Raw genomic sequence first — 72,089 nt, 5'->3', positions numbered from 1 at the left:
AATTTTTTTTTGGAAATTAGAGAAAGAAGTTTTTGATGAAAATATATCATATTCTATTGTGAAAAAAATTTTAGTCGCGATTTATAAACGAAATATTGTTTATTCTGTAATATATGATTAATTATTTGAAAATTAAAGTAAATTATTATGAACACAATTTAATGCAGAAAATCAAATTAATAATAAAAAATAAGAATCCGAATGGCAATTATTTAATAAAATGATGGGAAGGTAAGGTGTATTATTTACAAATATGTCCATTGAGTCAATTTTTACCTCTAAAAATATTGGTCGCTATTGAATAAATGGTTTTTTCAAAATTTTGTATCAGCTCAATTATACCACACATCTTCACGGCACTTGAACTCATCTCACTTGAGAGAAGAAGAGCAGTTGATGAAGATAGATCAGGGGAAGGTGTAAAAAGGTGTGTCAAGATGTTGTGCAATGTTCCCAATAAGCTGAACATGTCTCAAAAGATGGAATTGATAAAAATAAACTTTACAAATAAATAAAACATAACAAAATGTAAATAACCCTTGAACTAATTTGTCCGAATATTATTTGTTATTTATGGTTTAATTTTGGTATTGTAATTTTAGATTTTTTCTTCAAGCTTAACTGAATTTATTTCCCAAATTTGTCTTGAAAATTGCAATAATAATATAAGAGAATTTGAGAGAAGTGGGACAGCCAAAAGTATAAAGTATTTGGCCACACGATAAAATAATCAAGCTAAGCTTGAAGAAAAAAAAGTAAAGTAGCACAGAAAAATTACACATAAATAAATTATGGTTAACATAAAGTATAAATCATTTAATAATAATTTAATTTTCATCTATATTTTATATTCATGCAGTCATAGCTTGTACTATTCTTATTAGAAAATATCCTTTAATCAAATTTTATATCTTGTAGGCAAATTTCATCATTTTTATAAAAAGACTAAAGCTAATTTTTCTGTAATTTTTTTTTCTAAACTTTTTTACTTTTCATGCTCCATTTCTTGAAAATTTTGATAATATTTGTATAATGTATGTATATTTCATGTATTAAAATTATATTGAGCTGGTTTATTAGGCTTATAAAAAAAAATTGTGAATACTTTTTTACTATGTATCCTACAAGATTTGTACTATTTGTTTTCGAATTTGGTTTTTTTGAATGAATCATTCTTTGATTATAAAACAACGAATGTAATCAAAATTAGAACACTCTCTTTGATATATATTTGAATTATCTAATGTAATTTTTAAAGAAAATAAAAACCATCTTTTTTTGCTCCAAATATATGTATGGTTGTTTTTATTGCTTTCAAAACCAGAACATGCCATCTTAAATTTTTTTTAATTTTAAATTTGACTTTATCTAATTTCTATCAAAAGAAATGTCAAATTTTTTTATGGCACAAACATAAGTTATTTTTGACATTTATTATCCCAAAATGAACAATATTTTCTAACCTCAACAATTATTTGATTACTTCACTTTTATAATGTAATATAGAGAAAGTTTTTTTACGAATAGAATGATATAGTTGAGTAAAATTATATTTTGAATAATTCACAAAATTTTATAACACAATGCTTTTTAATTAAATTCGTAATTTAATTAATCCTCTGTTGGTTCCAATTGATATTTATTTATTTTTTATATTGTGGTTAAATTTAGTTGATTTGTATTTTAATTATAACAAAATATTTAATATTCGTAAAATTTAGATATTTTTTTTAAACATCTTTAAAGGGGAAGTTTTTGTAGATATAAAATTTAATTTCATACAATTTAGTTGATCTATATTTTAATTACATCAGATTATTTAATATTCTTAGATTTTAAATATTTTTTTGTAAAACATCTTTAAAGGGGAAGTTTTTGTAGATATAAAATTTAATTTCATACAATTTAGTTGATCTATATTTTAATTACATCAGATTATTTAATATTGGTTCAATCTAGATATTTTTTGGAAAACATCTAAAGGGGAAGCTTTTGTAAATATTCAATTTAGACAATTTAGTTGATCTATATTTTTTTTTGAGTAACATCCAAAAAGGGGAAGTTTTTGTTAATATAAAATTTAATTCAAACAATTAAGTTGATCAATATTTTAATTACATCAAGTTATCTTCGATTGGTTCAATTTAAATATTTCACAATTATCCTTAAAGGGAAACTTTTGTAACGTTTTAAATTTATTTTGTTAATACCATAAAAATCAAATTTTAAACCCATATATAGATGAATTTTTTTTTCGAGTATATTTCAACAAGAAGTGGTAAATGTATACTCTTAGCATTCAAAGACAAAAAATATCTTTTCAATTGTTTCGAAGGATTTCAGAGATATTCTTTTGAAAGTATGGTTAAAATGAGACAGATTACTACAGTTTTTTTACCTACAAAGAAATCTGTGATTCCATTTATTGGAACTTATTTAACAATGGGAGATGTTGGAAGAAGCAATGTGACGGTGATGTCTGAACACCAATACCTATTTCTATATATGAAGAAGTTCGCACACAGACCAAATTTAAAGTTAACGTACCAATGTGATTTATATGAAGATGACAACATCATTATAAAAAGTGTAAAGACAGAAGAGTGTATGAATATGGTTCTGACAATCAAACGCATTAGAGGAAAATTTGATCACATCAAAGCCAAAAATAATGATATACCAAGGAATCTATGGTCGCGTCTCTGTGAAAATGAGATACTCGTTCATGAAGGAAATGAAGTTCATGGGTCTGATTATTTGGGGCCGTGCATTATTCCAAGCAAAATAGGCATTGTATTTAATGAAGAGAATTTTACTGGTCTTGAAGAGAAGTTCAAAGATAAAGAAATCGAATCATTTATTTGTTTTGATGAAAAAGCGGCAGTGCATCTAAAATTACATTTTTCAAATGCCAATTTTTATATTTTAAAGGATTCAGAAGGAATAGATTTCACTTCTCTGCACAAAGTTCAATGTAAGATGAATGAAATCGACGATTCATATAATTTTACAAGAAAGAACGATGTACGGGAATATCTTTTAGAACCATCCGAAAAAATTTCATTTCTTAAAACATGTGAGTCAATGATTTATAAAAACATGACCAACACATATGAAATAAAAAGAAGAGAAGTCGAAACATTCGAAGAACCTAAAACAAATAAAGAACAAGGCAATGGTATTTTGTTCCTTGGGACTGGTTCTGCAATACCAAGCAAATATAGGAACGTAACTGCTATTTTAATAGAAGAAGACGATTTATGTATAATGTTTGACTGCGGTGAAGACGCTTTACATAACATACATCGTGTTTATGGAAATTATGATATTTTACAGAAAGTCGATTTGATATTTATTTCACATTCGCATGCTGATCACCATTTAGGTCTAGTAAGCGTAGTAAAAAAAATACTCGAATTTAAAAAAAGAATTAAACTTATTTTGCCGGATGCTGTGAAAAGGTTTTGTGAGCAATTTTTCAGAAGTGGGGTTGATTATTTCACAACCGAAGTTTTCAAGAGACCCATTCGCTTACAGGACCTATATCCCCACACTATCGCCGAAAATACCAAGACATTTGATTTCGGTTATAAAATCACAATATGTCCTGTATCGCATTGCGAAGATAGTTGTGGTGTTGTTTTAAAACTAAAAAATAAGAGCATTTCTTTTTCGGGTGACTGTAGACCTTCAGATCTATTTGCTCATATTTCCGAGAATGCTGATGTTATGATACATGAAGCTACCTTTGGCGATTCTTTGTTGGAAAACGCCAAAAAAACTAAGCACTCTACAATAAATGATGCAATCAATGTATTCAAAAAATCAAAGTCTAAGACTCTTATACTTACACATTTCAGTCAAAGATATGCTAAGAGTGTTCCAAATGAAAACACAATATCCGCATATGATTTTTTTAAATATGATTATACCGATAAAAGTACTAATTCCATTTTTAGTATCAACAAATATCTCGAATCTATTGAAAAATAAATAGAATTCAAACTTATATTTAAAAGTTAATCCTTTTCTGGCTTTCTTTAGATGGTTATACCCAAATTTATATTACATTCCACAGCCTATAGATAAACACATAATTGTTTTTAAATAACTATCAGGCTTCCTTGTTTTAAAAGATTCGTCGGTTCTAAATTAGTCGATACTATTTTATATGATGGTGGCTTCTGCTTATATAAAAATCACCAATATATCACACAGTGCATTTTATAAATATTTTTCCATTCAATATTACACGTTACCGTTTTTTTATGCAATTTGAATTTACTATGAATCTATTTTCTGCCAAAAGTATTTTCGGTTTTTAGGTTTCGTTGTTTGCTGGATTTCTGATAGCAGTATTTACACTTGATATATATAATCAAATATTTAGCATCAACGAATACATATATATAAATAAAAATTCGGATGAGGTTGTTATAAGTATTATATGTCGAATTTTAAAGAATTAGGAATGCCAACTTAAGCGAAGCGTAAGAAAAAACAATAGTATTAAGGAAGATACTGAAGTAATAAGTCTTGAGAGAAGAAGAGGCATCGAAGAAGATTGTAAAGATGATGAGGTGGAAAGAAGTATCTACCAAATCTGTTCTATAGAGCAATCTAAAATTTAGCTTGAACAACTATAAAAAGCAAAAAAATCAATACTTAAATAAAAATCAATAGAAATTCGAAGAATATTGGCCGTTTTAACCTATTCACTTATATTTTTCAGTATATACTAAATATATATTTAATTGGAAGAATCTAGGCCGGTTATAACAACCATACACATCTACAAATTGGTTTTAAAAAATAAAAATTCGATTTCCAAAGAATAAGGTCATTTGAACATATTCTCTTCCAAATATGCTGGTTTTATGCATATATATATATTTCGAAATAACTTACGTTGGTTAAACCTTTTTAATTTCGGATTTTAGTTCTGAAGGATAAGTATTCAATTTTGAATGACTTTAGGTCGCTTTTACACCTCTACTTCTGCAGTTAGCTTTAAGTTTTAGATAATTATTTGTTTTTTTTTCAATTAAGGCATCTGTAGTACATAAAGTTTATGCTGATACAATGCATCAAAGATTATATTTACTAAAAAATAATTATAATACTTTCCCATATCAGCTTTAAAAAAATGAATTAAATAGATACATTACATTTAATCTGAGAGCACACAAATAAATGATGATCACAACCAAAATACCAAATTTATTCAATAAAATGTGACGTAGATTACAAAAAAAAACTAAATTTATTTGATAAAAATTAAATATAAGCAATAAAGCTCGTTGTTTTTTCAAAACTTGAATCGTAATACAAATAATAATTAAAATGCTTGGTTTAAAATACGCTAGCTCACGATATTCTTCAGCATTCCCATATAAACAACAACCAAATAAATACAATTATTCGTTCTTCGCATACAACAAGAAGAATACTAAAAAAACATATTATTGTACTTTATCCAGAGTGCTTCTAAACAAATATAGATCATATATGTCTATTTGGTCATTTAATTTATAATTGAACATTTGTAACTTTATTTTTTTATAAGATAACATATAGTTCCCTTGCTTCATTCAATTTATAGATACAAAATGTACTATATCACAGTTTTTAATCACAAATTGATCTATTCAGGCAAAATCAAATTTTAGATGTTTAGATAAATTTAATTAAAAATTTAAGCGAAAATATTTAATATATTCCCTTCACAATATTTTTTGGTGATAAATATATTGAAATACACAGTTTATGCTATGTTTAATCTTTAAATTTTATAAATAAATAGAAATTGAATACTAAATATATTTTTCTTGTCTATGCATTTCTTCCAATTGTTCTTTTCTATGTATGTAAATATAGTATTCTTTATATTTATTTATAGTTTATATAAAATTTGTTTTTCGTTACTTTTTTCATTTTAAATTAAGTATATTTTTAAACGTAAAACGGTTTGGAATTATTTTAGCCAATTGTAGCATTTATTTTTCTTTTCATTGATTTCAGTAAATTTAGATTTTCTAGTTTTTTAGGGATTTATTGTTAATATGTATTTTTAATGCTTTCGGGAATTTTTAGAATTAAAGTGTTTTTTTATGAAAATTCAAACTTATATAATGAAACAAACCTTTATTTGTATTTAAGATAGTTTTTTATTCCACAAGTTTTCGTAGTTGTGATACACCATCACGTCTTACTTCTAGAGATTTAGAGGAAATTATTTACATAATAAAATTTTGAATTCTGTGGTATTTTTATGAAATTTACCCTTTATCATTTAAAGCAAATATTAGTATAAAATTTTCCTTTTATATATTATATATATAGTCTGAGAATATAACTTAAACTTGCTCTATTTATTTAAAAGCCCGATTGACATATATATTTCAACTTTATTTATGCAATAGTCTTTGATTTTTTTAAGGTTTGCCCTCATTATTTAAGGAAATGATTAGAATTTTTTCAATTTATTTATACATATGGATATCGAAACTTTTACGCAGACATGCTTTTTATCCTTTAAAAGTATCTTTTTAATTATAATTATACGATCAGACGTGCCTAAGCTAAGATCTATCGGTTATAATTTAACCTATTATTTAAAGCTAGAATTAAATTAACAATTCATCTACATATTTAATAATATTATGGCTAATTATATACCACTTAATATTAAACGACAACAATAAATATACATTCTCAATGTGAAAAACTTATTTAAAAGCTAAAAAAATCTAGCTTGCATTGTTAAAGGTCGATTTAAAAATATAGAGACCACTTACCATTGGAAAATAATACATACATAAATTGATTTTGTTTAATACGTAAAGAAAAAAACGGCGAATATCCTTTAATTATTAAAATTCTAACGAACGAATTTATAAATAATCTAAACATAATATTTATCTACTATAATTTCATATGCCTAAAAAAATAAAAGAATAAAGCTTTAGAAAAATAGCAAGTACACACAATTTTTTATTAACATCTTCGTCTAGCTTGGCTTCTTGGGACATCTGGATTTTTAAAAATAAAATCTCTGGCTTGTTGACAGGTTGGGTTGGTATTATAATTTCCTTGATAGGGGAAGCATTGACCATTCGGCTTCAAATCAATAGATGGATCATCATAAAACTTTTTGTATGCCGACTTTTTATATTCATCGACTTTACACACTATTCCGTCTAAAAGAACAGCCGTCGAGTTATCCAATAATCCCTTTATTTTAAATAAAAGCATATCAGTTTCTTCGTTACATCTATTTAAAGCCATATTCCTTCTTATATTAAAACTTTTATCGTTTCCTATTTTAATATCTTTAAACTTAGTAAAGTTTTCTTTTACATCACAAATAATCCTTTCTATTTCTTTGCACTTCTTATTCCTTGAATTAATAAGATTAGACTTTATCGAATTGTTGGAATCATATTTTTCATTCGGTTTTCTAATGTGGGCATTTGAGTATATTCCCTTAAGTGTTTCACCCATTCCTTCTAGCATATCATTGTTCACTCCTTCAATTTCATCTATCACCGATTGAAACTCATCATCTTTCATTTTTAGTATATTTGTTATTTTTTTGTTAGCTGTTTCAATGACATATTCAACAAATTTTCTAAAATAATTGAATTGAAATCTCTTGTCTTCATCTCTTCTAGCCATACCTCCACATATAATATTTGTTATATGTGACATTATCTGTCCACTATATTCTTCAAATATCAGCTGAATATTTTGGTTTATAACCTGATCACATTGAAATACAACACCTTTCATTCCTTTATCTAGATTCTTCATACCTGTCTTCAATGTATCTGCTATACCACGTAACTTCATATGAATTAATTCTTCAATACCGTCGTACATCGTTGAAAATTTGTTTACAAAAACATCTACATTTGGCCCAATCTGCGGACTATTAAACATTTCAATTACACTATCAAACACCTGTCGATTATTTGATGTTCCTCTACCTCGATCATTTATTGTATTATATTCACCCATGCCCTTGGTTGCCTGTTCTAAGAAATATTCAGAATCCATATCAAATGAAGGCTCACAAATATCCATAGACGGCTCCTCATATATAGAATTCGAAAGCGGCACTTTTCTAGCACATTTTAATTTTTTGCAAAAATTCTGTCGTTTTTTCTCGTTTTTAATTTGTGGATAAAACTTCATTGGATTCATATTATTATGGTCATACATTCTTTGACAATTATTTCTCCCAAATCCAGCAAAATTAAGTGTTTTGTTGTTGGCTTCTGGTGACTGCAGATCTTCTAAATTAAATTTGGCATCAAAAACTGTTGGTATGCTCTCCCTTATTTCGCTAAAAGTATGTTCCATATAGCCTTTCGGCGATTCGCTACTCCTTAAATATAGATCATCCAATGATGTGGACATTTCAGGCGTTGAATGTTTAACCTTTGTATCATTAATATTGTCTATTGGTCCAAGCCTTTCATATTCATTCACTTTATCTGTTGATAAATCACACTTTCCCTCGGTATCAGAATCTAATGGGCAATCTAGTGCTCTTTTGAATTTTTCGGAAAAGCTCGATTCCTCATTTTCGTTATGCGGTTCGTGAATACCCTTAGAATTTTCAAAAGCACTTGAATTAGGCTCGTTATCCTGGGAGTCTAATACACCTATGGATTTCTTGAACTTTTGGGAAAAATTAGATTCTGTTTCTTCGTCTTTTATTGATCTGGATGATATGTTTTTATCATTACAGGCGATGAAATTAATATTACTTTTTTCAATACTCTCAGCCCAGTGATTATTTGATAATTTTTTAGAGGATCTTTGAGCTGATTCTATATTAAAATCACATTTTGCCTGACTTTTCTCATCCACTTCTGAGTAAATATTCGATTGTCTATCGTATAAATCGTTAAAACTATCATTTTTACCCTTTAAAAAATCAGCTGTTTTAAATCGTTCATCTTTTAAAATATATGATGAATTCTTGCTATACTCTTCTTTTAAATCCAAATCATTTTTTTTAAGATTGATGGATGAATGTTCTGAGAAATTATTTTCAGAAATCTCGTTGCTATAATCTTCTAAAATACGCTTTAGTGGTACTTTATCCTGTATTAACCCACCTCTAGGAAATTCGCTGATCGTATCATATAAATCCACATCTTCAGATTCGCCTAATTCAATCGATTCCTCTTCCCCTAATGAAGTATGTTTTCTTGAATCATCATCTTGTGCATATTGATCGATTGGCATTCCTTTATTTCTAAAACCAGGATCATTTGATCTATAATTGAAAGCTCTTACGGCCTCCCCATTTAAATTCCGATTTTCATATGGACCACCGTAAATATCGCTGTTTTCTAATTGATTTGATTTATTTTTATAGTATAAAGATTCGTCATTATAGTAGTATTCACTGTCATCAATAAATTCATCGGAATAGTCATAAAGATCATTTTGTCGATTTCTATCCCCTCTATCTCTTTGCTTCACCATAATATCATCATTAGAGACATATTCTTCGGTGTATAAATTGTTTCTTCTATCTTCATAAAACTTACTAGACTCTATACTATTTTCATTGTCTCCATCCTCGTATTCATAGGAAGTTTCTGATTCATCGCCTAGAAATTGAGGAAGTATTTGTTTAAATATTGTTTTTTGTAGGAGCTTGGCATTATACTTTGTGTCATCACCCTTCAATATGTTCTTGATGATATTGCTTTCCGATTCAAATTGCTCAAAATCAAATTCTTTTTTAGGTTGTTTTTTTTGTTTTGGTTTTTGATGGTTTGTCTGTAACCTTTGTATTAGATTCCTATGGTTTTGACCACCCTTATACTCATTTCTGGACTCAATAAGCCGAAAGAAAATAAATATCATAACAAATATTTTTTTCCATAATCCTACAGAATAAGATCTCATTAAATTATTACAGTTGTTTTGTTTTATAATAAAAATGTTCTCTAATTTATCTATCGTCATTTTAATAAAATTTTGAATGTTTCCAGATGTTTTTATATTAAAATACATCGTAAATTCCATTTTTGGAAATAATATTCTCCAAATCCACTTTTAACTTTTAATATATTCTCGATATACTAGAACAATATAATTGAAAAACATACATTAATGTTATAAATACTCATATATGATTTTAAAAACTTTATTTTATGTTCTATTTACAGAGCCACTGATTTATTGTGCATATTATTTGTAAAATAAAAACATATATTCAACTATTAATAACTTTATTTCATAAATAGCTCCAATAGAAAAGATTATATTTTAAGAATAGACAAATTCTGGGTACTATATATTAATTTTTTCTATAATTATCTACAATTAGTAGAATTAGGAATGATATTATAAATTCACCTCTAAGGCTATCCCATTGCCAATGTTCGATTCAAGAAGAATTTTATGAAATCCCTTTACAATTCAGAATATTTAGTAGTGTTTGAACAATTTAAAATACAACCTCTCGAACTGATGAAATTATGTTATTTTTGATCAGCTTAATATTGAATAATAGATCAACATGTTATCATATATAGAATTTCGCATGGTTTATAAATTCATACGCCTTAAAAAATTTCAATTTTATGGAATACAGATTCCACACACGATAATTACTATAGTCTATTTTATATTGAGAAATTACTACCAATCTTTAATTATTTAATATATGCGACTATATTTTTTTAATTTGTTTATCAACCAGTAAAAAAGAATGCTACTTTTATCCGAAGTCCTTATATAGGATTATAATATAATATTTTCCGGTGTCTTAGACTATCACAGGATTTCTACACCGTTTAATATATTAAAAGTGATATCACATCAATTAAGTATGAATCGGGTTGCTTGAGCGAACCCGCTAACCATAAACAGATGAGCTTACTTATTTCGTCATTTGGGTAAATTTTTGATGAAATTTTGAACGTGCCGGAAAGTTTTATATAATTTAATATCAACCCCATCTCCAGTGTAGCTTACATTTATCAGTTAGTATAATAATCAGAAATTTCAATTATTCCTCAACAATAAAAATCTAACCTGATATTCTTATCGATGTAACATCTTTATTAAAAAAATAAAATGGTATTTTGTTCATAATTTTCTTTATAACTTAAAACACAAACGACAAATCTTCAACGTTCCGCAATTTTCGGTTTGTTATATTTTACAAAAAAAAAATCTTTAAACACGCTCAATTACTCTAATATTTTTCTTTTTCGCTTTATTAATTTTTAAATTTCTCTTTGTTTTTTAATATATGTTTATATATTAGATGAAATTTTCCAAACTTGTAATTTTATCTTTGATTCATGTTTTTAAATATATTAATTTCTTTGATGCATAACTTCATGTTTAAAAATTGAAAGGGTGCTAGAAAAGCACATATTAGCATTTTTTTAGTATAATAAAATTTTGCGCCTTTTTATACTAAAATAAAAATATTAAAAAGTGTATTTTTTTCATTTTAATTTGATTTGAATGCCAAAAAAATCAAAACTCTTTGCGCCTTTTTATACTCAAATAAAAATATTATCAATGTGAAATTTATTGAACAAATTAAATAATGTTTTAAAAGTCAAAAAAAAGAAAGCACCAGTCTTCTGGTAATTACTATGATCAAAATAATTATAAAAAAAATATAATCATATGAAAAATTAAATATACAAAAAAGTTTCATCAATAGGGAACATTTGTATATTTTTTTTGAAAATATTCATATAGAGAGTAAAATAATCCTAAAACACTAGTAAATTCTCTTATTAATGCTAATCTTGTTTTTTAGACGCAACCTAGTTATTTAAGTAGTATAATCTTTCTAGGTGACACTTGGTTTAAGAACTAAATAGAAAAGGGGATTTTTAGTTTTGAATTTATACTAAAGTTAGATATAATGATAGCTCAGCCTTTATTTATATAAAAAAAGGATCAAATTGTTCCGAAATATTGATAGTATGTCAGATATCACCATAAATATTTTCATATTAATATGATTGTGTCTTTTTTTAACTGAAAAATGTATGACTTGTATGAATTTTCTCCCCAGAAAAGCATCTTAAAAATTTATTGACCAAAATGATCTCAAGTATTATTGTGTGATTCGTTTTATTCTTAGAATTATAGGAAGATGTGCATCAAATAATAAAATATGTGTATCATTAAACATTTATTATCCAATATTTACATTTGATATTGGCTATGTCATCATATGTATTGACCATTATTGATACTAATTCTATTTGCAGCAAGCCTAAGAATGAAACTTCCATTATCATCTATTTTGCGAATTTAACATTTCTTTGAATCTTTCAATATTTTTTTTGTTTTATTTGTAGGATAATTAATTCTAAATGATATGTTTCGAAAGGTACGCGCCATAAATAAAATATCTTAATTATTGTTCGGCTGAAAACAAAGAACTATTTGCACTTTTTGTCACACAGACTTAAATCCGTTTATTTTGGATAAAAATATTTTTCCTACATGCAAGGCACCAAATATTTACGTTTTACACTAGTTATTAATAAACTTTTAAAAATTTAAAAATAGGTGAAAATAATTAAAATTTACCTTCTTTATTCTTTAAAAGTTTTAATTTTTATTCTTTTTAAAATATTAATAAAAACTAGTCGATATAGTCATTCCCACAGAAATATTTCGGCATTGAATTTGAATTGGATATTCTAGAAATTATATTTTTCAAAATTTTTAAGAATATTCATAAAAAAACCTTTTCTAAAACAAAAATTGTTTTATAATTCAACCTGTTGATCTTAATATATAAATAAACCTTTATGATACAAAAAAGTATATCGAATCTATGTGAATTTTTTATTTTGTAAGAAAAAAGAATTTAAGCATATCGCGAAGGCTAAAATATTTAGTTTATAAAATATTCAATTTATTAAGTTTAGTTTTCAGAAATCTTTTGAATTAAACACTTGAAAACACCGAATAAACAGTTTAAACATCATATCTAAATTTAATGCGAGAATTTCAATCTATTTTTACTTTTATGAAAGTATTTAACATATAAAATAAGTTATCAAGATTATGTTCCATATCTTTTGAATTTTTTTTATTGCAAAACAATGCTAAGGTGTTTATTATGCATTAATGATGACAAAATATATTATATCCGCTTGGTTTTTTATATAATAAAACATCAATAATAATAAAAATTCAAAAAAATATAACCAAATTTCATTCTCATGTGTTTTTTGTAAAATTTGTAAAAAAAAACGATATAAAATTAAAAAAAAATATAAACCATTGCGATAGATTATAAATTTTATTTTTCAGATTGTATTTAACACTTTAGATATATGTAAAATGTGAAAATATCTTATTTTCAAGGAATTTCAGATTCTAATGATAAATACTCTCGAATTTACAGTGAAAAAGGTTATATAGAACCTAAAAATATGTACGAAATTCATCTTTACAATTTAATCAATATCAATCGAAATTTTAAATGACTCAATATTCTTTTTTTTGAACATAATTGAATACTGTATTTTTAACTTAAAGAGTACAGTTTGTTTGAAACAAATATTAAAACTACAATTTCGAGAATAAATGAAGTTTATGATTCGAAATATGTTTAAATATTTGAATATAATAGTCGAATATGGGCTATATATCTAAAGTTAAAACCGAGGGGATGCCCGTTATTAGAACAAATTTTTTAAATTTAAATCATGCGATAAATTTTGAGCAGTGAATATCTATCAATAAAGAAAGAGAATAGAGACAATAGTTAAATGTGGAGTAAATTAGCGCGGTTTTCACTTGGAAAATAACAAACTTATAATTTATAAGAAAATGTTTAATGTTGTTATTTGGTTATTTATATGATGATGTAGTAAAAATATTACATATAAAGCACAGAATTTAAAACAAATAAGAATTATTTTGGATTGATCAGCCTCTTTTAGTTTCTATGGATCTTATATTTACATTATTTAAAAAAATGGTTGGCTAACTTATGATAATTTTCATGTGTATTCAGACTCTTGAACATCATAAAATGTATCAAAAATATCATATTGTATTATGTACAGGTTAATGAGGGGTATCTTCGTCTTATAAAATATATTAGTACAAAAAAATGTATATGCTGTAAAAATATGTTCACGATGATATTATTCATAAATAACGTATTCTTTTGGATTGTATATCATATAATAGCCTTAAATAAATAAATATTACATGTCATAACTATTTTTTTATTTTTTTTATGTTCATTAAAATCAAACTTTTGCAAATTATCATATTAAATTTTTTATTTTTTTTTATTTAGAGATTGAACCGTATTACATATCGTTCTATTACTGTAAATTTAACGCAGAAGAAAAAAATGCGAGATCAAAGACAAATCCCCCTGCCGATCAAATAAATTGAAATTATTGAAATATAGTATGAAAATAAATTGAAACCGTTGAAATATAACTTGAAAATAAATTGAAATCGTTGAAATATAGTATGAAAATAAATTATAATTTTCTTTTTATCGATTTTTTCTATTTAGACGTAGTCAGCGTGTTGGGATTATTGCACGACACCTTGATGCATCTTTTGACACCTTCCCCTGATATATCTTCATCAACTGCTCTTCTTCTCTCAAATGAGATAAGTACAAGTGTCTAAGATTTTAAGTATAAAATATTAGTTTAAATAAGAAAAGGTAGAGATTATTTATATCAAAATTATGTAACATTAATTTTCAAATATGATACGACCCATATTATAGCCGCTGTTTATTTAGTTTCTATTATTAAATTCTGGCCTCTATTTTTTTTACGATTTAAATTGGTTGAATAGAATTATATATTGATTTATTTTTATTTGCTGATATTTTTTTATCTCCAATAATTACTTAATTTAGAGCAATTCTATGCTAAAATATACATTATCATTATTAATTTCAAAATATTATATTAATTGCAAAAAAATTGAAAAAATATATTACATCGAGATTTGAATATATATGCTGTTTTTCAAGTGTGTATATGTCTATTATATAAATCAATTGTAAGTTATTTCACTTGATCTTTGATTACTTATGGTTTTTATAAATTTATAACGTGTGGAGATTGCTATTTTATATATAAATTTAAGTGTTATTTCACTTGATTTTCGATTACTTATGGTTTTTATAAATTTATAACGTGTGGAGATTACTACTTTATATATGAATTTAAGTGTTATTTGAATAATTCTTGTTTACTTATATATATAATAAATCTTTAGCTCATTTTGTTATATTGATTTGGTATATAGCATCATTATTAAAAATGATCCCAAGTTTATTCTATAATGATATCTATAACCTAGTGATAATCTCCATGCAGTCGATTTAAAAATATTTTCATAGACATTGTTGTGATGAAATTATCCATACCATTATTCCAAAAGAATAATTTACAAGTAAAAGGGTAGGCTAGATGGTTAATTAGAAATACATTTGCTTATAATTTTTTTTGATATTTTACTTGTTATAATTATAAATCGTCTATAATTAAAATATTTTAAATTCAATAGTATAGAAATTTAATTAGCCCCGGTACAAAAGATTCGATGAATATTAGAGCAAGAAAGTTAATAAAGAAACAGAAGATAAGGGATTATCGTGACAAGCTTGCTTTAATAGAGCTTGAAAAGAGATCCATAAATATAGAAAATATCGATATTTTAGATAAAACCCATGAAAAGCTGAAAAATCAAAATGAAAAAAGAGGAATGGGTGTTTCATCTAGTTGTAAAATTAAGAGGAAGAAAAAAAATAAAACAACAATATGTTTTTCAAAGGTTATGGAAAAAGTAAAAAAACAATATGATATTTGAATTTATAAGCCAAACTTTTTTGTTACATTTTTTAAACAATAGTAAAAGATGCTATATTTAAGATCAATAAACTGAATTTCTTTTTAATATATTTTTTTTATTGTATTTTCAAGGATTATGAAAAAGTACCAAAACAATGAGGTTATTAAAATACTATAAATCTAGTTGTTTTACATAAATTCAGAGCTTTTCTCATCATTTTCTTCCAGTATTTCTGTTTCTTCAGTTATTCGCTTTATCTCGTTTTCCTTTTTCTCTTCGAGAAGTTTACCTCGCAAAATTTGTTTTTCTAATGCTTTTTGAGCTTTTTTAATATACTTTTGCTTTAAAGAATCAGTATACTGAAAAAGACTCTCCGGTTTTTTATATCGCTTAGAAATTTGAACATGTAACAGAATTCTTTTTTCAAACCCTTTTATAGTACAGTTCAAAAAAATGCAAAACAGATTTACTATATTTTTCTTAAATGTTTTACGCATAATGTAGGGCGGATTCCAATCACTATCATTATTTTTAAATATTCCATTCTCTTCACCGTCTTTATCCACATCAATATCAGTTCTACAAAGATCAAAGAAATCCTTATAAGGATCTCTATACACACAAACCTCTTTAATTGTTTTTTTCAAATCTATCATTCTTTTATTTTTGCCTCTTCTCAAATAAATGAACAAAAAACAGCAAATAAAGACTTCGGGCATAAAAACAAATTGCTCAAAATCAAATAATGTAATATACTTCTTAAGATAAACAAATATTTCTGGTGTTTTTACAATAGAAAGCTTATCGAGCATAGGGTTAAAATACTTCAAAAGCATTTCATGGTCTCTACGCACGACAGATCGAAAAATTCGTCTTTTATCAAATAATTCCTCGTCTTTTCTAAATCTATTAATCAGAAGAAAATTCTTTTGGTCTAGAAAATAAGGCTCGCCAAGAAATCGAATTATTTCTTCACAATCCATAAGGGTATAATTTAAAACATTGAATAAAACCAATCCAACAATTTTCGGAAGATTTTCTGCTCGTATTTCTTGTAATTGATATTTCATATACTCAGCATATGTCGTGGTTTTGAAAATTTCAACAAAATGGTCAAAAAATAATGGCTTGCCTTCGGATTCGTATTTATTTCGTAAGCTATAATAAAATATTGTGTAAAAATATTTGAACCGAAACATTTTTGTGCTTTCGGTTTTGTCATCAATAAATGAAAGATAAACTTTGAAAGGGATATCTGTTTCAAAACCTAATTCTTCTTTTATTTTTAAATAAACTTTTCCAATCACTGTTTTTATTTCTTTAAAAAGTGATCTCTCTGTTTGTGTTTCAACTTGTGTTTTTCGTCCTCTGCCGGAAATACACCCATAGTCCATCACATTTGTGGATTCATATGAAAATGGTGCAATATGTCCTTCTTCACACATATAAACTTCATCTGTAAGTGTATATGGCGTTTCACAAATGTTACATTTTATATTCATTTTAACGGTAAGCAAAATAATTTTTTACGTATGGCTATCTAAAATCTTCATCGTAAAAAAATAAATCAAATTATCATAAAGATATATGATTGATCTAATTAATAAAGAAATATTTGTTTTATAAGATCTAAAAACATGGATATAACTAAACTGATAAGAAAATTATTTTCAATATATAAATTCTTGGAATATATATTGTATTGAACTTGCCTTCAATTGATACTTTACGATATTTTAAAATAAGCTGCCATATAATTACATAAAAATAAACGAAAAATAATAATTTTTATTGATAGAATTCGATATTTTTACAGTATTGAGAATAAAAACTATATGATAACATAAAAATATACTAAAAGAAATGTTTTATATGATAAAATACGGTGTCTAAAAATAATGAATAGCTCAATCATACGATAAATAGCAAAATAAACGATATTTTTAGTGTATTGAAAATAAAAACCTCATTAAAACATTAAAATAAACCATAAGTGATGTTTTATATGATAAAATACGATGTTTGAAAATAGTGAATAGCTCAATCATACAAAAAATCGCAAAACAAACGTCATTTTTCGGTATTTAGAATAAATAATAATTTAATCACATAAAAATAATTTTAAATAAATGATATAATGCAATATTGAGAATAATAAATCATATAAAGATAATAAAAAAATATATTTTTTTGATAAAATACGGGTTTCGAACATAAAAATTATTTATTTATCTGTTTATATTCTATTAAATAAAAAAAATATAAATAAATAAGGTTTTCTCGCATATTACTATATTGAACCTAAAAATAAAAATCATTTTTTTTTATTTTTTGATTATAAAAACAATAAATACTTGGTAGCTTAGAAAAATTGTAGTATATCTCAAGTACACCCTAAAAACCAGATTTTAAACATATTTTGCCTTAAAATAATTTTTTAAATTCAATTTAATATGAAATTTTAATTGTGTATAAATACTTTAAAAATACCTTTATAACTTTTAAAAGGCGCTTGTCTAATATGTATGCTAAATAACCATCGTTATATCTATAATTACAATATATTTTTATAAAATTAGAATGCTTCAAGTATTAGTTCACACTTTTCAGCAATACTTTTGTATGTTATTTTATAATAGGTGTGTTCTATTTTATAATCCTCTTTATCTTAAAAAATCATCCTGTATTTTTTTGCCGCTATCATTTTTCTCACCTAATGCTTTCTGTGTATATTTGTTTATTTATAATAGTTTTCTATCAATGACAAATATATCTCTCTAAATTTTATAGTAACAACAATTGTTAAATTTTTAAATTTTTTTTCTTAGTTGCTGTCTTTTCTGTAATCTACTAATATTTTCTTAAGAAAGCAATTTTAATTATATAAAAAAAACTGCCCACTTACCTTAGTTTTTTATTTAATCACCATTATTCGGTCAAAAAACAATTTATCAATGTTTAATCTTCAAGATAACAACAATTTTTCTCTGTACTTACTGTTAATTATATTCTACAGGTATATTCGATGCTACTATCATGTATATTAAATAATATCATATTATGTTGCACATGAGAAAATGAATTGGTCAAATAAAAAATATCAGAAAATTTATCACTCAAAATTTATTGTAAAAATATTTTTAATTCGTGCATATCAAAACTAATAGGATTTTAAATCTTTTACATTTGATATTTTACTGGGTTTTCATCTACTAGATCATCAAAAAAAAATTAAATAATACACAGTATAAATTTATTATTTTTTTGTCATGTAAAAGCCGACTTTAATAAAAACTCTATCCATACGAATCCGTTAATAAAGATGCAATTAAGCAACCTTTTTTATAAATAAAATTTTCAAGATTAAGTATTCATTTTCTAAACACCCAAATAAATTTTTTATTATTTCTTAATCAAATAGAATAACTCGAAATAAAAAGAACATAATGAATTTATATATATCAAATATGTATTATTTATATATTCTAATAAATAAAATTATCGATTTATATGCATTATAAAAATATATTCTAATAAATAAAATTATCGATTTATATGGATTATAAAAATATATTCTAAGGATTGATATCTTTGTAAATATGATATATTTTTAAAAATATTTATTTTCATTTTTAAGTCGCTTTAGATCTTAAAATTATCCTATAAATGTAAAATATTTTTTTTGTTTTAGATTATATTTCATAATTATTTATCAGATTAAAGTATGTGAATTTGCTGTATCATGGCAGGATTTCATTTTTATCAACTAAATCAAAAAAAAAGAAGAGATTTTGTCGAAAACCGCATCAATAAAATGGCAATAAAAAAATATTGTTTATAATAATGCCTTTTTCCAGCTGATGAATTCAAATTCACATCTTTATTAAAAAATTGTATGCAAGTCTGAAATATGCTAAAAATTATTTAAAAATAAAAATTTTAATTAGTAATGATAATATAATTCTTGTATAAAATTGGGAATGTTTGTATTTGATTCTACATAGCATTTTCCTATAATAAATTATGGTGAAATTTATGTGAATTTAAATTCATTAAATACCTTTAACTGCTTAATATCGTTTACTATTTATATTTCAATGTAAAAAATTTTCTTTATCTGAAATACTTCATGAACGATATTATTTTGAAAAATCTGAAAAAACCCAAATAAGATGGTGTGATGCTAAGCGCTCTAAAAAAAATCGGATTTTTTGTATAAAATATTTTTAATCCATAAAAAGTAATCAAATAAACATATTTTTTTTGTAATTAGGAATTAATTTATTTACCCTTGTACTAATTATAAATATATGAAATAAATTTTCATCAATGATTTTATTTCGATAAATTTTAAAAATATAAATAATATAATAATTCATAGTTTTTTATGCGTGTTCATTAGTTTACTTAAAAATTAAAATTAATTATGACAAAGCTGTTAAAAATATAGTTATCAGGAATTATATAAATAATAACTAATATAATTGATGCCTCAATATAACTTTTATATCTTTCATTATTTATCACCTCATAAAATTCACTATTTATGCTTGGTTTGAATTAAAAAACAAATATTTATCAAATAAATACATCGAAAATACATACCTCATTTTTAATAGATCATATTAATACGACGCAAAAATAATTATAAGTTACTTTTCATTTAAATTAAGAGTATATGAAAGAATTGATTAGTAGGATAGATCATATGATTAATTTTTAATAATTTTACGATAAAATTACATTAAGTCTAAAAATGTGTTATATATATTCTAGTTTAATAAAACCTATAAATCTAAATACCGAAGCTTCTTTCCATAGACCTGTAAATTAATATACGTAAATTATTGGCAATCACGATTTTTAATAAATTTATTTTCTTTATCGTCAAAATATTTTATTTTTCTAACTTGTCACGATTTTTCTTTGCAGAAATATCATTCAAAATTTTACAGCTACATTTGAAGAATACACAAGATATTTTCACATGCCTAATTCTCTATAAGAAACATCAGCATTTTAAAAATAATAAGGATGCAGCACATCGATTTATATATAATTTCCAATATTATTGCAGTTTTTGATTTATTAAACTATTATAAGATGTTTAATTGATATATACAACAATAGAATATATGTATAGAATCACAAAATAATTTTGTAGATGAACTAATCGTAAAATTTTTTATTATTAAGTTGTTAAAAAAAATAAAAATACAATTTAAAAAAAACTAATGAGGATAAAAACATAAAAATTTCATAATAATTAAATTAAAGATGATATTGGCTTTTTTATACTTAAAACTTCCTTTCTTTAGATAGAAACCATAAATTAGCTTGTATATTTTATTATTTTGATTAAAAAATGTTATGAATATGCTATAGATAGCCGTAATCTTGCAAAATCTAATATAAATACGTGTTATTAGGTGATTTTATTTGATTCCGAAAATATTATTTTTGCATAGTTTTATAATTTTAAGCTTATATTGACCGTAATAACATGAAAAAATGATTGAAAGCCACTAAAGATTCTCCTTTTCTGATAATTTGAATTTTAACTTCTGATTTATTCGGTTCATTTTATATATTTATATATAAAAAGAGGAATGGAAGCAGAAAAATCGAATACATCATGCCTATTAACAAACGTAACGTAATTATCTAGATATCTAATGTTACGAGGTAAATTTTCAATGTTTTTTTAATGAGATTTTGAAAGTTTATATCTAATAATTAGATCACAAAAATTAATTTAGCATTTTTGATTTTAGAATTTATTGTTCTATTGGCTCTTATAAAATAAAATATGACCAAGGACAAATAAAAATATTACCAAAATATAATAATTAGTGGAGCTGAAATCTACATAAGATAAAGAGTCGTATCGTTTTTTATTTAGAAAAAAATTAATAGATAATTTAACAAATATAAAGGAATAGCGGTCGTCAATTCGACATACAAAAAAAATATATTTAATTTAAAATAAAAATTTATTTGAATGTTTTATTCATGTACGAATTTACTAATATATTGACACTAATTTTTATCGGAATTCTTTAATCCTTGATAATATTTGGCTGCATTTCATTACATATAAGCATTTAAGATAGCAGTAATTAGTTTAATTTTTTATCAATCATAAAATACATATTTCTAAAGGTATATGCAATATGAGAAAAAGTAAATTATGCGGAATTTCGAATTATATACTATTATTTGCATATCTTATGTAAATTTTAATAATAAAAATCCAGAAATTCAGATATTTTTTACTGGAATCGTGATTTGATTTTTGTTTAAAAAAGTCATAAAGGTTTTTAATAATTGATGCTGTATGAAATTAATTGGGCTCTATAAAAGATTTTCTTTTGATAAGATGCTTCAGTTTTAAAAATATAGTATCATATTGCACTGAATAAACCAAGTAGGTAATTTTTATAAGGCTTTTAAATCCCTTTTGTATTTTTTTTATTCAAAATTATTCTATAATATGATTACTTTCTATAAATTATGTATAATTTTAGATACCACGAGTTTAAATTTAATAAAATTCACTAGAAAACATAAAAACAATGAATATTTCAGTCAAGTTTTATATCGGACAAAAAAATGATCAATAAAAAATTTTAGATTTAGTTTACTAATATTTAATAACTAATATGATTTCTATCTGGTTTTTCTTCTTTAAAAAAGTTTATTTATTTATTAAAAGATTCTAGCACACGGAAAAAGCATCATTTAGAAATTCTTTTGATAATGATTGAATTTATAAATGGAATATTTTGAGAGTTTAACATTAATGCCCTTAAGGTCTATTCGTATTTTAAAGTTCAAAATAATCCCAAAACGTAAAAATAAGTAAAATGAATCGAGACCTCTTAAAATTTAGCTCTATTAAAATATAAAAAAAATGAAATTACAAAATTTTATTTTCATATATTTCAAAAAGGAAATACTTAAAACAAATTACGCTAATTAAAGAATAATTATAAATATTAGATGTTAGACATATTTATGTCAATAATCTAGAATAAAATAAAGTATATTTGTCAATTTAATCCTAAATATTATGCGAAAATTAAGGCTCATTTATTATTACTTGATTTTTTGTGTATGTTCTGATGCTACTGAAGATGGTAATGCCAATTTATCAACAGAAATTTTGAATGAAAGTCCTAAAGTTGTATCACCTATAGAAAATAATGCGCCTCGTGTTTTGCAGGAAAGTATATCCAACGAGAGAAAATCATCACCTGAGGAAATTAAAAAGGCTCTTAAGTCATTTATTGAAAATATCGGGCCTCTAGTCATAAAAGAAAAAGAAGATAGGCTTTTAATATTCATTAGTGATGAAAAAAATGAAATGATACGGAGTCAAATTGAACTAGAATTGAGTAGCATAGAAGGCGATAGCTATAAAACAGAAGGGCACCAAAGAGATCAAATGACTTCGAATGCTGAAAACAGCACTGCAGAGAGTAGCGCCGGTAGTGAAAAAGATCAAACAACCCAACAGACAACTACTCAAGATACTTACTTAGAAAACAATTCTACGAAAAGTTTATCAACAAGCAGCACAATTATAATCAATCCTTATGATTTTTTTAAAGACACAGATGATCCAGAAAACGTAATTCATCCTCTTGATTTCTTTAAAGATACAGATGACCCAAAAAATATAAACAATACACTATTTTCAGCCAAAAATACATATATGAATAAATTCGATACAGGGGTCTCGATTAATAAAGAATTTGATTTGACTGAAAATGAATCGAGCCAGATAAAAATATCGGAAAATGTAGATTTATATAAATTTGGTAGTATTGATTCAGAAATTAACCATCTTCAGAATAATTCTGGGATTCAGAAGAATTCAGAATTGAATCGCATTTTAGATGTTCCAACACTAGATAATTTTGAACAATTTGAGAGAAAGGTATATTTGTATAGGGGTGAAGGTGGATCTATACGGGCTGATACTTTTAAAAAGCTAAAAACAAACAGATATTGTGAGCAAATGCTTCAAAAATATGCATGCTTTGTCGATCCTGATAGTGAATTAACTAATGAAGCACTAGAACACAAGAAGCTAGAGAAAGAAGCTGAAATAAATTATCTTGGTAACTTTTTTGATGAAATTTATAAAAAAGCAAAGGACGATAATATAGAAACAGGCGATAGCAAAGAATCTGACATCTTAAATAGAAATTATGAGATTGAACCACCATTATTTACGTCAAAAAAGTTCGATAAAAACCATTTTGATTTTTGGAATTTAACCAACAACGAACCTAACCATCGTATAAACGATGACCTAATTGATGGCCACTCTAGCTATTTATACACCAATAAGAATAGAAATAGTGGTGTTTACAAAGGAAAAAGCCCAGTTCCACGAGTATCAAGTGCAAGAATCATTAATAAACAACCAAGGAGATCATGTAGCTCAAGAATGGATTTTAAATCTCCAGCCTCTAAAATTGAAGAAACACAAAAAACACTATCAACAAAATATAAATTCCATATGTACGAAGGTCTAGATGAAAGCGATACAGTTGAAGTTCAAAAAGATGACTCAGAGATAAAAAATATAATGAGTGAACTTACCAAAGAATTTTTATTGGTGTTTGACAGCACTAGTGAACTTATAACCACCGTTTTCAAAAAAATTAAATTGCATTTATTGAAAAATGATTCTAGCATTATGGAACAGATAAAAAATATTTACGAAGATTATTCGGATAGGTATAGTGGAAAGATCAAAAGTATTGTAAAAGAGGGTGAAGATGAATTAATAAAATTCTTAAATGACTATTTTGTAGATAGAGGAGGTGAATTTTACAAAACAAATTTGAAGAAATATATTGATTGTGTGAGAGATAACATTTCTGATATTTCTTTGGAAATAATGACAGCTTGTATATCATATGAAAATATAATTGAGACTATAGAAACTGTTATAAAGCAGAATACCATAAAGTTGCTTAATGATACATCCGATATGATAAAGGATCCAGAAATCGTGGATCCGATTATATCGAGCCTTAAACCAGAATACAGCGATAAGATACTGGCGGCTATGCTGGAAGAAAAATATAATGTAGAAAGTTATTTGAAAAGTCTCTATATCGAACTATATGAGTATATTATAAATGTTTCAGTGGATGGTTGTATTGGCGAGGTAAATTCCTCTGTGGCTTGGATAATAGCAGATGAGGAAATATTAAACAATTTAAAATCCAAAATAATTGAATTGGAATCTAAAATAGGGGACTATATTGATAATATTGCAGATGAGAGAAGCTTAGAGGTTTCTAAAATTGTGACTTCCAATGAAGAAGAGGTAATTGGCTTTATGGCATCAATTTTTGGAGAAATAAATGATGAAATAGAGCGTATACTTTCGCGAGCTCGAGCTGTGCAGACGAATTGCACGGAAGATTTCTTTACCCTTGCGAATGAAAATATTCTTAAAAAATCACTTGGAATGCTTGATATTTGAGATGTAAATAAAGTAAAATTGAAATAACATAAGATTTTCTGAATTTTTTTAATAAGAACAGTGTATCTTATAGTTTTTTTATGAAGCCATATATATATAATTTAGCGGTTGCAAAAAAAAATTATAGGATTTGAATACTACAATAAATAATTATTAAAGGTTTTTAAGGGGTTTTTACATGCGGATATTTACTTTTATGATAAAATCCAATATTTTTTATAAAATTATATCACAAAACAATATGAATCTTAGATTATATGAGGAACAATCTGGTAAAAATTAAAAATATACAATAAATGACTAACTTTGGGATTTAAAATAGCTAATTTTTTTATATAATATTATATTAATTATCACTAGTTATATAAATAATGGTGGAATTGTGTATAGAACTTACACAAGACTGGAAACTTGGAAATTCCCAGTAAGATTTGATTTGAAAAATATTGGGTTTAGTAGTCTATTGAACCTGTCCGTGTCAGCTTGAAATAGAAAATAATCACTACCAATGCCTAGAATTGACTATGGCTACAGATGATACACCTAGTGTTTTTTAATTAAACAGCAAAATTTCGAAATAGACATTAAAAGGAAAAAAATACAAGAAAAAGGTTTTTTTAGATAAAAAATATGAACTAAACAAAAAAATTTATTTCTTAAAAATATTTTCTGTTAGATTTAAATATAGATAAAAAGAACTCATTTAGAATTTTACATTTATATGTCAAACATGCATAGCTCAAAATATTTTTTTTTGTTTCTGCTTAAGTTCTACGACACATGAGATAATTATAATTTCTTGTCTTAGCTTCATATGCCTTAATGAATGTTGAGGAGCAAAATATTGCTCACGATTATTAATTTAAATGTAAACAAGTTTTTTTCTATAGTAAACAGATTTATCTGATTTTATTAATCAGTTAAAGAGTAATATTTTTGCACAGAAATCTAAAACGCTTATAAGGCCAAATTTATGGGATTATTTCACCATAAGGATACGTTAATGTACTGATATGCGAAAAATAAAATAAATTAAAAGTTTTAAATTCCAATATTTTACGAAAAATTTATTTCTAAAAAGATCACACCATATGTAATAATAGCTTTCATAAGAAAGATTATGATTACTTTAGGAAGCTATTAGACCAGAACTCCACATATTTGAACCCCCTTTTCAACTAAATGAAAAAATGTGTTTATAAGCATTGGTCGTTTTTTTGAACGAATTAATGGTGTAGGTGTACTATTTGAAAACGTTGTGTATGTATTAATAATATTAAGGGTGTTATACGTTGAAAAAATAACTATTTAAAGAATATGATATTTAAAATGATTATTATAAAGATGGGCTTAAGAAAAATGAATTTATACTTCATTAAAAGTTTATTTACCCCTGATCCTATTCATTGGTCTTTTAACTTTTGGTTGCATATTTGGAACCAATCCCATTCTTTCAATTTCTTTTAATTTGACCAAAAACGGAGTACGATCTTTTTTATTTTCTTTCCCCTCATTAAATTTAATGAATATTTCTTCAATATCCACATTATCATAATCTTTTACGGTAGGACCACCAATAAGATCACCCAATTCTTTAATTTCCTTCTCTTCCCATCCATTTGAAATTAGTTTAGGATTAACTTTGTAATTAAGATTAACTTCCACTTTTTTTTTAAATTTCTGTAGCCTTGGGTCTCTTTTAAATGCGATTTCTACCAATTCAGCAATTCTCTTGTAATCTTCAGATTTTTTTTGTTTAATTTTAGATTTTACTTTAGACATGACTTGCTTTCTTTGCCAAGAATTCGAATGATCGTATTCAGTCGAAATAAAAAAATATTCAAAAGTTCTCCAACTTTCAAATGATCGCCAAAATCGATAAAAATGATTCACATCTTTGATTTCAGTTTCCATATTACCAAGATCAGGACATTCCTTATTGACACAAAAATGTGAATTTATAGTAAATACCGGTCCGAATACTCGAAAAAATTCGTCGTTGCTATATTCTCTATCTTTTGGAATATATTCATTAAAAATTAGTGAATCATATCTCCTTTTTTTCAATGGATCAGATAGAATTTCAAGGGCTTTATTTATTAAGATATAAACTTGTGGTGATGATCTTTTATTCATATCGGGATGGTATTTCTTTATAGCTTTCTGGTGTTGTCTTTGAAGCATTGTTGCATCTAAAGGCTCGTATTTTAGAGTCTCAATGCCTAGTAGAAAATATAAATCTACATTTTTCCAATCTTGCAGCTGCTCGTCGGTGTAAAAGTTGAGAAAATCTCTTGATTGTATATATTGCTCAAGTATTTCCTTTGGAATTTTTTTTGATCTATCGTATAGCTCAAGTTCCATTAAAGGGGATCGAAAAATTTTCAAATATCACAATTGATGCAAATTTTAATTGACTAAATTAAAAACAGTCATTATTTATGTTTTAAAAATCAGAATCAATTGAAATATTTTTATTTAAGATTTTGTATATTTATTTTATTTTGATTCCTCGATTTCGTGTTTCAATCAGATATTTTGGCTTAAAATATGTGAAAGAATTTGAAGCTTTAATATTAGATACATTAATTGAAATTTTGTAAGAGCCATCTAAAACTTAATTGTGCCAATAGTAGTGAAAATCGATTGTCTGAAACTTTTTAAAACTTAATATAAATTTTGAATAATTAAATAAAAATATTTAAAAGAAGTAATAATGAATTTGGCATCTAATTATAAAAAAATACTAAATTAAAAAATAAGATGCTTAAAATATAATCCTTTTTAATGCATAAATTAGAAATACCAATTATTATTTTGTTATGGATTAATTATGTATTTTAACTTTGGATTTTCTCTTCTTAAAGCTTAACTTTATTTATTTTACATGTGTTTATCTTTCTTGAGTATCATATCTTCCTTTGCCTTCCACTAATACTACTCTTTTCGCGAATATTTATTACAAGAGCTTTCCTCCGTCCTATAGTTTGAATGTATGCCTCGATTTGGTTTTAAACTTCAAGTTCTTTCTGATAACTTTTTTGATATTGAGTTAACCCTATCTCATGCTACATCATATGGTAAATATAAAATACTATTTATTAATTTTTATTTATGGGTTAACTTTGGCATCGTAATTTTATATTTTTTCTTCAAGCTTAACTTGATTGATTTTCGTAGGTAATCATATAATACTCTTGGCTATATCCTCTTCTCTTATATCATCTCCGATACCTCTCATATTTTCAAGACTTATTAATTCAAGCGTTTTCCTTAATCACATAGTTTGAATACATCTCTATTTGGTTTTTGACTTCGAAATCTTTCTTTAACCTTTTATTATATTGTTTTACAACCATTAACATGCTAAAAAATTTATCTTGAGAAATTAAATAATAAATAAATATACAATCTATTGGCTGAAATCCAAAAAATAAAATAGTATGAACATTGAATCATAAGAATTATATTGATTCTAATCTTAATTTCAAAGCAATTTTACTCACATATTAATATTTTTATGTCATTTTCTTCATATATACGAAATTTTATTTATCGTGAAAAATATTTATCTACATAATTCAAAAAAAATAACTTTACTAGTTTTATTTGTTATATGACAAATATCGCAGAAACTTTTCCCATGGGGCGTTATAGTGATGATTCATTCACCTATATCACTTTTTTTACCTATAAACTTGAGGAAAATGAATATGCATTTTCATAATGACATCATCCAATAGACCTTTTTGAACCGAAACAGTCAAAAACAATAATATATTATAATCCCGGCTTCAATTTAAATTTAATATACAGAAAAAATGTGATTGTATTTATTTTAATCAAATTTTCAATAGAAATTCATGCTGTATAATATATTTGATGTTCGGAGTGTTCCATATGTTTTATAGATATCAATTAATTTCATCATATAATTCTAAACAAAATGTATTCTTGTCTGTTGGTGATTACAAAACTGTTTTATTCATTTATTTACCTCTTTTTGAGTTTAATACTAAGAGCCTTTAATATATTTAAGAACCTTTTGGCAGTCAAAAAAATTAAGTAATTTCACCATACTAAATTTTTTGCGCATTAATGTATTTTATATGCAAGATCTCCATCGAATTTATAAATGGTTCCTTTAACCTCCTAAATAACGATAAACTTATATACAAAACTCTAATATTATATTTAAGTACAATAAAACTATTAGAAACATTATACTAATTTAGAATCTGTTGAAATTCTATGACAATATCCAGAATAAATTTAGTTTCTTAGGCATTTTTATTATATGAACATAAAACATAGGTATTTTCCTGTTTTTTTTATACGAATTATTTGATTTTTCTATAAAGTTTCGTAATATAGCAATCTAATTTACGTTTTACTAAGAATCTTGATTTTATTACTAATTATAACAGATGAGAGAATTTTTTATAGGTTTACTTAAGACTACAGCTACACTGTGCATTAAATTAAAGTTTTGTATGTACAAATGAAGCAAATTCCATAAAGCTTTGTATTAATCATTACTTACTTAAAATATTTGTAGGCAGTAAAATTTAAATATATTATTTTGATTGTAACAAAATGAATAACCTTTTCCAAGTAATTTTTACAGCTTAGAAACATCCTAATAACCTAAACCCACACAAATAATAAACAGAAGGTGTAATGCTAAAATTGTATGCGCTTATGATGTATTTACAAGCTGTCGTTTATATAAAAATGAAATTGAAGGAATACTGTCAATTATAAATGGTATGAAACGGGGAAGATTAATTTATAAAAGCCGTGAGTTTTGAGACATTTAATATGATGTTAAAAATAACAAACCCCGTATCAAAACAATTAATGTGGAGATAAAAAACTAAATAAAATATTGTTATGAATGCATTGAATAGATGCCATAAAACATATATTCACCCTGCACCAAAGTTATTGTTCTTCTCTGGAACGAGCGAGTTCCATCAACAAATCGCATTACTTGAGAAGTAAAGGGGTAGATCGATTTTGAATTTATTTGATTTCCTATAATGGTTTTAAAATTAATACAAAGAAAATTCAAGAAAAATATGAAAAATATGAAAAATATATTCAGAGAATATATAAATAAAAAAGCGAAATAAATCTTTTAGATGGTTTGCAAAATATCTATTATCAATTAAATGGTGATTTAACACAATTAACTTTTTTTTATTGGTGATGCTTAAGCATATATACTATTTGCATTTTTTCGTTTTCATTATTTAATAATTAAATGTGATCCAGCAAGATATATAAAAGCATCCAATATTTTCTGGTGCTATGATCAACCATCAACTGCAATAATAATTATAAAAGGAATTATTTTTTGTTTATAGGTTGAGTTTCTTCTTTTTATCAATTTTATCTACTGACGCGTGGTCAGCCCATTGGGAACATTGCACAACTCCTTGATACATCTTTTGACACCTTCCCCTGATCTATCTTCATCAACTGCTCTTATTCTCTCAAATGGGATGAGTGCAAGTATCTTGCAGAGTGTGAGAGCTTGCCTGTATGCTTCTACTTCGTCCATGATTTTTAGCTCCTTAACATATTTTTTATGGAATTTTGTAACCACCCCAACCCAAGTCATTACATATGGTATATTATTATTATTATTATTCTTATTATTATTATTATTATTATTATTATGTTTATTATTATTCTTGTATTCTTGTTTTACATTTGTAAATTAAACCAAGTTCATTCGCCAAGATGTCATACTTACTATATTTTGCATTCTCAACTTCAGTTAAGATGTCAAGGCTAGCTAAGTCTATTTCAATCAACGTAATCATATTTTCCTTTTTATCGTATAAAAAAATATCAGATCTATTTTGTTTGATTAAAATATCTGTTTTTATTCTGGTATCAACCTTTATTTCTGCATTTTCGTTTTCAGATAGCATAAAATATAAATATTATAATAGAGAAATTAGGCGAACCTGGAATTGTCGTTGTTATAGATGAGAGAAAGTGCGGGAAACGAAAATATAATAAGGGACATTTTTTGATGGTTGTTTGGTTCTTTGTATGGTTGAATTATAGGAAAATCGAGGAATGATTGCAATTGTGCACCAGATATAAACTATAGCCTTTATATTGATTTTAGAAGAAATATATACATGAAGATTCGATAATTAATTCAAACTGTTGATCAGTATAAAGTTTAGTCTAAATAGTTTGGCTGAATGCATGATGGTAAACTAAACTCTTTACTTTGTAGATTAAATAAGATGTGTGAATATAAATATGATTGAAGGAAACTGGGCTAGAAGAAAACAAAGAGTGTCAGTCCAAAACAGAGAAAAAAAATAATTGACCTGGTATTATTTAGATATACATAAAAATCCATGATTGTTTTAATTATTTGAATTTTTATTAAAATTCTCTTTTTTTTTTAATTTTACTTCACGTGCACACGCATTTTTTCAAGGTTAAAAAATTACAAATTTGCTAAAAAAAACAAAAGTACCTTTTATTAATGTCTTAACCTTCTAGGTTCCCTAATGTTTTATGAAAACATGAAAAAAGATATCCTTTACGACCTTCCTTATTAACGTACTATGGTGAAACACACCGATCATACCTTGCGGTTTTGATTACTGCTATTACAAATTTTCTATTGTCGTTTCGGGCCTGAATGATGTATTATTTCCACTAAAGACAATAAAATATATCAATTAGACAAAAAATTGTAGAAACAGATCTCTATTTTTGCATTTTTAAGATGATTTAGAGCATGAGATGGCAGATCCAGGAGATAATACAAATATTATAAATAGCTTCCCTATTAATCAGAATATATTAAAACGGTTATTTTAGTCAAAACTGATTCTAGAATCTTTTCATCAGACTTACGTATTTTATTAAATTCCTTTATCAATTTATATATATTTAAACAAAAAAATTTGATATGTTTATTTACAGCAGTATTTTTTAAGAAATATAAGATGTATATTTAGAATAGATTTGAAACACCTTTCAATCACAAATTGATTGATTGACTATCGAGAATTTATGAAAAATTACATTTTATATTTATTTTTATCGTGCATCTAAAAAATGTATTTTTCATGGCAAGTAAGTTTTTTTATTTCTACATAGTAAAATCTACAAGTGATATTTCTAAAAAATTTGTATAAATTTAGGAAATAAAGAAGAAGTAGAAATATAATAAATCAAAATTATTATTTTTTTGTAAGAGAACTATCTGTACTTATCGTAATAGCCTGTTTTTTTTTGCAGATGCCGGTTGTTTATTTATAATCGAAATTAATTTATCTTATGGAAACTATATTTTTAATATTATGGGAATTATGATAATTTTATTTCAATAGTAGACTTATTTACTTATGATGTATTATATAATAGTTTTGATAGGAGCTTTCACAGATACTCAAGTGAAGAATAAACACCCAATAGCTTTGAAATATAGTATTAGAAAACCCAAGGCTTTTAATTAAAAAAAAATGTCAAGCTTAGAAATAGATCAGATATTAAATATATCAGATTCACAAAATTTATGATGATTGGATCGAACATAGTTTATGTTATTTTACGCTATATAATTCATTAAAATATTCATGTAAGATGTTATTAATTCTTATAATATAAAAATGTGATCATTTTGTCTCTAAGAGTATACTAATACTATCTAATTGTTTTTTTATATATTTAATTACATGATTATTATTCATTTTTATTTGGGCCCTCTTATGATTTATTTGTATTTTTTCTGCAATTTTATTTTCAGAATCGGTGTTTATAATAAATAAAACAAATTCAAACATGTTTTTATGTATTACTAATTTTATATCACAGAAACTCATCACCAAAAATCTTTTTGAAAATACTTCTTCGCTTATATATCAAAATTAAGGGGTTGTCACTCATGAAATAAAGATGCATAATATAGCGAAAGAGCAGATAACGGGGCTCTTGCTGCCGTTAGAACTCTTAAATCAATAAATATTTTATCAAGGGATCTTAATATGTGCTTAAAATATATTTTTCTAATAATAACTTTATTTTTGATGGCCCATAAAGAAAGATCTTACCAGTCGTTAATAAAAGCATCAGAAAACTGATTATCGTTTCACGTATCAAATATTTCAATTTTTGACATCAGCTGGATATATTTGATGATCCACGAACATTAGATCTAAAATTATGTTAAATATTTATTTAATTTTTACTTGGGTTTGGGAATTAGCGCGTTATCTTATATTGCCTTAAAAACTTCAGTGACATATTTTGACAAATTTGAAGATGTATTTTTATTTTGAACTACGATTCCATAAACAATGGGATTAAGACCTTTATAAAATGTATCATATTTCCCCCAAGAAGTGTTGATGTTCCCGAAATAAATCAGAAAATTCTTTATAAGTTTTTTAGGGCAAAGAATATGATTTTGAGGGTTTAACTTGATGGTTCTGTGGATAAAATAACTTTATATGTTGCTTTATCCTGCACTATACCTAGAAAAGCTGACTCATTTGAGGCTTTCCCCCCGCACACATAATAAAAGAAAAAAACATCATATCTCTTATTTTAAACATATATACGAGTTATACAACGTAAATGAAGCTTGATTATTGTAATGAACTAAATCAAATAAGTAGTATGCAAACCAGAATTTAGGCGCCAGCTGTTATATTTATCATATATTATGCATTAAACCTATAAAAACGCATCAAATAATTAAATTTTTTTTTAAAATAACATAATTTACTCCAATATTATGTTTCGCCATGTTCATAAATAAATATCAAAGGCAATATCATAGTAGCGTACGACTTAACCTACCTTAACACAATAAATTTTTTGCAATGAAAAATTTAATTTATATTTTTATGAATATAGAAGCTAAGACACTGTAAGAATCTAATTTATAAGTAGTAAAAAGAATTTTTAACATTGTATGCAGGAAAGTTCTATGATAACATGCAAAAAAATATTAAATTTTTCGATTAATCATGATATTTTTTTAAATAACCGAGATATATAAGTGGATATCAAAATTTGCGATAAGTGCAAAAATATCCCCGTTGATATTTAAGAAAAATTGATTTAATCATATTTTATTGGTTGGATGACACCTCCAAAGATGAAATGGTTTTACGAAATGAATCATTCAAATCGTCTATTTTCATTAGTGGATGCTTTCAAAGACATATAGTGCCCATAAAGTTTGAGGTTCAGCACTCTCATATTTATATAAATTTACAGATATATAATACTTATTTCTTCTATTTAAGATATTTTGTTTATAATTATACAGAGTGTTATTTTTGTTTAAAATTTTTACGTATCCGTAATTTAGACTAAGAAATGTATTTACTGCACTGTAATTCGAAAAATTTTGAAGATTATCTGTTTTTTTATCTGACTTGAAACAATAATTTTTACAATACCAATGAAAATGATAATAATTTATATAAGATTTAAAATAATAATAGCATTCAATTATATGCAATAATAATATAGCCATGCTATTATATTGAATAATAATACAGCGATGGTATTATTTGCAATGATTTAGAGTTTTATTGAACGTGGGGTAATATTAATAAATGATGTAAAAAACATTAAACTTTTTTTTTTTGTATTTATATAACCAGAATGTTAGAATAATAAGAAATAAATCTGATTCCATGCAACAATAATGTAATTTTTAAGAGCTAAAATAAATAATGTGCGAATAAAACGGATTAAAAGTATGCAAGAATAATAATATAGCCATACTATTATATGTAATAATAATACAGCGATGGTATTATTTGCAATGATTTAGAGTTTCATTGAACGTGGAGTAATCATTAATAAATGTTGTAAAAATCATTAAACTTATTTTTTTTGTATTTATATAACAAGTATGTGAGAATAATAATAGAGAATTCCGATCAGATACAACAATAATGTAATAATTAAGAGCTAAAATAAATAATATGCGAATAAAACGGATTTCTAGCATGCAAGAATAATAGTATAGCAATACTATTATATGGAATAATAATGTAGTGATGGTATTATTTGTAATGATTAGAAGGTATATCGAACGTGGAGTGGTATTTACGAATGATAGAAAGCCCATTGAATTTGTTTTTATAATTGGTTTTGGTTGAATACATAACGAATTGTGTGAGTTTTTGTGTGGGGTCTTATTAAAAATAAGATTATTATATGCATACCAACTTTAAATGGGTGATTTTAAATGATTATTTTATATGATTGATTCGGTTAACCATTTGTTAATTTATTTTCCATGGTCAACTATTTGTTAATTATATTTGCAGTGGTGAACAATTTTATTAGTTCTACAGTGGTCATTTTGATTTGTTACTGTAGACACATAATGAATTTTCGTACCCCCTAAGAAAATAGAATGACGAAGCGTGTGGCGTATTTCTACGATCCGAACATATCGACCTATCATTATGCTTCAGGTCACCCTATGAAGCCACTTAGAGTACGCATGACGCATTCCCTGATCACGAGCTACGGGTTGTATCGGCATATGCAAGTACATCGACCGGTGCATGCCTCATTCGAAAATCTAACAAATTTTCATTCGACCGACTATATAAATTTTCTTCAAAGTGTTACTCGGCACAATATGAATGAAATGTCCAACGATCTTCATAAATTTAATGTTGGTGAAGATTGTCCAGTTTTTCAAGGGTTATATGATTATTGTCGGTCAACAACGGGTGGGACTTTAAGTAGTGCTTATAAGCTCAATTCAAAAGCAGCAGATATTGCTATCAACTGGTCGGGTGGTCTTCACCATGCCAAAAAGAGTGAGGCATCCGGGTTTTGTTATGTTAATGACATTGTTATTGGTATTCTTGAGCTTTTGAAATATAATGAGCGGGTTCTTTATATTGATATCGATGTTCATCATGGTGATGGTGTAGAAGAAGCTTTTTATACTACTGATCGAGTATTCACCGTTTCTTTTCATAAATTCGGTGACTTCTTTCCTGGTACCGGCGCTTTACATGATATTGGGGAATTTAAAGGCCGTGGCTATTCGGCGAACATTCCATTGAGGGATGGCATAAACGATAACAGTTATGCATACATTTTTAAGCCCGTGATCGAGAATATTATAAATCGATATAGACCGACTGCTATTGTCCTTCAATGCGGGGCTGATAGTCTTTCAGGTGACAGATTAGGATGCTTCAATCTCTCACATAAGGGACATTCACAGTGTGTAAGTTTCATAAAAAGTTTCAATATTCCACTTCTAATTTTAGGCGGTGGGGGTTATACTGTGAAAAATGTCTGTCGAGCTTGGACATACGAAACCTCTAAACTTTTAGGCGTGGAAATCTCTAACGATTTGCCCTTCAACGAATTCTACGAACACTTCGGTCCTGATTATTCCATCAATGTTCGTAGTTCAAATGCAAGTGACCACAACGATAAATCTTTCCTGGATAGCATTATTTCATCAACACACGAAAACTTGAAAAAGGTTGTTCATGTTCCCTCTTGTCAAATTATGGAAATCCCACCTGATCTTATTAACGAAGAGAGTGACGAGGAAGTTATCTGGAACAGATTCAAGGAATCAGGGGGTAGTCTTTATGATGAGTCTAATATGGACTCGGATTCTAACTTTTGATATCGAATAAAATTATGTTTCATACTAACCACAAAATAAATAAAGTTAATTTATTGATACACCATTATAAAATATTATGTAATCAACATTATTATTATATATCGAATAAAATTATGTATCATACCAATCAGAAGTAAAATAAAGCTAAAAGATTGATAATACATTATCTATGTAATCAATATTATTATTGTATATCGAATAAAATTATGTATTATACCAATCACGAAATAAAACAAACCTAATTTATTGAATCTACATTATCTATGTAATCAATATTATTATTGTATATCGAATAAAATTATGTATTATACCAATCACGAAATAAAACAAAGCTAATTTATTGAATCTACATTATAAAATATTATGTAATCAACATAATTATTATATATCGAATAAAATTATGCATCATACCAATCACGAAATAAAATAAAGCTAATTTATTGATAATACATCATCTTTGTTTTCAATATTATTACTGTATATCGAATAAAATTATGTATCATACCAATCACAAAGTAAAATAAAGCTAATTTATTGAATCTACATTATCTATGTAATCAATATTATTATTGTATATCGAATAAAATTATGTATCATACCAATCACAAAGTAAAACAAAGCTAATTTATTGATACTACATTATAAAATATTATGTAATCAACATAATATTATATATCGAATAAAATTATGTATCATACCAATCACGAAATAAAATAAAGCTAATTTATTGATACTAAATTATCTACGTAATCAATATTATTATTATAATCTCTAATTTTTACTACCATAAAATATTGCTACATCCTGTTATTACTATATTCATGTGATTTTAAATTGATTATTGTATTGATATTAGGATCAAATTCATTTGTTGTAATTTGAATTTTAGTTATGTAAATTTTTTTACTCTGTACTTACATTGCTCTATAGAAAAGATTTGCTTAATAATTATTTAAACTCATCTTATTTACAATCATTTAAATATGTTCTCTTTTTTCAAGACTTATAATTATGTATGCTCAATAAGACTTATAATTATGTATGCTCAATAAGACTTATTATATTGTTTCCGTTATAGACATAATTATTTTAATGTTATCATAAAATATTATGCATCCATGTTATTACTGCCTAATTTGTAAATTCTGAACATGAATAATACGCTAGTTCTATATTAAGATATTAAGAATAACAATAGAAGCATGCGCACTAGCGAAGAATTGAGGGAAACGCTTGAATGAATATGTCTTGAAAGAACAAATACAAAAGAAGATTGATAATATGATGTTATTGAATGTGACATTAGCCAAGTCAGGTGTAAAGAGAAATCCAAGTTTTTACATGAACAAATATAAACTGTAAAAAACCAAACTAAACCATAAATAAAATAATTACAGTCTGTTATTATTAAATAAATTTTATAATAATGAGTATATTTATCCTCATTTGTTCTTGAATTATCATATCTTGCATTAAGTGTAAATATAATCATATCTGTGTTATTAATGTACCATGTTAAATATTATATTATTAATATGTTTGTATAAATACAATCACATCTGAGTTATCATTGTACCATGTTAAATATTATAATATTCTATTATTAATATTTTGGTATGAATTTAAATACATCTGAGTTATTATTGCACCATGTTATTTTAAATATTATAATATTAATATTTTGGTATATATATAATACCGTCCGAGTTATTATTGTATCATGTTATTTTAAATATTATAATATTCTATGTTGATTTCACTGTAAAAATATTATTATGTTCATATTATTATTCTAATCATGTTCTTTTCATGTTTATTTTGTTATTAAACCTTCAATTTAATAATACTTCCTCATCGCACCTGCTGAAATATATCAATTTTTAACAATTTTTTTAAATAACACCTTGATATTTCAAGTAAGAATGCACATAAACTAGTTTTAACGCGTCTTATTCACTTATATCCCCACTTAATATATCCTGCTAAACTCTTTAGCATATATTTTATCCCAGAAAAAATCTCTTTGTTTTTTGGGTAATTATATTTTTTTTCCGTGTTATTGATAAAAAAATAAAATTGTATAATTTACTATAATTACATCACCTTGAATAACTTCATCATCATTTTCATGTGAAATATTACATTTTTTTGAACATATTACTATATTTTGTATGTTCAAAATTTAATAAATTTGACGTTTCCCAAATAATTATAATTCATTTTTATATAAAAGATTGCTTTAAGTCAAATTATAGCACTTTAAAATTATTTATATGTTGAAACTTAAATAAAATTAAAATTATATTATTTTATATAAAAGATTGCTTTAAGTTCAATGCTCATACATTAGAAATTATTTATGTGCTCTAAAAAAATTTCAATTGTTATATTTCAATAATTAGTGAAAGCCTGAGAATCACATTATCTATAAAGATCTGTTTTTTATTTAAATATTCTGACTGTCTTTGAATAACATAATTCTTCAATATAAAATTGCAGTTTTTATTTTACTACTATTTAAATCATCAGAACTCATCACACACTCCACTTTTATACTAATTCCATCAGCTCTAACAATACGAATTAAATACGATATTTTTAATAATTTTTACTTGCTTAAATTTTATGTAAATATCCTAAAACAGTATCTAAATTTTTTTTCTTGTTTCTTAGTCGCTTTATACGGCCATCTCATCCTTCAATCAACCATTACATAGCGATTTTCTGGTAATTCATTCATACAAAAAATAAAATTACGTTCTCGAAAGTACAAAAGTTAATAAAAAAATATCGATAAATTTTTTCGATTTCTTCAAATTATACAACTAGTTTCTTAAAAAATACCTTTTTTGTGCGAAATATTTCGTTCTTTGTTGCTGTATATTTTCTTCAGGCAACTAATTCATCCAAATTCCTACATTTATCAGGCATTTTAAACTTTGTATTGCTTTTAAAAAATTTTTTTATTTAATAATTAGAAATATATTTTTAAAATTTCCCGAAAAATCTCTTTTTTTTTTAGCAAGAAAACAAAAAAAATTTCCATAGTAGGCTGTTATTTTAGTTGAATTTAACTATATCACAACTTCAAGAGAAAGCTAATGTACCTTTTATATACTATATTTACATTTTTTGTTATTTTTTGCTTTCTCATATAAATAAAGTTTAAAAATAAATTCAGATTGTGGCCCTCTTCTTGTTATCTGACCCCAAGCGCTACCATGATAGTAAAATAACCATTGTTTTTATAAGAATAAAGACAAATTTTTGCCTAAAAGAAAATTTTTGAACGAAAATAAGCAATATAGGGTTTTGTAAGCACGCAATAATAAATAACTATAGTATTACATGTGTATGATAGACTACAATATAAAAAGGACATAAGCGGCAATAGACATCTAAATAATTATTTTTCATCAAAATGGAAAGAATATTAAATTCATTTTTGTTGATTAATATGGTTTAACCCCCCAACAAAAAAAATTAAAATATTATAAAAAATTAACACGGTTGAATTCTATAATTAACATTTTATGTATTTTATATTTTAAAGTTTAATAATACATATTGTAAAATTTAGATACGGTACAAATGTATAGAAAGAAACTTAATGCCCGAAAAATGCAAAAAAACCATTTTAAAAATTAATGTGCAGTATTTTCATTTTTAAGTTGCATATAAGTCTGAATATACGTCCCTATCTTATACATATAATTCAAAATAATGCGAGGTGGTTTTTATAGCATATGAACCACGCCTATATGCATCATATAAATGTATGATAAGGGAATACTTGTTAAAAAAATAGAATACAGATTTTTAAGATATAATCTAGATAAAAATTAAAGTTTTTAAAACTAAATATACCTTTCGAAACGAACATTCAAAAAATCGCAAATATAGAATCTTTATAGCAATATAAATTGTATAAAGCAGTATATCTTTTTGTTTTTACTGTAGATTTATAATGGTTTATCCTGATTGTAATTTCATATTATTTAACTTTTACCTGGGCATGCTTTTATTTGACTATATATATTAAATTTTGATATTTAACTAAATTATTCTGTCTTACATATAATTTATGTAATATTTGAATTTTCAGTATTTTTTAGATCATCGTAATCTTTAATTATTCGTAGGTTTTCTACTATAAATAATTGCAAAGTAAGATTAATTACTTAAATTTCAAAATTATTATTTTTATCAACAATTATAACGGAATTTTTATATCTTTTTATTATTAACAATATCGCATTTTATTAATTATTTTTCGACAGCAGAGAATTTTTCAAATAAAATAAATTTAAAATATTTGTTGTGGACGTATTTATGTTTGATCAACTGGTATTAAGAAACCCCCTCTATATTACAGCTTCACCAGTTACAATTCAAATTAATAGAAAATTTAGAAAAATACTTCATACTAAACTATTTTTAATAAAAATTAATGTGTATATATAACTTATATTAATTATTTTGAAATATAAACGTTTAATAACACATATTTATTTTCAAAACAAACCGAAAAAATTAAAAAACAAATCGGTTTTCCTAGTTTGTCTTTTACAATAGAAAAATACATTTTGATAATATTTTATTGTATAAAGTTTTGTTAAATAATAATTGTGTGATTTTGTAATCTTCCAAAGTAGTATATTTTTTTGTTTTGATTAACTTTTCAGGAAATTTATAAAGTACAAAAAGCGTTTAGGGTAATATTTTTTTATTACAATATTTTATTAAAAAATAAATTCATAAATTTATTATAAATCTATTAAATTTGGAATATTTCATACAAAAATAATTGTTGTCATTTTTTTTGTGATATATTTTATTTTTCATGGATCTGTATTTATATTGATCTAATATTATAAATCAACTAAAAAACAATAAGTGCAACCATTAATTTACTGCGGTCTGGATTTTTAGGCTCCTTACGTTCCAGAAGAAAAGTCAAATTTACAATTTTTTTAATATTATTTTGCTACGTATTTTTTTTCTGCTTTGTATTGATGGTAGGTCTGAATATGTTCACCCTTAATATTTTAAAGATATTAAAAAATTTTGACTTTTTTTCTGGAATATTTTTGCCTTCAAATTATCTATTATAAAAATCTTGCTGTCGAAAAGATATTACTGCTTTTTAAAAAAAATAGTATTGGACTAAAATACAAACAACTCAAAAGGTAAAATTTTTTATTATTATAAAATTCATCTAATATATTAATAAAACAGGTCTTGAAATATACGGTGAAAAATAACATAGATTTAAGGTATTTCAATCGATCTTGTTTTACAATTACTATCATTCACTATTTTATTTTAGCTTTAAATAAAATAGCATCAAATTTTATGCTTTAAGGCACCATACAAAAAAATTATTCAAGTAGAAATTATACATGTTGAATTGGTTTTTTATGTGTGAGGAAATTTTCCGCTCTTGTGCATTTTACTATAAACGTCCTTATTATTTATTAATCGGTGTCAGTATTCACAATAAACTTATTTTATCATGATCACTTACCGCGCTGTATGCTAAAATTAAATAAATGATCACGTTTTATATCCTTTTAAGTGTAATTAAAAGCCCTTATTACTCATAACTTTATTCTTCTCATCCGCTTTTAATGGAATTCGTTAACCAGATAGATTTACAGCTATATATAAAATATTATTTCAAGGATGCTACAAGTAAAAGCATATATTATACCATATGGCGTAACATGGGATGGAGAATTAACACAATATCATAAAAAGTATCTGAAAGAACTCGAAGTCACAAACCAAATCGAAGCATACATACAAAATATAGGATTGAGAAAAACCCTTTCCCAATAGATCTTGAGAAGAAGAGAAGTATTGAAGAAGACTTAACAGAAGAGAAATGACCAAGAGTGACGATATAATGTGCTCACAAGAAAACAGTCATGCTACGCTTGAATAATGAATATATAATTGCAATACCAAAATTAACCCCATAGTAAAGCTATAAAATGATAGTATATAATTTTAATATCACAAACTAATTAAACATCTAGAAAAAAATAAGTAAAATGTGAAAGCTTATTGAAATTATTATTTCTTTTAAAATAATAAACTAGTACAGGTAATAAGAGCACAGCCGTCATCTGTTGATTTATAAAAAAATATATTGAAAAGTACCTACTATCTTCCAGTTATTTTAGTAATCAGATACAATCTTATCCTTTAAATATAGCTAGTTATTATTTGAATATATCAACGGGATAGTTAAAAAAAATTACAGGGTTCTAAGAAAAAAAATACATACAGTAAAATCCGTTCTGTTTAAGGGGATCGGATATCCTCAACTAATTTATGAGATTTTATATGAAAATAGTGCATATAAAATATGCGGTTATAAAATAAAAATCCCTTTTACATTTTTTGTTTGATTTTTGTATCAGTACTCAAGAATTCAGTGCAATTATTGCTAAATAATCGCATTTGATGAAAATAAACAAACTCTATAAAATATTTATATTTTATTGCTGATGTAAAGTTTAGATTTACTTTTTTATTCAATATAATCGTGGCTTATATTTTATTTTAAAGATTTCTTAAACTACACTTTATTCATATTAAATCACTTCATAAATAAAAAGTGTAAGAATATTACCATGTTAATCGTGGAAAATTATCAAAATGGTGAAAAAAAACTGTTATTTTTTGTATACATGTTTTCAAAAGCGGCTTTTATTATTTTCTTTAACTCAAAATCATTGTTGATATCGATGAAATAAACTAACGAAAACACGAAGAATACACAGCTAGAATTATTTAGTGTACTCGAATAGCAAGAGAAAAAACAACAATATACCTTAACCCATAAAAATGAAAAGTTTTACAACTTAAATCGTTTTCGAAAAATTATAACATGTGTTGAGTATTCACTGGTAGATTTAAATGCATATTACGACAATAATTATTTATATTCGCCTGTTTATTAATTGAAAATATATTATGTCTGATTGTGTAATATAAAAGAATAGAAAAAAAATGAAAATCGTAATATCTTAGATGAACAGACACAAGATATGGCTGTGTGATCGATGCTATTTTCTGTTTTAAAATATATCAGTCCATTACCACCAGCTTTGTATATTCTATGACCAGTTATTTTTATTCTTATTTTCTAACAGAATATTGTTATTATGATCATACTTAGTGCTTACTTAAAACTTATCGTAAATTTATGCGATATCAAATGAAATACTAGATTATGAACAGGATCTGAGTGTATATAATCCTTACGATCCTTAATTAAATTTTTTGTTTAATAATTTATAAATAGAGATGAATTAGAGAATGATAAATGGAATCACACATTTAAGTTCATTATGTTTACAAATATATTGGGTACACGTTAGCTCCATAAATTGCGTTTCTGTTGTTTTTATTTGAATTACATATCTTTTTTATGTTTCAACAAGCTTAAACGAAAATAATGCTAGTGTTAGATTATAATGATGAGAGCATATTTATATAATATTTCGATTCGAGATACAATGCAAACAAAAAAACCTTTTTAAATATAAATCAAACACAAAAATTACATTTTGATGAGTTATAAATTTTTTTCTAAGTTATAATTAATCCTAAGAAGTGAAAATAGTTGGTATAGAAATTTCCGGTATTTTAAATTTAATTATCTTATTAATGACAAAATTTAATGATTAAAATATATTTTAAAAATATTTTATGCAAAAAATTGTATAGATGATTGCCAAAAAACTTTAAACCATCTACAATAAATTTAAGCTTTATAAATAAAAGCATCAAAAGGTTAAAACATAGGAAAGATACAAGTAATTTACGAATATTATATTATAAAGACCTGGAAATAATATGTAGGTGTGGCAAAAATGCGTTAGAAGAAAAAAAAGCTTTTCTAGTATATCCACAAGATGATTCAACAGTTGAGATTTATGTTTATTATGACGAACTAATATATTATTTATTCTGTAAAAAAAACCTTGTTTCATAACTGTATAAAACCTTGGATATATGACTTAATGCGGAAGAAATTTTTGCTACTTAATTTTATTTAAAAAAAATACGAAGAACTCAATAAAAATGTCAAATTTTTAAAGTAATTTAGAATCAAAAATGGAAATAAGTCTAATTGGTTATTATTGAAATAAGAAACTGTTGCATTAAAATAAATTTGTGGTTTTTGTATGCTACAAATTTTATCAATGGCTTTATAAGCTACAAAAGATAGTTTTGATAGTTTTAAATATATGTGTATGATTGCATCTGCAATGAATATCAAGCTACCATATATATTAGAAAAGATACATGGTATAATAAACTTAAATTGAAATCAAGAAATTGCTATTACTTCTGTTCTTCTATTCCAAAAGTTACCCACAAAGAACTACATGCAAGCTGCTGGCATGAACCAAAGATCTTTGCAGTTTTATAAGTGAGGGTAAGAAACTAATAACAAAACATTATAGCGATAATATAGTGAGAATGGGTGAAGCTAAATGTATTATTTAAGCTGATGAAACAAGTCTAACTATAAGTACAAGTAATTTCGAGAAAGTGGACTAATGGACCAGACCTGGGCTTTGGCTATTATAGACACAAGAAAATCACCTAGCAAAGTATTTACTACTATCGTTCTGAATATAACTAAAGCAACTCATATTATGTAATTAGCAGTGTGAGTAAAGTGATATATACGGATGAATAAAAAGGCTAATATGATATTTCATAAAATTACCATAAATACCATAGGATCACACATATGTTTAATTGTGTTGATCCAGATTCTTTAGTCATGCTCAAAATGTTGATTCGTACAACTACAGCATTAAAAAGATAAAGAAACTTAGATACGAATGGTTTAAGGCATTTTTTGTTTTTTTCTCAGAATAATGCTAAGTTGTATGAAGCTCTACTTGACTTAACCAAAATTCAATAATAAGCTCTTATTAATTTATATATTATATGATATCATACTATTTTCAACAAAAAATTTTATATTTTTCTATATTAACTTTGTGTAAATTCAATTTTTTTTAATTAATTGAATCGCTGGTGCGATTCGCTTACTGATACGATCACAAGGGATTTGTCTATTAGTATAAAGTTTTTAATGTGTATAAACTCCTATATAAAGTGATAATTAAAAACTAGTTTATTATGATACACAAATACAAATAAATTCAAAATATATTTTTTAATAAATTTAATCTCATAATTTCAATGGATTTTAATAAACCTGGCAATAAGAATTTACATGCACAAAGATCTATATTTGTTAAATAAAAAACGGCCAGATATTTAAATTACGAGAATGGTTTTTATTATTGAAAAAACATTGATAAAATTTATGAAAAAACATTTCCTACGTAATAAAGTCGGTAAGAATATTGTTACAGTTATATTGTTCAATAATTCATGAGAAAGACAACGTAAATATCTTTATTTTTATAGTCAACTTGAATATCCACAATCCCAAAAATTTTTCTTTAAAAGACAAAAAGGCTTTACCCCAAGGGAATCGAGACTTCGTTTAGAATCACATAAAGTAGGAATTTCTTCAGAAATGGGTTAAAATCGATATTTTCATACATTATATGCTAGCTTTGGTCTTTCAAAATGTGACTCGGTGTTATATTTGATGCAGTGTTAAAGTTTTATCATAAAATTTTTGAATTCAATTTCCAGATTTTTATTTTATTATGAGTTTATAGGCTTTATTTATATTTAAAAAAAAATCAAGATCGATTTTATGTCCCTATTATACGAATATTGATATAATTAAGGATTTAGTTGGTTTTTTTGTGTTTATTTATTCATTTAATTGATATTAAATTATAAAATTTGATATTAAATACAAGATATAGAGTATTCTCATATCAAATTTCAATGTGTATGCCTTATGAAAACAATTATACTTTTTATTTATTAAATATTGATAAGACTTAATATTTTTTCAAGTGTTACTAAATCATTATTTTAGGCAACTAAAACCAATATAAATTCTTATAATGTTGCACATACCATCAGGTAAAAATTTTACACGTTATTTTTATTGATTTTTCTTGATCTGATTAGATTTATATTTTCAATGTGTATATTTACAATAATCGATAAAAAACCAAACAGCATTTTTTTGTAATATAAAGAGAGACATTGAATATTTCAAATTTATCAAATTATTCTAGCCTACATAATCAACTTCGGTACAATTATTTAACGTTAATATTGATTTATTTGGTGATTTATTAGTTTACCAACCACTGATTTTGTTGTATATTCTTTCTAATATCAACTATTTTATTAAAAAAGGATTTTTAAACTATTTAATCCGCAAAATTTTATATTATTTATGCGTTCGATTATTTAGCCATTACATTATATGTGAAATAAAAATATTTTTAAATTAGGCATTCTTAGAAAGCTTGGTAGAAATAAATTTATGGAAGTGATGAGTATAATGATCGATTTATATTTTTTTAAATTAAGACAAATTAAATCATAGAAATTTTTTAGAATGTACCCAAGAAAGTATAGCTTAAAGTGTTGATATTTCAACCTCTAAAACTCCAAGTAATAACGAAAATAGTTTAAAATCCAATTTTAGCGACAAAAATTCCCAAATAAATTCTGTAGAAAGATCTTGAAATAATTTTTTCTGTGCTAAAATAATTTAAAGTGCTCTTTATAGGAAATAAAGACAAAAAATAAATATGAATAATATATATTCACATGGTTTGCAATCTTTTTTAAATATATAATAAGCTTAAAAAAATATAAATGAAACGCGTTTAAACAAAGTTTTTATTGTTAAAAAATGTATTTAGAACTCAAAATTAAACAGTTGAAATATAAATAACCGCGAAAATATAAAAACACATAAATAAATATTAAATAATATCAATAAGATCAACTAAATAGTACTTGAATATTAATAAGAAGTCAATATAAATCTGATTTTGATCATTAAAAAAATTTATGATATTTTCTTGAGATTTGAGGTCAGAATATCCAGAAATAGGGTTATATTCAATTAAAATAAATTGAGAAAATCTAGAAAAAACCAGTTCAAATTATATTTTTTTTTCGGAAATAATGGTTTATACCAAACAATATATTTAAAATAGGGTGGTATCTATTGAAATTCACAGAAGAGATCCCAGTATTTTCCGAGCAATAAAAGTTTATAACATAAAGCATTGAAAATTTGGGTTATAATTGAAATTTACAGAAAAAATTATAGTATTTTCCGAGTTGTAAAAGTTTATATCATAGATATATTTGAATTGGGGGGGGTCTTTGTCTAATTTTTAGTAAAAAAATTGATATTGTATAAATTTACATATCAATGATATAGTAAGCCAAATAAAAACAGATATATCATTAAAGAATAAATCGATTTAATTATTTTAAAAGGTATTTTCACACTTTTTTATGAGTACTTGATTATATTTATAGAATATACAACTTTAATCTATATATTATAAAAATAACGACCGAGTTTGTTTCATATTATTATGAATTTACAAGATTGAATTATTAAGGTGTACAAAAATTACACAAATTTAGTGCATCATATTTTATAGAAAATATATAAGACATAAGTTTTTTTGCTATAGAATAAAAAAATTGACTTTAATTGAATTACATTTTGTACAGAAAATACACAAAACAGAAATATTTCTTAGCACACAAGAAAAATATGTAAAAAATATATAAGACATAAGTTTTTTTTGCATAGAATAAAAAATAGACTTTAATTGAATTACATTTTGTACAGAAAATACACAAAACAGAAATATTTCTTAGCACACAAGAAAAATATGTAAAAAATAAATTTACGTAAGTTTTTTTATTATAGAATAAAAAATAGACTTTAAATGAATTTAATTTTGTACAGAAAATACACACATCAATAATATAATATAATTAACTTACAAGGAAAATATATAAGACATATATTTACATAAGTTTTTTTGCTATTTAATAAAAAATATACTTTAAATGTATTTAATTTTGTACAGAAAATACAAAAAACATAAATATTCTTTAATTTATAAGGAAATTATTACTAACATAACTACTAAATTTTTGAGACTTAAAATGTAAACATAAATACGCAATTTTTTTACAAAAAATAAATACTCTGATTCGCATACATTTGATTTATAAAGATTATTCAATAAAAAGAACTTATGCAAGATATTTTCTAAGATTTACACAGCAATTTATATCCATCGATTTCTATTTTATCAACAAAAAAGATCATTTTTCTAAATTTAAATCCAAATTCGTGGCTATCTCATTTCAAATAGAAAAGATAGAGCGCTTTAGTTTAAATATTTCCTGATACATATCGCCTTATCCCATTTAGTATTTCTTTATCAAACCCAATATTTTCCTTTAATTACACATTTCAATACTTTCCGCCTCTATACTTTCATTCGGCACATGGTTTTATATTTCATCTATAATTTTTCAATAGACTTGTAGTATTGAAAATAAGAAGAAACCCCTTGATTCAAATAATGAAGAGTGATAAAGAATTACAGCCAAAGCCAGTCGAGCCAATTAAAGAAAAGAAAGTACCAGAAGTTGATGCAAAGCACACACCACCTGTATTACATGTTCTTAAGGATACATTACATCTTACATCAACAGACATAAATGTTGATATAGTAGCGAATACAAAAAATCAAGCGGATAATTCTTTACTTGAATCGAAATTAACATCAAGTCATCTTCTTTCATTTTCTCGCACGATCAATCCACCAAATCTCCAATCCGCACATTCGCTCAGTTTTTACCTCCAAAACTATAAAAGGAAGCCAGTGGAAAGTGCTTTACCAGAGCCTACACCGCTTGAATCGAACATATTATATACACCGCATCTTCCCATGCTTCTCCGCATAAAAGATCTTCTTCTTTCATTAACGATGCCGCCTGTTGTTAATGAATCAGTGCAAATAAACCAAAACACGATGCAAAAAATGTATTCAACGCTTGTATCCAAACAAATTCCGAAGCAATACAAGAATATAAGACAATTGCGTAGTATCTTAGTTATAAATAAGCGGAAGATTGGCATAGTTTGTGTCCGTGAGATTAAACGTGCTTTATCGAAGACAATGAAGACAAATCCGGCACTTAAGTCAAAGAAGATATCGCGAGAAATAGGTATTTATTTTAAGAAAGGTGCTATACAGAAGAAAGCAGTTTTGAAAGTTGTTAGTGATACTGTGGATGTTGTTCCGAAAAGTGATGGCCGGGGTTTAACTGCTTATAAGCGGAGAATGGAAAAAGCATTAGCTAAAAAGCTTGAGGAAGAGAGAGAAGCTGTTAGGCAAAGACGTAAACTTAATTTTTTGATTACCCAGACAGAACTTTTTTCACATTTTATGTCGAATAAAGGGAAAAATGTATTGGAAGAAAAGGGGGGAGGAGAAAAAAAGATGCTTGATTTTGATAATGATGAGTTTGATGAAGATGATGATTTTAGAATTGCGAGGGAAAATGCGCTTGATGCTGCTAAGAAACAGAAAATGAAAGTTGATAATTTTGACGATACCGGCAATAATACGAGACCTGATTCTTTTGATGATAGAGGCAATAACCAAAATGGAGAAAATAGAGAGGATAATCATGGGTCTAATACCTTTACAGGCAACACTACAAACATTGTTAATACCTCAAATAATTATAACAATAATAATGACCATAATCATATGGATGCTAACAATATCAACAATAACATTGATAACAATAATACCTCTAAAAATAACAATACTAATAATAATGCCTATACCGATGTTGATACCAACAATATGAACACTAACAATACATATGGCAATATTAACGATACATCTAATAATAGTGTGAACAGTGGCTGCAATAAAATCCCTACAAGCAATAACAACGAATTATCTGTTAGTTCTATGAGTAGTAAAATTGTTTCACAACCCAAAGATCTTAACGCAACATTAAAAAGGTATCAACTAGAAGGACTTTCATGGCTCACAAATCTCTATGACAATGGTATAAATGGAATCCTAGCAGACGATATGGGCCTTGGAAAGACAATCCAATCAATAGCATTTCTTGCTCTTCTAAAAGAAAGGTACACCATCGAAGGCCCATTTCTGATTGTAACACCAGCATCAACTTTACACAACTGGATATCAGAATTCGAAAAATTTCTTCCTTCATTTAACGTTGTTCTTTACGCTGGAAGCGTCTTAGAACGCAAGAATCTTCGAAAAGGAATAACATTTAAGTACAATGCAAACAAAAACGCAGTAAACGTAATGGTAACATCGTATCAAATGGTCGTAACAGATGAAAAATTCTTTAAAAGAACACGATGGACGTATATGATCCTCGACGAAGCACAGGCTATCAAGTCAAGCTCAAGTATTCGATGGAAAACTTTACTGAATTTAAGTTGTAGAAATAGATTGCTATTGACGGGAACACCCGTTCAAAATACCATGGGAGAATTGTGGGCACTACTTCATTTTATTATGCCTACACTTTTTGATAGCCATGAAGAGTTCAGTAAATGGTTCTCCAAAGATATAGAAGGAAAGGAAAAAAGAAAAGGGAAATTCAATAATAATGAAGATGCTGTTTATAACACAGATCCCTCTACGCAAAATAATTTTGATGGAAATACACCAAATAACACGGATCCAAATACTCAAAATAACACGGATCCAAATACTCAAAGTAATATTGATGAAAATATACAAAACAATATGGAAATAAACAATCAAAACAATTCAGATCCAAATTCTCAAAATAACACAGAAAAAACAAATGGTCCAGGAAAAGGGTTAGATGCACAACTAAAAAGACTCCACATGGTCCTAAAACCATTCATGCTTAGAAGAGTTAAAGATGACGTTAAAGACGAATTAGGAACAAAAACAGAAAAAGTAATAATGTGCGAAATGAGCATTCGTCAAAAGAAATACTACAGAATGATCCAAGAACAAAGAAAAATATACGACGATGATGTTATAGCAAGTGCATGCTCAAATTCCGAAAAACAAGGCGAAAATGAAGAAGGATTAATGAATGTCATGATGCAATTCAGAAAGGTGTGTAATCATCCCGATCTTTTTGAAAGAGAAGAGGTAAGAGTTGGAATGTCTTTTGGAACTTGTGATGTTGTTGGAAATGGTTATGTTACACGTATTGGGAAAAATAAAATTGAATATAAAGTACCTAAAATTGTAGGTGATTTCGTTTCTGAAAAATCTCCGATTCATTCTTCTATATTCTTTGAAAAAATAAGAGACTATAGCACTACCCATGTTGGGATAAATAATTACAATACCAATAATCATGATAATAAAGATTCTGAAGGTTATCGACATATCGATGATATAGATTTTGATAATGAAACGAAGAGAAGAAAAGTTAATCAAATATATTCTCCGCTGTTTAATTCAAAATCCAAAATAGATTCGTTAAATTTATTTAAGATAAACAAGGAATCGACTTTCATAAACGAAACTACAGATAAACTGCAATCCACACAGGAAAATTATGCCAAATACAATAATATATATGTAGAAAAGGTCATAGCACCCGAAATTACCCCTTTAACAACTTCCAGGCCTTATATCAGCATGTGCATCCAAGAAAATGATTTTAATAGGTACAATCCGTATAACACAACAAATACAAGTTATTACGACGAAAATATCGATTCAGAGGATAAAAATGAAGAAACCAATTTTATAAATTCGAATCCTATACACATAAGAGACACACAAAATCAATTATACGATCACAAAATCTTTAAATACATCACATCCGGCTCATTAACATCTACAAACATCGAAATCCCTCGCCTAGGAACATTCATAACAGACAGTGGGAAACTAACAATATTGGATATTCTTTTATCCACCCTAAAATCAGAAGGAAAAAGAATCCTAATATACTTCCAAATGACCAAGATGATGGACCTAATGGAAGACTACCTCATAAAAAAAGGATATACATACTCAAGACTCGACGGCTCATCTCGCTTAAAAGTAAGAAGAGATCTTGTCAAAAATTGGCAAGAAACAAACGAAAAATTTATTTTTATTTTGAGTACTAGAGCCGGTGGCCTCGGCATAAATCTTACTGCTGCCGATACTGTCATCTTCTATGATAGTGACTGGAACCCAACAGTAGACCAACAAGCTATGGATAGAGCACACAGGCTCGGACAAACTAAAGACGTGGTAGTCTATAGATTGATCATGAAAAATAGTGTCGAGGAAAGAGTTATGGAAAGAGCGGGAAGAAAAGGAGAAATACAGAAAATGGTCATTAAAAGTGGTGAGTTTAATAAGTGGTAAAACAAAAGTAACTCATAATCTAATAAATTGTATCAAGGGAAGTTTATAAAGGACCAAATACAGAGAACAGAATTTAATAAATGATATACAAAAGTAACTCATAATCTAATAAATTGTATTAAGGGAAGTTTAAAAAGGACCAAATACAGAGAGCAGAATTTAATAAATGATATACAAAAGTAACTCATAATCTAATAAATTGTATCAAGGGAAGTTTATAAAGGACCAAATACAGAGAACAGAATTTTATAAATGATATACAAAAGTAACTCATAATCTAATAAATTGTATTAAGGGAAGTTTAAAAAGGACCAAATACAGAGAACAGAATTTAATAAATGATATACAAAAGTAACTCATAATCTAATAAATTGTATCAAGGGAAGTTTATAAAGGACCAAATACAGAGAACAGAATTTAATAAATGATATACAAAAGTAACTCATAATCTAATAAATTGTATCAAGGGAAGTTTATAAAGGACCAAATACAGAGAACAGAATTTAATAAATGATATACAAAAGTAACTCATAATCTAATAAATTGTATCAAGGGAAGTTTATAAAGGACCAAATACAGAGAACAGAATTTAATAAATGATATACAAAAGTAACTCATAATCTAATAAATTGTATCAAGGGAAGTTTATAAAGCACTAGATACAGTAAAGGATATAATAAAATAAATCATTATAAATAGTAGCACCAGATAAAAACACATAAAAAGATGCTTTCAAATAAATAATGGGGTAATTTAATATAAAGACCGCCTTAAGTAAATAAAAACGCTAATTTAGTAAATGCTGTAAAAATGATCAATAATGGGCATATACTATTTGATAAAAAAAATAACTAAAGAAACGGTATGCCTGAAAATTTTTTTCCACCTGATTTAGAATCATATAAAATAAAAAAACATGTTATTGTAGCATATAAAATTAGTGCCACGCCCGGAATGGTTTTTTTCACATAAAGTATTCGCAAATTTTTATTTATTCATGGGCTAATTTTTACTTTTCATGTTTTCTCACACAAAACTTTACATTGATCTATTTTACATGTTTGCTGTATACTATTTAAAGCACAATATCCTTATAGTCTTCCTAAATACATCTTCTACGCTCAAAACTTATGTATTCAAGCGTTAATATTTATATCTCAACTTTTTATTTCTTTTTTTTAAATATCACAAATATTGCTTCCTTTGATTGTAGTTCCAATACAATTCATCGCTTGTTTCTAAAACATATAGGCTAAAGGGTTTTTTATAGCCAATTTTTTTTGTATACTTCTCGTGCATAATATTTCCGATCTTCTTAAAATATAATAATTTTTTTTAGATATTATTTATACACTAAGAAGTGCATAAATTAATTTGATTTATGCATTAGCTTATTAGGTTTTCTTTTTATGATCTGTTAAACAAAAACTTATATGGTTTCAAAAAAAGTAATTATAGTGTCCTATTTCGTTACATCATCTTCAAAACCTTACACTATACATCTTTCACAAAAAAGTATCCATTCTTAGTGTCCAAGAATCTGTTTTTATTTAAATCTCCAACCTCTTAATATGCGACTTATGGTATTTTGTGACTATAACATCCACGTTATATTGAATAATACTATTATTTTCCATATATTTTCAATTCTGAAAACGTCAATTTCACAAAAAATATTATTTCTCGGGTTATAATTTACAACATGAATTAATTATCAATACTGGTCATTCATTTTTTATATTAGTATAATTATTTTCATCCTTCAATCAATATAAAAACATTACATCAATTATACAATTGTTTGATATCTATTTTTATGTATTTGATAAAATTTAAATTGATTTGTGCATAGTTCCTAATTTATCACTTATGCTCATTTTCAACCAAGTTAAAATTTAGATGGCTTTATAGAACATATTTGCTTAATACTTATTTCAGTCACATCATATTTACAATCCTGCTCATTGCATATTCGTCTTTAAAGACTTATTAATATAATTTCAACTTCAAGTTCATCTCTTTTACGCGAGTCTTCACTTTCATTGGAATTATTATATTATTAATATACAACGTATATCATTTTGTGACCAAAAAATCCGCTTTATATGGTTTTTTTATTGTATAAATGTTTTCCTTATGAAAATGAACAAGCTTTTTTTAAATAAATTTGTGTGATTCTTACACTATATTATAGAATAACCAAAAATCATATTCCAGACACCTAGATATTTAATAAGACCATATTGTTATTTTTTTTTTACACAAGGAATTTTTTTTTAAAATTTATGTTGTATTTAGAATTTGTTTTTTATCATGCATTTTCTGTTGTTATTTTAATATATAAAATATTCATATATGCCAAATTACTCCACCGGTCAAATTATGGTTACGTATTTGGCACATAAAAGTTCATGATACATGGAAACACTATAAATTTTTTATAAAGTCAAAGATAATGCACCAAATACATGTAATTTGAATAACATTCCTAGTTCATGTGTAATTGTAAGAATTTTAAAAATCAAAGCATTAAAAAAGAACCCATATCTGTGATGTTGAGTAAAGTAGGAAATTTCTAACTAGTGAACACAAAATAGAAATTTTTATATAAGTATAATTCTTTATAAGGACTTAATATGTTAAGTTTATACTTTTTTATTAGAAGATATAGGCAATTTATCATCTAAAGTTTATTTTAATGATTCTTTTTTCTTGCGAAAGAAAACATTTTTAAATTATTTTTATATGCACAAATTCATTATAACAATTTACGAAGTTTTTATATAATTCTCAAACGAATGATATTCTTATATTTATGAATCGTAATTCTAAATTTTCTCTTCAAGCATATCGCATTGATTTTCTATGGGCACATAATTATGTAATCTTAGACATATTCTCTTCTTCTTCGATAACTCTCTTCTTTTTTTAAATTATAATCGAATTTACTTTGATTTATTTATGTTTATTTCTATTACTTTTAGGAAGTTCGCTTTATATTAATAGGAACCATTGCTATACGCTATGTCTCTCTGTGGGACTCCCCCAGCACTTATTGTCACCCGTAATCACCGTGGATTGGGCCCTTTCTCATAGGCGGCGGTCATTATGTGGAGGGAATGAGATTCTGTCTACTGTTCATCGCTAAGGTATACAAACTACAACCACACTTACCTATATCCTTGCTGAACGGTGTAAATCTTTTTTCATAGTGGAGGCACAGTTCAACGGCTTACACATAAACCTCTTATTTCTCATGACTTTTCAATGCTTTATTGTTTATATTTTATATATCACTGGCCGCCCCCTTGGGTATTTTTCTTTATAGTAAATTCGTTTGAAAATTAGTGGGATGGGTGGAAGTGAAAACCGTATCTACTCATAAAAGCGCCGACTTGTAAATCACATAACCATACCATCCTTTAACAAATTTTATATATTTTCATGAAATCTAATCTCTTTAAATTATAATAAAAATGGCGAGAAAGTAGGCTGTATAAGTTACAACTATACTAAATCAAATTATTATATTTTTTTTATCGAGAATCTACTAAGACTCGCACCTTTTTGATTTAAAATACAATTAGATAAAATTATGGTATATAAAAGTACTTTCAAATAGTAATTTTTTTAAAAAATCGATTCTTCTGTATTTATATTATACAATATATGCTCTCTGGCTAAAAAACTTATATTTAAATTTCTATAAAAAAATTTCACCTATAAATTCGGTTTGCATATGGTATTTATATACATTACTATATTTCTTTCTAATCACTTAAATAATTCTAGGTGGACTTATTCTTGTCTTTTGTTGTTATTTTAAGCAGTATGTATATCAATATTTTTTAAGCTCAGACAGTGTAATACATTTTACAATAACAAAATTAATAATTCCTATACCTTTAAAAATTTCAATTTTGTGCAATAATTCTGTGATACTGAAGGTTTAAAGCTAAATTGAATTTTCTTAGCCCAATCAATATATTTGATACCCATATATATCAAAAATATTTATTCTACTTTAAGTCTGGAATATAAAAGCAAGGATGGGATCCGCACCCTCACTCTAAGCACATGACTTTTTACGCCATGCCTTAATTACAAGGTTAATTTCTAATATATATACCAAAAATACTATAGAATTCCATACACACAAAAGTATATTAGCGAATTAAAAATAAGGCAATCGATATTAAATATAAATTAATAAGTATTATTTGCAAACGCAACTAGAATTTATAGTTTAATACTATAAAAGAAATACACAAATTCCTATTTTTAAATACATTTGAAATCATTACTTAATTTTGAAATTTTCAACATCAACATAATGGTATAGAAACAAATATTAAAATCATTATTCAACCACATTATTGAACAAATAAATTAGAAAAGAACATTTTCGAGGTATATTATTGTTTAATATTTTATTATAAATCAGCTATGTATTTTAAAATGTTTAGCAAACAATAAATTTTGATTAAACTTCAAAACTGTACAACAAAGAATGTATCACATTAATATTAGAAAAGAGCGTAAAACCTTTGCATAGCATTAGAAATAAAAGATATGCTATAATTAAAAAAATGTTTCTATTATATAATCATAAAAACTCTACTATCAGCAGTTTAAATAACAAAAGTAAACATCTTTTAATCGATCAAACTTAAATACTGTTTAAAAGGAAAAAAAATATATAAACTTTATGTATGATTCATCAAAAAAAGGGCTTTTCGGATTATTTTGTGCCGCATTTTGAACCTTAAAAATATTTGTAGTTTAATATGTAAACTATTTTCTTTTTAAAAAAAGAATGAAAATTAAAAAAAAGGAATGTGTCAGATAAATAAATATATAAGATAAAAATTAAGACTTGTGGATGTTAATTTATACATCAAAGGTTTTATTTGATGCTATAAGGTTTATGAACACTACATTATGTAAATTTAGTTATAGGTGTTTTGCAATTTATATTTATCTATTAGAAAACTTAAAAAACTTAAAAAATATAATATCTTTTAGAATTGTATAGTTAACGAAATAAAATTGTAAATAATGAGCGAAAGTGAAAGAAAAATAACTTGATAATTTTTATAGTAAGATGTAAAGTGATTTGAACGGGCTTATTCAGAATGAAATGGTAAATATACGGTTATAAGTAATCACCAATTGATATAAGACTTACTAATTTCAGCTAATATGTAGCTATTTTCGTACGTATGCAATCGTAGTTATATGTAATAAAGTTTTTTTTTTCAATTATAAAACCTAAATATTGGATGAATAACTACTTATAGCAAAATAAAAAATTAGAGCCTAATATTAGACTAAAATTCTGTGTTCACAAATTTTAATACAACACATGATGCCCACAATAGCAAGATGTGGCATAAATATTCTTAGATTCGTGTTTATTCCATCTCCATCTCCATTCACTTTCACATATGTATATAATATATTGCGGTAAATATAATTAAACAAGATTCGCATTAGATTTTTTTTCTAAACCAGTCCGATAAATGGCGTCCGAATTTTACAGTGTAAATAATAATGCTTTATTAAGATAAAATTAAATATTTCCCCCAAAGAAATAATTTAAGCAATATTAAAATTTCGTACAAAAATTATATGTATCTAAAATCCAAAGACTGTAATAAAAGATTAAACGATTCTCTCATAATGCAAATAGATTAGGATCTCATAATATTTTAAATGAATGAAAATATAATTAAAACTCTAGTTCAATGTCGCCGACAAACATCTATTAATAAATATATTGCAATTAGGATATGCTTATTTTTAGAAAACAATAGTATAAGTTTTAAACATATTTTCAGATTTTTATTACTTTTACATCCTAAAAACCTCGTTACTCGATCAATGCATCTATTTTGATCAGTAAATATACAATCTTTAAAATATTCAATCTATTTTTTTGAAAAACTCACAAAAAAAACCTTTCTAACAAATATTTCAAAGAACCTGTTCCAAAAGACCTATTAGATGAAACAATGCACAATTATAAATTCAAATGGCATCTTAAAAGACGGTCAGTTATAAATAGATTTGATTCCCTATGCACTTTGGGAACGGTCATGAATATTATTACTGGGTGTTTTGCAAATAAATTTCCAATTAAAAAAAGCTTCCACTATAGTTCAAATAATATGCACCTAAGTATTGCCAAGCATATGAATTCATACAGATGAACATAGGCCTATAAATACTTTATAAGCCTCTGTCATACTCACGGCACTGTATACCACAAAACATATTTTCAAATGGTCTAACAGAAATTAATACAAGGCTATTGAATCATTTAACAGCAAATTATAGCTTGAGATAAAAGAAAAAAAGGTATAAGTGCCAATAAGAGGACACTGTTTCTTAAAGAAATTTAATTTTATTTAAATGATCTTCATAATTGCTTTTGTGCTTTTTTAAATTTAATTAAATGTTATACTTTAAAAATTTATAAAGATTACACTTTTTCTGTATGCTTAAATCAGAAAATATTATTTGGTATTTCATAAAAAACTAGATGTCACGAACCAGGTTGAGATATATATTCGAACCTTGGGATTAGAAAAAACCCTTGAATTAATAGGTCTCGAAAGAAGGAGGGGTATTGTAGAAAACTTTGAAGAGGAGAAGATAGCTGAAAGTATAAATACGCTGTGCGCACAGAGAATCAAGCAAGTTGTGTCTGAGAATAAAAACTAAAATTACGACTATAAATGTAGCCCATTCATAAAAATAATTGATTTTAAGTTTAATATATAATTATTTATAGGACCCAAGTCCGATATTCTAATAAATTTATTATGTTAAAATAGTGTATTCAATAATCTTAAATATATCTTCACTTTTTCTATAAATTAAATTTTTCAAGGATAATTTTTCACAATTATGACATAAAAAAATTGATGAAAATCAAGGATAATTTCAGTATTTAGAAACTTTATCGCAATAAATGTATCACATATACATAATTTACATTATTTTTCATCAAATTTGTAAATCTTAAATATATCTTCACTTTTTCTATAAATTAAATTATTCAAGGATAATTTTTCACAATTATGACATAAAAAAATTGATGAAAATCAAGGATAATTTCAGTATTTAGAAACTTTATCGCAATAAATGTATCACATATACATAATTTACATTATTTTTCATCAAATTTGTAAATCTAAAAATAATAGATTCTATTTTAGACATAATTAAATTATATAGAATAAATTTTAAAACCTAAACATATATTGTTTATTGATATTAGAAAAAAAATATTCTCCTCGAGCTGTTCCATAAATTTTCATTTGTTTTATAGTATATATATTCACTTTATTTCAGTGGAATAAAAAAACAATGAGTGGGTCATAAATTCGATAAATAAAATATTATCATATCTGACCTTTACACATTGATGTAAAAATATTTTTATCTATATGTAAAATTTAAAAAACGAAAAATCCTTATGTGCTATGCTTAAGGATGGTTTGATATAGGCAAAAGAGTTACGACCATAAAGCCAAGATCTACACGTTAATTTATAATCTATAATGGGAATATTATATTTAAAAATACAATTCTGGTTTATATTAACAGCTTATAAAATTCGCACTTGATTTTTTTATGTGATTATTAATTTTCATTTTGGGATATATAATTTTCACGATAAAAATATAAGCATTATATTAAAAAGTATTAGAAAATAATATTAGAGTATTATCATGGATGTTCATAAATTGCAAAAATAATTTTTATTCTTTTTGATATTTTTTTTCTGTACTTATCAAATATTTTTTGGATTGATTCATGAAATATCGTTTTATAAAATGTATAATATTTTTAAAAAATCAATTTTTTTTTAATCTTACACAGTAATGATGAAACCAAGCATTATTTACAAATTTTATAAAAAAAATAAGACTAGATGTTTCTTAAATGATCCGACTATTCAATTCAAGGTTATAAATATCCAAAAATGATAATTCACTGGTTTTTAAAAAGTTGTAAAAAAACACTTCAGATAAATTCAAAAGTCCAAAACGAGTAAATTAAAAAAAAGTAAAAAAAAGTGATTGCTTAAGTGGTGTGGATAGATCATCATTAAAACGATCGAAGTAGAAACTTTAGAGCATATGAACTACCAGTAATATTCTTAATTCGAGATCTAGCATATAATCATATTTGCTAGGGGCATTAGATAGAAAGTATTTTAAGATAAATACAAGACACTAATTTTCAATAAAAAGTTGTTAAAACTTGGTCGTATTTTTTATTTGTGAAATTTTACTAAGCTTTTATATGATTACATGCCAGAATATCTACAAAAAGAATTTTTAATGCACATGTGAACCTAATCATCAATCTTTTTCATCATTATCAGTTTAAATTATGCATAATTTCAGTTATACGCTGTTCAAAATTAACAAATACAATTAAAAAAAACAAAAAACCTTGGTATAAAAACTTTCATTATATGATAAAAATATAAATTAGTAAAGTATTATTAGGATATCGAAATTTATAAAATTAGAAAAAAAAGATAAAACCTGTAAACTAAACATTTTTTTCGTCTGAGTAAAGGGGATTTAGACACACTAACAGAGTAATCATGAATTTTCATCTCTTCTTATAATTCAAAACTCAAAAAATTTATAGAAAAGAACAGATCAAAAGTTTAATCATGATAACCACAACCGTGAAAAAATAAAAAGAATTTCTTATGGGAATTTCCTGCTTAAATTTACTTAATAATACCATATTCAAGTTGAATATAAAAAAATATCAGTCTTAAACCAAAATTCATTATAAGCTAAAAAGAAAAAAATATGTTAATATTGAAAAAAGATAAGCTGCATATGAAAAAACTTTACGTCTATAACTAAAAAGCCACAAAAAGCTAAGTAGTTCAAAATATGTTAATATTAAAAAAAGATAAGCTGCATATGAAAATTTTTTTCGTCTATAACTAAAAAGCCACAAAAAGCTAAGTAGTTCAAATATGTTAATATTAAAAAAAGATAAGCTGCATATGAAAATTTTTTTCTTCTATAACTAAAAAGCCACAAAAAGCTAAGTAGTTCAAAATATAACAATTTGCATATGAAATTTTACGTTTTATCTATACTATTGATGGCATAGGTGTTTTAAAAACACATTTGTTGCAGTTATAGATATTAAAGAAAATGAAATTATATAGTGATTGAAAATAAAACATCATTTCAATCATAAATGTCATCATATGCTAAAAAGTAAAAATATAAAGAGATATTATTCATTTATATGAATCATGGGTCTCAAAAGATATGATAAGGCATAACTTGAAGAAAGATCAAATATGAAAATAATAAACTGATTTTTAAAATATTGATAATCTACCAATAATTCATATAATTTTAAATAAATAAGTAAGCTTAATTCTTTATTTTGCGAATGCATAGGAAGTGGATATGTTTAAATTTTCATATTTTTAAGCCTTTATACTGTAAATCTTAATTTCTGCCCATAATAGAGAAAATACTTACTGACAAATAAATCTTCACTTTTTTGAAGATAAAGTTAACAAATGAGTGCCACAATAACCCCGCTATATACGTCGCTTGAATTTTTACGCAGAAAATTGGTTCATATTTGAATATTTTAATGCATATTTAGTTATTATAATGTAAATTTCGGATGAATTGTGAAAATATTTTGGCAATAACCCTTAAAAAAAAAGAATATAGAATATAATTTCTTGTGTTAAAATTTATTGTTCAATTTCTAAATATTTATGCTAAAAATTCTGTTGCATGATTTCCAGTAAATGTTCATTAGAATTTTTATTTTACTTATTTATTTTCCATATTTTTATTTATATACTTCATGCTTTAAAATAAATCGACAGAAGTAAGTATAAGTACGATTATTTTTTAATATATTTTTGCTTTTTTTTTCAATCAGCACAAATATTTTCAAATTTTATATTTTATGCATTGATTGTGTTCGTCGATGCCATCCAATCTAAATATACATGGATTGTGTTATATGATAGTGTATTTCTATTCTCAAAAGCAACATCTCAACCGGTAATTTTAGCTTTTAAGTTTAATATTTTTGGAGCATTATATTTTGTAATTACATGAAACAATACGCGAAGGGATAATTTTAAGTTGCATATTATATAAGCAAACCTTTTTAATTATATATTAATATTTCACAATAATAGACCGTTACCTATTTATTTTCCTGATAAATATCGTTTTAAGCAGCAACTCTTATAAAAATAAAAATTAAATTTCAGAGTGAATAAATTGTATTTGATGTATGTTAAATATAGTTTCCAGTATTATTTTTAAATGCGGGATTGGTTTTTTATTATATTAAAACAGCCTTATTAATCCAAAAGGTTTTTTTATTTAATTTTTTAGGCATAAATAACGATCTACGAAAATAGAAATCTAAAATTGTTTTAGATCGGTAAAAAACACAAAAGAGGTATCATTGTAAGAAAACAGAAGATAAAAAAGTCCAAAAATAAAGTTATAAAAGTATGATATCTAACATATTATAAAGGGCTGGTTGAATATATTTATAGGGCTATAACGCTCATATGCTATTTTATTTTTTGAAAATGATAGTTTATAGTAGGTTTTCTACAGGTTTGATTTCGATAAGATAAATACAGAAATAAAAATTCCTTTTAAACTATAGATTTTACTAAGGATAGAAAAATCTGATAAATGAAAGTTATAGAATATTTTATTATAATATCTAATAATAAATTTTTCAAAAGATTCGATCTAAAGCATTCATTATACTACCGGTAAAATATATGAAAAAATCAAGCTAGCCGCACATATGATCGCCTGTTCGATATATATATAATTTTTTTCGCACTTATCTGCTTTATATAGGTTCATGGATAGATCAAAGGTTTGACAGCATTAACACGTGTTATTATCGAGATTTTTACAATCAAACAAGTTTTTTTGTGATTTAGCAGATCCAGATAAAACCTTTTAGGGCTCTTGAAAGATATATTATATAAAAATTGCGAAATTCGCCATAATAATAGAAAATTATTCAGACCGATCAATTTTAAGTAAAATTTATCATGTAATTTTGTATAAAAAAAGGATATCGCAAATATAAATCTTACATAATTACTGTAAATTTCCGCTGCATAATTTCTTTCACTTATGTTATTTGACTAAATGATAAAATACCCAATAGATTATTACATAATTTGACCCAAATATTATAAAGATATAGATATAGTCAAATAGGTTTGTGGAAATCAATAAATTATTATAATATATTTTACTGAATTTTATTTTATCTTTTTTTTTACATATTAATGAAATATTAAAAAAAATATTTTTTGCCAGACTTGCAACAATGCGCAATTGAAAGAATGTAAAAAGCATCAATAAAAAGCATAAGACATATATAAAACTTAGCATCTGGTATATTTTTCGCATGTGGAATTCAAAAATTTTCTTAGATATCAACAAAAAAGAGCTACATAAATTTGAAATTGCGGGAAAATAAGATATAAAATATTTTTTATACAAAATACTAATTTATAAAAGTAAAATAATATGCCAAACTATATAACACGAAATACAACAGCATTATAGTTTTGCTGTAAATTTTTATTAACTATTTTGTCATTTATGAAGCTAATTGTTGTAAAATGCATTAAAAAAAATGTAATTATGTTCAATAAAACTCCTTTGTGGTAGAAAAGTGTTTTAAGGGCGGTGTGCAAAATTTTATATATGCTAGATTCAAGTATGCAATTTATTCTTTGCCCAATTTTTTTGTAAATAGTATAAATAAATCACAAATCATATCGATAAAATTTAAAAAAATAATTTTCATCTTCTCAATTTATTCGTATTGAAATTTCTATAAAAAACCTTACTAAGTAGAACACATGCATTTTATAATTTTAATATTTCTTTTGAAGTGAAATGACCAGAAAACGCTCATAAATTAGAAAAAAACATAGGAGAATAAATTCATATATTTGTTCTATACTTTTTTAAATATAAAAGATTTCCTATTTAATCAAAGTGACTTTTATCTACCGGCGAAATTTTTCCCGATTTTTAAAAAAAAAATGGCATCGTATAATTTTTCCGACAATTAAAAGTAAAAAAATTTCAAGCTTACATTTCATATAATTTTTAATAATTTTAGAAAAATGACATAATTATGGAATAAAGAAGACATCCAGAAAAATTTTAAGCAATATTTTATGTTAGACTTTTTTTAAGATTGTATAAAATTTATCTAATAAGTGATGTTTGCTGTTATTAAGAAGTAGAAATAATTTATTTTTTTATATTATTAATTAAGAGACATGAATTAATTATAAATTTAAAATACCAAAGCATTAAATATTCAAAGATTTAATAGCCTGGCATGTTTTAATAAATAATAAAACTATTCATTATTTTTGCTTTTGAAATGAAAAATTTATTTTTTTTATTGATTAAATTTCATATTTTATTTGTTGCTTTGTTAGCATAGATTAAGATCGTTCTTAATTTATTTTTGTCTATATACCCGGATGCTGCATTCAAAAAGGGAAGTAAACGTGAAATTTATATTTTTCGTTATTTAGTGAAATATCTATACCTTCTTTATTAAATAAAAAAAGCTTTTGCTATAGAATCTCTTTTAAATATTTCATCGGATAATAATGAAACAAAAAGGAACACATGATGAATCCATAAATTTCTAGAGTTGTTATTATTTTCATAATATATTTTAAAATTTTTATAAAATCGTTTATCATGTATAAGATTTAATTATATAACCCTTAATAATTAATCTTTTTTTTAAAAAAAATATCGGCTTCCTAAATTAAAATATTATATTTCAAATTTTATTTTATGTTTTTAAATTAATGCAAAATCTTCATAATTATTTCCTTATTTTTAAATTATATTATATTCGCGGTTTGCCATTGCCTGTCTAATAACGATGGTATTTGTAAATTCTTTATACGGTTTTTTTGTGTAGCCATTCATTTATTTAATTTTTCGTTATTGTATAATTTTTTAGTTTTTCTGTGATGTGATCAATGTTATTTTTGTTTTATATAGAATTGTGAGCTTATTAAAAAACGCTCATTAATTTTTCCATTCCAGAAAAAAAAACTAAAAAATGAATTCACCGTGCACTTTTACATATTTCGGTAATTTTTTACGAAACTTAAAATATAATACAATTATTGACAATTTAAAAGGCATAAGTATTAGATTCGACTTCATCTTATAAATATTTTGTAAATAGCATTTACCTTAATCAGCCAGGGCATCGCTAATATTTTATTCCGCGATGCATAAATTATTATATTTCACACTTGAAAGCATTGAACATAAAAAAATGTAGTTTAATACAATTATAAACCAGAAATATTTTTTTAAGAATTTATAGAGACTTACAATACAAAAACATGTATTGCTTCTATAACAATACAATGAAGCGAACGTACTCTATAAAATACCTCTTATAAACATATTTGATATGCAATTAAATCAAAGTATAAATTAATTCAAATGAATTTATAGCTTACTTTGCAGTTATTTTTATAGTTCATATTAAAAAGTACTGTAATCTAAGGGGCAATATTTTATTCAATTTAACAAAATATAGAAAAATTTAATAAAATGCAAAATGAATTGTTTTTGACAAATATAAAAATTTAAAATCGATATGAATCATTATATTTGATTCGTGTGATTAAAGTTCCAAATAATATGCTAAAGGGTAAAATAAAAGCCTTGCATATAGACCCATTATGCTGATAATATTTATTAAAAAAAAATTACAGAGATTTTAGCCAATAATTTCATGTCATGACATTTTTATTTAGAGACTTCACGAAATAAACCCTTATTAGCCTTAAAAATGCATACAAATAATTTTCCGAAATTGAAAGTTATCTTTATTTTAGAATCTGCGAAATATTTTTAGTTCGGATAATATTTCAGTGATCGAAGAACCAATAGGAAATTATAATTTTATTTCTAAGATAAATAGATTCTTAGGTGCATTTATGATATAAAAAATTAATGGGTATTTGCAGGCAGATATTTATCGTAAAAAGATTAATTTAGGCTGGGCTGACGTTTCTTACCTTTATAATTCAATCACATTAAAGCATATATAATCGCATATGTGCTAGATATTTGCTTACTATATATACATGGAACAATCAATTTTATCTTTCTATACAGTTATTTTAAAATATAGATATTGAGAATATTCTAGCTATACATTTTGCTTGAATGGTGAAATAAATTTGGATTAAACGAACTATTCAAGGATTATAGAATATTATGGTATGAAATTTATTTATTTATGGGTTAAGTTTCTTTTTATCAATTCCATCTATTGAGATATTGTCATCCAATTGGAAATATTGCACAACTCTTTGATACATCTTTTGACACCCACCCTTGATCTACATTCATCAACTGCTCTTCTTCTCCCAAATGAGATGAGTTCAAGTGTCTTGCGAATGTTATGATATAATATGATTTTTAAAACATGGTAACATCAAAATTGCGGGGACCAGACAAAATTTGATATTTATCAACAATTTTTCAGAAATACCAATCTCATTTAAAGAGTTTGGTTTCCTAAAACAATTAAAACAGAAGAATAAAATCATTGAATAACGATAAAAGAACCATTAGGTTCATATAATTCTTATATACGATGAAATTTTTAAATATTGAATAATTAGTTGGGATCCTTACATGTTAACACAAGAATACAACTTAACGAGATTGCTGAGTTTAAGACATGTGGTTTATATCGAGAATATTTGTATATTATTTTTGTAATTTTTATTAATTTAGAGCGGCTTTTTAAAGCAAAATATAGAAGCTCGAAATATTAGCATTGCCTTGTTATAACTGTAAAATAATGCCTTTTATAAGTTAAAAAATCATGGATTCCAAAAAAGAGGGTAGATATTCACTGTATACTTATAAAATGCCATTTTATTAAGCTACTATTCCAGCAGTATTCGGGATTTATCTAAAGAATATGCTTTAAGATAGAAATTGTAAAAGTATCACAAATATCGGTAAATATAATATTTTCTATTCAAAACTTAATCTACAACCATATCAAAAAATAAACGCATAATTTTTAATTTTCATCTATATTAGTGTTTTACAAAATTATTCCCAATATTTTAAGTCTTTGTATGAGTATTTTAATTAAAGAATATATGCCAATGAATTTATGATTAAATATTTTTTATGTAGATTTTAGATAAAAAATATTGTCACTCTAATAGATATTCATCCATTTTGCTCCATCTATTATCATGTGGAAGGTGATATTATTTTATAAATTATATTTATTTTAAACAAGGTGATATGATTGAAGAATATATTCTTTCAGAATAATTCTCATTATATAATACAATTCATTTTCCCTTAAATAATTTGTAAGATGAATATATTTTTTCATTAAAGAAATGAACATATATAAAATAAATTGCAGTAAAATTCCTTTTATGATGACATTATACAATTCTTTTTTCAAAAAAAATGCATAAATTCGAACTAAAGGGGTGATTTACTATACAAAATATTTTTATTACTAGTATTGGGATGATATGGTTGATTGGTTTACAAGTCGGACCTCTATGAGGGGTTTCACTTCCACCCACCCCACCCATTTCCAAACGAATTTACTCTAAAGATAAATACCCAAGGGGGCGGCCAGTGATATATAAAATATAAACCATAAAGCATTGAAAAGTCATGAGAAATAAGAGGTTTATGTGTAAGCCGTTGAACTTTGCCTCCATATGGAAAAAGATCCCACACCGTTCAGCAAGGATATAGGTAAGTGTAGAGTGTGGTTGTAGCTTGTATACCTTAGCGATGAGCAGTAGACAGAATCTTATTCCCTCCACATAATGACTGCCACCTATGAGAAAGGCATCAATCCACAGTGATTACAGGTTACAAGAAATGCTGGGGGGTGTTTCATAGAGAGACGCATCAGTTAAGCAATAGTTCCTATTAGTATAAAGCGAACTTCCTATTGGTATAAAGCGAACTTCCTAAAAGAAAAATAAGTAAAACATAAATAAGGTAAATGAATAGAATGTTTTTATCCATGCATTGTTTAATTGATATTTTTTTATGGGTTAATTGATTTTTAGCTTTTTAAAGTTGCTAAAGAAAAACCTTAAATTGATTTATACAACAAATCAGGCGGATCCTTCTTTCAGTCTCATCATATTTCCAATCCTACTCGATGTATTTTCGTCTTTCAAGACTTATTCATTCGGGTGTCAAATCAATCCAATTTTTTGTGGGTATGCTTCCGCTTCAATTGGTATTCTCAGCTCCAGAAAAAAGACTAATGGTATTTTGTAACCATCCCATCCCAAGTTATGACGTATGGCAATATTTTAATTCCAATCTAATAAATATTTATTATAAAATTTAAATTTTTATTCAGATCAAATAATTCAAATAATATCAATATTTCAGACAAAATCAATATATAAAATTATAATTTTTCTTGTAATTCTATGTATTGTAATTCGAGCAGAGTAGTATTTCTTATAGAAGTATGTATTTATTTATTATAATTTATCATTGTATCTTATAATTCAAATAATATTAATATTTCAGATAAAATGAATATATAAAATTGATTTAATGCTAAATATTATAATTATAATAAATAAATACATATTTTTTTATGAGACGCAGACTTGGCAATTATAATTTGTTTAGGTCTTATAATTCTACAACAACTTAAATTTTACATTTAAAAGCCCTTAACTAACATGTCTGCCATTTTAGAGAAACTCTGCCACAAGGCGTTATCCGAAAATAATAAAACAGAAACACTACACGAGATATCAAAATGTCTAGAAAATGATCCTAGAAATTGTGAATTTTTATGGAAATACAGCGGAATGTCAATACTGCTTTTTCAAGAACTAATTTCTTCATTTTATCTACTAAACACAGACAAATTTTCAAATCAAGAAAGTAACAGAATTTGTACAGTTTTGAATCTCCTACAAATTCTAGTAGCAAATCCATCCATCAAAGAAAGTTTTTTACGTGCACAGCTTTCATTTTACTTATATCCCTTTTTAAATATAACAGGTCAAACTCAATATTGTGAAAATTTACGTATAGCAAGCCTTGGAGTTATTGGCACTCTTGTAAAAAATGGAGATGACGATACTGTAAATTACTTAAAGAATACTGAAATGGTTCCATTGACTCTTAAAATTATGGATATAGGATCTGAAGTTTCCAAGATAGTTGCTTCACATATTTTTCTAAAAATAATTAATAATGATGACGGCCTTGAATATGCGTGTCAAACTTTTGATAGGTATGTTGCTATTTACGTGATTTTAAATTCCATGCTTCTTCAGTGTGCAAATTCTTCAAATCATAAGCTTATTGAAAATGTGCTTGACTGTTATATACGAATGTGCGAAAAGGAAAATGTGAGAAATAGTTTTGCTACTAGAAAACCGGATTCTTTGATGAACTGCTCCGTCCAAAAACAAATAAAAGACAATCATGTGTGCAGAGAAAAATACGAGCGATTTTGTAGAATAATTTCTAAAAGTTCTGCATCTGATTTTACATAAATCTAATCTTCTGATGTCAAATAAATGCATAGTTTTTATATTCAAACTATTTTAAATATATAATAATATTCATTAACACTAAAAAGGCACTCGTTTGTAGTTATTGAATACGTATATATCATAGGGTTAGGATTAGTAATTTATAAATATATTTTATGCCTCACATGTAAAATAATTTATTATATGGCCTTTATATGTTAAAAATAAAAAATTTGGTTTTTTTTGGATCATATCTTTCGATGAAATATATTTCCAACACTTAGACCGAAATCTAAGGCGTAAAACTTACCCCAGGTAAAATTAAGGTGTTTTGTTAATTTATTTTAGCAATTAATCATTGATGCATGATTTAAAATATTTAGAATCGATTTTTTTGACAATCCAAATAAAAAAAAGACAAATTATATATGTATTTTAATTATTGTATTCAAATCAATAGGGTTAATTAATCCTAAGCATCCAAATCTAAAAACCAAGAAGAGTTTAGCTATAAAGGCTAGAAATACATAAAGGGTGAGCCAAATATGCTATTTTATAGAATAAAAATACAGTTTCCGGCTTTAATTGAATCAAGCGAAACAAAAATTTACCTTAGAAGAAATATATTAGCGCCAAAGTTTTTAAATTTATAGAGTTAAAAAAAAATTTAATCATGCTTTAATATTTACACATAATTATCTCTAATTCAAAAAAAATCGCTTTTTAAAAGTTTCAGTGTCAAAAGCTGGATTTTTTCGCCTCCAGATTCTGGCTTATTTTCGGGAATCAATTTTTTTTGGGTAGTTGAGGCTGAGAATTTTGTACTGAATTTGTGTATCATATAATTTATTCTAGAAAACATAGAACATTCAACAGCTGACTAAGTATCCCGATTTCTTATAAAATATACAATTCCATATTGAAACTGGCAACTACGGGTACTTTATATTTGAGTTACAAAGGAATCATGTCTATTGCATACTTGATTTTAGAAATAACTATGAAGATTCAAATTTAAAGCCACAGCCTTGATTTAATTCAAAA

General features: G+C 25.3%; 1 protein-coding gene and 2 pseudogenes across 1 annotated transcript; all 3 read left to right on the top strand.

The window, feature by feature from the left end:
- Nucleotides 1-35,783: 35,783 nt before the first annotated feature.
- Nucleotides 35,784-37,031, top strand: LOC147065843 (histone deacetylase HDAC1 pseudogene; annotated as a pseudogene).
- Nucleotides 37,032-50,980: 13,949 nt separating this feature from the next.
- LOC147065842 (uncharacterized) lies at nt 50,981-52,520 on the top strand. Its single transcript, XM_085956232.1, has 3 exons — nt 50,981-51,665; nt 51,891-52,180; nt 52,512-52,520. Exons 1-3 carry the CDS (start codon nt 50,981-50,983, stop codon nt 52,518-52,520), a joined length of 984 nt encoding a protein of 327 aa, XP_085812358.1.
- A 158-nt stretch (nt 52,521-52,678) lies between these two features.
- Nucleotides 52,679-53,401, top strand: LOC147065841 (chromatin-remodeling ATPase INO80 pseudogene; annotated as a pseudogene).
- The last annotated feature ends 18,688 nt before the right edge of the window (nt 53,402-72,089 follow it).

The sequence above is a fragment of the Rhyacophila brunnea genome, unplaced genomic scaffold (assembly GCF_057557595.1).
Source record: "Rhyacophila brunnea isolate RB1 unplaced genomic scaffold, BYU_Rbru_1.0 scaffold_51, whole genome shotgun sequence".
Taxonomy (NCBI): domain Eukaryota; kingdom Metazoa; phylum Arthropoda; class Insecta; order Trichoptera; family Rhyacophilidae; genus Rhyacophila; species Rhyacophila brunnea.
The sequence above is the reverse complement of the archived record's forward strand: the minus strand, read 5'-3'. Positions and strand labels throughout refer to the sequence as shown.

Excerpts from the sequence above, each read along its gene's own strand:
- LOC147065842 (XM_085956232.1), top strand. The coding sequence starts at position 50,981 with ATGAGTAGTAAAATTGTTTCACAACCCAAAGATCTTAACGCAACATTA. Across the intron at positions 51,666-51,890 it reads GAAATTCAATAATAATGAAG|TAAAAAGACTCCACATGGTC; the intron begins ATGCTGTTTATA and ends TAGATGCACAAC.